Consider the following 70,713-nt stretch of genomic DNA (forward strand, 5'->3'; position numbering starts at 1 on the left):
CACCGGCCTCCTTTTTATGAGGGTAGGAAGGAATTTCTCCTCCTCCGGGGAGATTAAGAAACAGAAAAGAGCAAGGTTCTCTTTGTCAAGGGTCGAAACTGACTTGTTCCTTCTGGCTGGAGGGAAGGGATGGCCCCAGAAGAACTTTGGGAATGAAGGGAATCAACTCGTGGAGTGACACTGCAGTTTCCATGTGGTAATAACGAAAGGGAGGTGGGGAGAAGTGCTTGCAGATAAGGTTCAAGAAATCCCAGGCGTCACTGTCTGATCAGCTGGAACAGGGGTCCCAGTCTCTGGCACCAAAAAGGTTGAGGACCACTGAGGGAACACAAGGGCCCCTGCTTCTCTTCATAGGCACTGATTTGCCTTCCAGTTTAAAAAGAAGCAGCATGAGGGGGTGGAAACCACACTGAAAACTGACTCCAGGACTGTCAGCACCACACGGACTGATGCTGAAACTGCCACCTTCCAACCCGCAAACCAGACAGGTGATGCCTGGAAGGGCCTTTCATTAATAGCATCAACCTCCATAAACAGAAACAACAGATTCCATCTTGGGTCAAGCAGCACCCTTAGGAGGGGAGAAAAATCCAAAAAGGAAGATCTATGTCCACTGTCCTCCTGTTGAGTCTCCAGGACGTCAAGATGGGGTCCCACTGAAGACTCATCCCTCTGGGCTTCCAGGGGGTTCACCTTTTGGTGGGGAACCCAAAAGAAAGAGCAATTAGAAGAGCAAACGTTCCCTATACTTTGGTGCTGCCTTGTCTCCGAGTGACTGTCTATCATTAAAGATAATGGATTAAAGGATCGTATCATTAAGTTGAAAAAACAGGTCATTATTTGTTACACCATCTCACTTTAAAGAGAATCCTTGGAACAAAGCACAATGACTAAAGTAATTAGACAGGGGACTCAGCTGTTGCGGACATAGTGTAGGTGACGCTGTGCTATGCTGTGGGCTTTCCAGGCGGTGCTAGTGGTAAAGAACCCACCTGCCAATGCAGGAGACATAAGAGATGCAGGTTCAGCCCCTCAGTTGGGAAGATCCCCTGGAGGAGGGCATGGCAACCTGCTCCAGTATTCTTGCCTGGGGAATTCCTTGGACAGGGGAGCCATAGTGTTGCCAAGAGTCAGACACGATCGAAGTGACTGAGCATGCACATACATACTATGTTGTAGGGTGTCAGACAGATCCAAGGCTGGTGAACAAGATGGAATATTTTGTCATCAGATGCACCAGAGCAGGAGTCGAGAGGCCTGAACTCTAGCTAGAATGAACATTTGCCATGAAACTTGAAAAGCTACTCATTTCTCAAGGCTCTCTCTGGCTCATCTGACAATGTCAAGGCTATACTAAAATGACTCCTTAGATCCCAAAGTTAGTGGTGGCCCAAGATCATGGGCTAAAGAGTCCTAGACCTGAATCTAGTCAAGTCCTGGGTTTGTCCCTTAACAGCTGTATGACCTTGGCAATTATCTGAAAAATGAGATAACAAAAATATCTATCTCATAGGATTTGGGAAAATCTCATAAGTTAATGCACCAAGCATTGTGTGAGTACCAAGCTGGGAGAAAAGAGGGGGTCCCTGTATTCAGTGGGTTTTCAATCAGTAAGTGGAACTAACATGAGTCCATCAGGTAGAAATAAATCTGCATTAAAGGAATAAGATAGGCTTGTGCACCAATGTGACTTGAGTCAATCCATTTCTTTACATGAATCATTCCTAACTAATAATAATGCAATGACCTAAAAAAAAAAAAGAAAGAAATCACCACTACTAGTTTTAGGAAAGCTCATCCCCGAGCATCTGACACATGATGGGCCCCTTGAATAAGTAGGTCAGAATCTGTACAGAGATGAGTGCATCAGAGCTAGGTGTTTAAGAAAGGCAAAGATTATAAGGCTTGGGGACAGATGGTGCCAGCTCAAAGGGACAAGAAGGAAAAGAAATAGAAAAGAGGAGAAAGAATTCTGAGCCGGGGGAGGGAATTGAAGCAGCAAAACACAGTAGCAGGCGATGGGAGAAGGCAAGTGTGTCTGCCTGGCTGGGGTGGAAAACACACGCCAGTCAACAGGAGGATGGACAGATTTCATTTCCAGGACCAGCTCCAGAGGATGGGCAGTGGCTCCCCAGGCTCCCATCCAAAAAGCATCCCGAGTCTTTCTCTGGGCCTCAGGAAGGGAGCCCGGATGGACTAGTATCTCCAGCCAGGAGCATCACAGGCTGGCCCGGGCCCCTCCTAGGCCAGGGTACAGCTGTTGATGGATGGTCTTGGGGCCCATGAGGAGGGAGAGAAGGGCACCCAGAGATGAGCCATCCAGGAGCAAAGGGGCTCAGAGTAAAAGGGGGAGCAGGAGGAGAGTTATTATTTCATGGGTGTAGAGTTTCATTTGCAGAAGAGGAAAAGAGTTCTGGAGATGGATGATGGTGATGGTTGTACATTAGGAATGAATTCAGTATTGCTTCAAAATGGTTAGATGGTTATGTTAGGTGTGTTTTAGCACAAAACACAGCCTCTCCTTAGGACTGGAGGTTAAAGCAGTCCCAGAGGGGCAGACAGATGATCTTGAAACCACTCATCCCCCTCCAGGGCCCCTGTGGTCTCAATGCACCATGGAGAAAGTTTTCTGCTGGAAGAAGACATCCACTGAAGCCAAGAAGGTTGAGACAATAAGTTCCCACAGCTGTGGAAGGGAGACAAAATCTATCTACACTTGACAGTCAGGATCTAATGGGAAAAGCAAACTGAAAGGCAATAAATCTTAACATTGGTGATATCCAATTATGGCTGATTTTCATGTATTCTCCCTACTTTTAAATGGGTAAAGATATACCTATATTACTCTTCTAATAGGACTTCCCAGGTGGCTCAGTGGTAAAGAATCTACCTGCCAATACTGGAGACACAAGAGACACAAGTTTGATCCCTGGGTGGGGAAGATCCCCTGAAGGAGGAAATGACAACTTATTCCTGTATTCTTACCTGGAAAATTCCATGGACAGAGGAGCCTGGCAGGCTACAGTCCATGAGGTTGCAAAGAGTCGGACACAACTTAGCGACTAAACAACTCATAATAAGAAACAAACATTTTTCTTTAGAGGTTAAGCCTCTGGCTACCAAACCAAATTTGATTCTTCAAAGTCAACCACCGTATCCATAGCAAGGATAAGTCCTGGACCAGGACTGCCCATCAGATGAAAGATAGTCTCTATGGCTTTATTACAGTCAGCTTGTCCCCCACCTCTGACTACTTGAAAGCCCTCCAGAGCTTGGGTCATTTGCAGAACAGTCCCAGGGTTTTGTTTTGTTTTGTTTTTTCTTTTCCCAAGGCACCCTCAGGAATTGCCTCTAAAACGTTTTCTCTTTTTTTTTTGGCGGTGGGGGAGGACAGATATCTGTGCTTGTGACATCAAACCAGAATGTAAATTCCTTGAGAATAGAAACTGTGTCTTCTTCCTGTCTTAAGCACCCTTTATTTAGCAAGTAGAAAGGGGTTTCATCGGGGCTTCCCAGGTAGCTCAGTTGGTAAAGAATCCACCTGCACTGCAGGAGACCCCAGTTCGGGAAGATCCACTGAAGACGGGATAGGCTACCCACTCCAGTATTCTTGAGCTTCCCTTGTGGCTCAGCTGGTAAAGAATCAGCCTGCAATGCAGGAGACCTAGGTTGGATCCCTGGGTTGAGAAGATCCCCTGGAGAAGGACAAGGCTACCCGCTCTACTGTTCTGGCCTGGAGAATTCCATGGACTGTATAGACCATGAGGTCGCAAAGCGTCAGACACGACTGAGCAAATAAATAAATAAGAACAGATTTCATCAGTGTTCGTTAAATGATGAACATTCCCTGTATGTCCCCTGCCACTCCCCTGGCCCCCTTCTCACCTCGTTGGTGTCCTTTGCACCTGCCAGTATGCAGCACGATTTCTTGTTGTTCTAGAAAAAGAGAAATGCATGCTGTCAATCTCTGTCTAAGCAAGGGCCATGCCCTGTCACTTCCCCGGGCCTCTGGTGTTCGGGAGCACAACCTCTACGAATGCCAAGAACTGACTCCAAACCCATGGTTAGTCACCCCAGGGCTGGCTATTGGATGATGTGGTCCTCTTAATAATAATACTTAGCACTTAAACTGCCGCTTCTACGAGCCTCTTCAAAGCCTTTTACAATCATTAACTAATTAAGGCACAGCCCTGCCCTAGTGACTACAGTTATAATTCCCACTTTACAGATGGGGAAACTGAGGCAGATTTTAGATGAGTTGCCACAGGCTGGAGTCAGTTTGCAGATACCAACTTCTGGGTTGAAGCCGCTGTACCGCACACCTCTCTTATTCTAAATAAGTAGTTTCTGAGTAAGTGAGTGGACAGGCCTCTGCACAGCTTTTGAGGGATGAGTGTAATTCTTCCTTCAATACTTCTGTCAGTCTCCGGGCTGAAGTTGAGTTCAGCTTCCAAAGGGAATAACTAACAAACAAACAAAAAAGAAAAAAACGGGTTTGCCATGAGGTTTCGTTTTCTACTGTACATGATTTCTGAGCATATGTGAAAAGTCTATGGCAGTTTAGAGCAAAGTAAATATTGTTCCCCACTTCTGGCCACTCATCAGCTTCCTCTCAAGAGAAAAAGATGCAAGAGAGAGAAAGAGAAAGGAGACGTAATGAAACTTTAAGCTCTGAGAATCCTCAGTCGGTGACAGAAATAACAATAAGTAGCCACAGCCGAGTGACATTAACGTAACATAGCAAATGATCAAAATAATACTTCTGCTCTTAGGTGTTAAGATGCTAAGTATAAAATTCTGACAGAGTAGTTTGGCAGGAAACTAAATGACTCAAACCATCCAAAAGAAAATCCGAGACTCTTGATGTCTGAGTGCAGATTCCAACTATTAACAGAAAATATAACCATGCACCTTATCCAGCTTGTCAAGTTTGGAGGGGGGGCGGTTATTATTAGTACCCAAACTAGAAACAAATATTTGAGATTCTTATAAAAGCAAAGTACCTGTCTCTGGGCCCTTTGGCCTATGAAAAGAGATGAAATACCAAAGCCAAGGGCATCCTGAGCACAGGAAAGATTTGGTGGATTCTGGGGGACCCCTTCGGGGGGGCCCAGCCAGCTCAACATCTGTAGGGACTAGAGGTTTGGGGTCATTGGCAGATATTCAGAGGACATACCACACTTCACACACAAGACGTCACAGAGATAAAGAGGAGCCAGTCAGGGGACCTGACCCAAAAAAAGACAGAGTTGGAGACTTCTTATTGGTCCAGTGGCTAAGACTCCACACTCCCAATGCAGGGGGCCCATGTTCGATCCCTGGTCAGAGAACTAGATCCCACAAGCCGCAGCTGAGGGTTCATGTGCCACAACTAAAGACCCTGCCTGCCGCAATGAAGATCAAAGATCACACACGCTGCCTGTCACAGCCAGATAAATAAATAAATGTTTAAAGAAAAGAAAGCACAGAGCTGAAGAAAAGGATGTTTATTAACCTTTAAATGAGACAATTTTCTGTTGTTGTAAATCACAATAACCTCCATAGGCGATTTCTTGGAGGGAGGGGTAGTAGGCCGCCCCCCACTCAAAGCCTGGGAAGTACATATTTCTTGTCCTTCCAAAAGAGAAAATGCTTTCTGTGCTGCAGGGAACTTGCGAAAGTGGGCCTGTGCCCACCGCCCTGACATCCTTAGGATCTGCAGCTTATAAATGCTTCCGCTTCTAACTCCCTGAGGTGTGCAGCCAAGTTCATCCCATGCTCACTAGCAACGTGGCTGAAAACTTGCAACAGAGATCATATTTTAGGACAAAATTAAGATCTTCCTATTAGGGGTCAGTTAGTTCAATGTGGTTCCCAAAGCAAAGGCCAGGGAAATGAAATCCTTCTCGTTTAAGTCGCAGATTCCCTCCTTATGTGTAAGTAAGAGGTGAGTTCGTGCCGAATAAGGAATCGAAGAGGGGTTTTTGGTTTGTTTTGTTTTTATGGAATTAACTATTGGAATTAAAGTAATTAAATGCTATTAGCGTAACAGTTCTTGATTATTATAATAGTCCAGGCTTGAACCGGGTAGACTCAAGGTAGATTTCAGATCCCACGGATATTTGGCGTTGAACTTGGTTTCATTTCTTGCATAGGTGAAAGGAGCTAAGAAATAAAGCCTGGGTAACTTCATAAGTCAGAGGGAGAAGGAGGAATATCGTATGACATCCCTTATATACTAAATCTAAAAAGAAATGATACAAATGAACTTGTTTACGAAACAGAAACAGGCTCACAGACTTAAAGAATGATCTTACGGTTGCCAGAGGGATAGATAAACGCTAGGGATAGTCAGGGAGTTTGGGATGGACATGCACACATTGCCGTATTTAAAATGGATCACCAACAAGGACCTACTATACAGCAGAGGGAACTCTGCTCAGTGTTATATGACAGCCTGGATGGAGGGTAAATTTTGGAGAGAATGGACACACGGATGTGTGTCTGAGTCCCTTTGCTGTCCACCCGAAACTAGCACAACATTGTTAATCAGCCATACTCCAGTATAAAATAAAATGTTTTTTTAAAAAATGCTGGGTGACTTGGAATAGAGAAAGATTCAGCCTTTCCCAAGCCCAGAGAGCCCCAAACCCAACCCTAACCCTTTCTCATCCCAAAGCCCCTGAATAGAGACAATAGAGTTTGAGTTCAGAAGTTTGAGAGGATGTCACAGAAGAGAAATATACCAGAAGCACAAGTTCCTGGGATCCTCTGCTATAGAAAGTTGCTGTGAAGCATATCATGAGAGGTACGTTGGCTGTGTAAGAGTTTGAATTCTATCCCTCATGCCTAGGGTTGCCAGATAAAATACAGAACACCTAGCTAAGCTTGAATTTCAGATAAACAACCATTTTGGATCAGTATATCCCAACTAGTGGATGGGACATGCTTATACTAATGTAGTGCTCTTTGTCTCATAGTCGTTTGATGACCTCAGGACTTCCAAGGCGGCTAGGTGGTAAAGAATCTGCCTGCCAATGCAGGAAACACAGGAGATTTGGGTTCAATCCCTGGGTTGGGAAGATCTCCTGGAGGAGGAAATGGCAGCCCACTCCAGTATTCTTGCTTGGGAAATCCCATGGACAGAGGAGGCTTGTGGGCTATAGTCCACGGGGTTGCAAGGAGTTGGATGGGACTGAGTGCCTGAGCACTCATTTCAGTGACCTCACCCAGGAAGAGAAGCTCACTGGTGTAGCTTTTCCACAAGGCTTTCCTCCCAGCTGGAGTGTGCATGCTGAGTGCCTCCTGGAACGGGTAAAGGAGGAATCTAAGTGTCCCCCAGAGAGATACTTCATCGCGTGCCTCTAGAAAGCCTGGAATTCGAGGGTAGGGGGGTCAGGAATTGCCCTAAAAGATACAACATCCCATGTGCCTGCTTGTTTCCCACCGGAGAGTAGTAGGGGCTGGGAGAGAAGTTACAACCATCACCGGTGAGTGAGGAAGGGTCTGCCCTCCCAGACCAGTCCATCGCCTCCGAGGCCAGCATGCAGTTCAGAGCCAGGAGACAAGGCCAGGAGAAGGCTTGTTTTCTGAGCCTGTGTGTTTTCAAGCTTAAGCTTCTAGAGCAAACAAGCCTAGGGCAGCCTAAGGCAAGGCGGGCATCTAAAAGCTGCCACTCAAATTAACACCTTTCTTCTCAGCTTTGATTCCCTTCAAGCCACACCTGAACACAATGAACAGATGTGGTTATCTCACCAGCTCTGAGTCTGGGGGAATCGTCAAAGTTCTTCCTCCACGTTGGTCCAGATTCAGGGCTGGCGAGAGAAAGAAGTGCTGTGAGGGGGCGATGGTGGCTGCGTGGCTCATCATTGTGATTACTGTTTTCAGAAAGCCCAACTGTGCACTCAGCAGGATTGTAACTGCCCCGAACAGGTGGAGAATGCCCCCCGGTCCTTCTCAGGGAAGCCAGCGAAGGCTCCCCTCTGCCAGCATCAGATAATGACCAAGATGATAAGTTTCAGCTCCCTGTGCTGGAGCCTCCTCCAGGATTTGATCCCAGTAGGAATCTGATCCCTCGTAATGCCAGGTCTCTTTGATGTCTGAGATTCTCCTGAGGATAAGCGAGGTGACTGCAGTCTCCTGGCCTGACTCAGTTTTGCTTTCCTGCAGCCCTTGAGAATGACTTCCATCCTGGAGGCCTCCCCATCCTGGACCTGTTTCCCAGGACCTATCTGCATAGAAGTTGCTAGTACCATTTTTTAAAAACGAACATCAGGGACTTCCTTGAGAGTCCAGTGGTCAAGACTCTGCACTCCCACTGCAGGGGGTGTTGGTTCGATCCCTGGTCAAGGAACTAAGACCTCACATGCCACACAGAGTGTCCATAAATAAATACACAAAATAAAAAACAAACATCAAGCGAAACTTTCTTTTTTTTTTACACTAAGGACGTAAGTCTCCAGCCACCCAATAGAAGCCCATTGTTTCAAGAAACCAAAGGGGTAGATGTTAAGATTCTGGCTTGCATACATTCTGCGGGTCCCCACCGAACAGAATTTCTGTGTGGGTCTCACTAACTAGTTGGGTAACATGTAGCCTGGGGGTTAAACTCAATACTCTATTTCACTTCATGCCTGTTCAGTTGCTAAGTCTTGTCTTACTCTTTTGGGACCCCATAGACTCTAACCCACCAGGCTTCTCTGTCCATGGGATTCTCCAGGCAAGAATACTGGAGTGGGTTGCCTTTTCCTTCTCCAGGGGATCTTCCTGACCCAGGATAAAGCTCGCATTTCTTGTACCTCCTGCATTTGGCAGGCAGATTCTTTATCACTGAGCCACCAGGTAAGTCTCACCCTGTTTCATGTTTGACCACAAATATTTATAGGCCGCCAGCCTGGAGGTCTTCACATCTCTGTCTCTGGCAGGTAACTGAAGGTCGGCTTAACTCTCCGGGGAAGAAGACTGATGGCTCGTGGGGCTGAACCGAAGCTCAGGGAGCTGCACCTACTGGCCCGTCATCCTGCTTGTTGAGTCACTGAAAATCCCCAAACTGCCAGGCTGAGTTGGAAACTGTAAGAAGGAAACAGACTTCTGGAAGCTCTCCCTGAGTGCTGCCTGAGGGTCAGTGGTCCTTGTGTTGCTCTAGGGTGAAAAGAGGTTTATTCCAAGGGCTCAATGTCTGGACCAGAAAAACATTCTCTCATTAGTCAAATTTTCTCATGCACACACATACGCACCCACCCACACATACATCTCAGGACGAATTGCATAGGAAAACAAGATCAGGTCCCAGGGTCTGCTGAGCCTGGGGCTGTGGGTTACAGGGTGAGTTGAACACCAGCTTGGAGGCCAACCTGCAGTTCCGGGCTGGGCTCCAACCGAACCAGGGACTCTCATCCCTCTGGTGACCCGGTGTCTCCCAGAAGGCAGGAATGGGAATGGTCAGGAGGGTGAGATGGGCTGAGAAGACGGTGGGGGTGGGGAGAGAGCAGAGTTAGATCACAGGTGCAAATTCTGGCAGTTCTGAATCCCAAAAGAGTCTTCCAGAACCGCATTCTTCCAGACTCTGAACCTTCTGAAGTAGGGACCATGCCCATAGCCTGGACCATTCTGGAGGAGGGGACCCCCACAATCCTGAGATCTCTGGTTTTAAACCCTGCAAGCCCCAGCCCGGCGCCCAGCTCCCCACTGCCTCGGGCGGGTGAGTAGAAGCTGCACCCCTTCCTCTGCCGGGGAGGGGATGGGGAGGCGCTGGGGCCAGGTCCCAGCAGGTGCCTGGGCCCGCCTTTCGTCCTGGGGCAAGAGGCAAGCGCAGGTGCCTCCTGCCACTCCCGCTTTCCTCCCAGTGGGAGTGGGCGGCAAGGGAGGTGCCCCAGCCGCGCCCTCGAGCCCCCCAGGGCTGGTGGCCTAGGGAGGGCCCTTTCCTCCCAACTCTTCTCCCAGAGAGAAGGCTGGGCCCCTAAACCCCAACCTTGGCTGCCCACCCTCCTTCCCCACCAGCCCCACCAGCTCTAAGGAGCTTCAGGGCTCCTGGTAACTTCTGCTTCCTCCACAGCCCCAGTCCTCTGCCTCAAATCTGGTGCCAGTCAGTACCCTTCAGAAGGTAGCTGTGGCCTCAAGGAAGCCATGTTCTAAGGAAACAGAGGGAACCCAGAATCTCTGAAACTCCCATACGGGCCTTCCCAAATGAATGAGCCCTAAGAGCTCACGATTTGGTTCCTTAGGTTTACAACCCACCCTGAAGCTCTGGCTCCATCAAATCTCTGAGTCCCTGCTCCTGAATCTTATCCAACCCTGGACCACACGGGACTCTGGAGAGCATCCCTTTTCTCCCCTACCTGGGGAGTGGTCCCCTCACTGGGGAGGAAGAGGAAAGGGGATTCTTCAAGGTAGAGGGTAGGGGAGAACCATCAGATCTGTTCTAAAAGTTCTTCAAGGAGAACCTCAGGTCCAGAATCGACATGTACAGCTGATCTGGAAGGGATAGCATCAGGAGAATGAATGACACACGGAGGGCCCTTCCTGGAAACGGCGACCGTGTGTGTCCATGGACCCCTCCTCCTGGCCCCACGAGTCCAGGGCTATGGAGCAGAATCCCAGGGAGACTGTGATCATCCCCCACAGGACGACCTGCCACCTCCCAGTCCATCCCAGCAACTCCAGAAAAGGGCTGCTTCTTTGTGACCCGGGAAGGGTCATGTTTCCCTGGGAGAAAGCAATTGATTCATGGAAGCCCTGTTCTAAGGAAACAGAGGGAACCCAGAAGCTCTAAACCTTCCAGAATGAATCTCCCAGATAAAAGGCAAGCGTGGAGGAGAAAATGGCCCGAGGAAGGCCCCTCGGAGGCTGGCAGAGATGTATGGGTGGAGGAAGGGGGAAAGGGAGGTGACACGTGGTCGGTAGTGATGACAAAAGTGTGCTCGCCTAGAAAATCCACCCAAAGACTTAAAAATAATTGTAGTTTTTGAAAGACCAAAAATGGTTCTAATTTTAGGGAGAAAGAAAGTGGGAGAAGCAGCAAAGGAAACAAGAAGCAGCGGCAGGATACGATTGGGCAGAAAATGTGACAGAGAAGAGAAGGGGAAACAGGCAATGAGGGAGAGACATGGACAAAATAATGTCCTTTGTGCCTCGGGCCCCTCTTAGGGCTCGTGACCCTTCTATCCTGGACATGAACGAGCTCAAACCCTGCTCTGCTAGTCTAAACTTGAGCTGAAATGCCAGACGGCCCCCCAGTTATTTCCGCTGAAATATAACTAGATGTTTGGGTAAAGGGAACATCTCCCCAGAAGCAGTCAACCAGGGTTTGGGGGGTCCCTTCCAATGACGATCCCTCATTACTAAGCCCCAGGCTGCATCCCTTCTTCCACAACTTGCCTGTGAAGCAGTGAGACATCTTACATTATAAAGGTGGAACATCCTTGGTCTTCCTCTCCATCTGACCCACCTTTCTCAGCCCAGCAGCCTTAATAACCAGTCTTCTCGTCAAGGTTCCATAAGTCAAGCTGAGAACATACGTCCCTGTCCTTCCTGCCGAGAGAAGGGGAATGTCTAATGTTGGGTCAATCTAGGCTAACCTTCTAAAGTCCTTCCTTAAAGGATGTAACAATAAAACACTACCATCTTCTAGAAAGGTTGTTTCTATTCTCCTGTGAAATTTCTTAAAAAAAAAAAAAAAATAGAACTAAAATGAGATGAAAGAGAACTCCAAGATCGCTGAGTAATTCCCAAAAGAGCCTTCGTTGCCCATCCACACAGCTGAATGTGATCAAAGACTAAAGAAAGCAGATCTAGAAGGACTTTCAGGGACTATCCAGGCCATACTCCGATTAGATGAACAATGAGGTGTCGAGGACTATGTGACTTGTTCAAGAACACACACTAGCTGTGTCTGTATGCACAAGCATGTCTCTAAAATGAATTACTGGTAACAGATTCACTGGGTGAAATTATAAATTTTGAAACATGTTATCAAATTACATTTGACAAGTGTATATCAATTTGTACTCACGTGATCAGGGTATTTAACTTATATGCAGAGTACATCATGAGAAACGCTGGACTGGATGAAGCACAAGTTGGAATCAAGATTGCCCGGAGAAACAACAATAACCTCAGATATGCAGATGACACCACCCTTATGGCAGAAAGTGAAGAGGAACTCAAAAGCCTCTTGATGAAAGTGAAAGAGGAGAGTGAAAAAGTTGGCTTAAAACTCAACATTCAGAAAACTAAGATCATGGCATCTGGTCCCATCAATTCATGGCAAATAGATGGGGAAACAATGGAAGCAGTGGCTGACTTTATTTTCTTGGGCTCCAAAATCACTGCAGATGGTGACTGCCACCATGAAATTAAAAGACGCTTGCTCCTTGGAAGAAAAGTTATGACTGATCTAGATAGTATATTCAAAAGCAGAGTCATTACTTTGCACACCACCACACCAGACTGTTAACTGCTGTTCATTTGGGGGCGTATTTCTGGAGTTCTTTAAAGGAAGACACCATCTTACTTTCTGAAACAGGGCACAGGAGGGCAACTCAAAGGGCAGGACACTGTAATCCCACACCAAGGAACCCGTGGTGCTCAGCTCTGGCTCCTGCCCCGTAGGACTGCATTCCATGGAGCAAGATGCCGAACGCCAAGGGGCCTGGACGATGGCAGCCTCACGTTCCTAGGGCCCCTTCCCCACCCCGCCCCTGCCCCCACCCCAGGGCAAGGGAGCTTGAGCCTGGGGAGCCGCCAGCAGGTCCAGCCCCCACCTGGCCCATCTGCAGACACCCATCCCATGAGGGTGGAGCGCTCTGTGTCCTGACGAATGGGAAAGGATCACCCTGGGGCGCTGACGGCTCCTAGATCGAGTTTTCAGTTCAGGGGGGAAAAAAATAAGCCAAGAGAGGAATTTTCCACTGCCCCATTCATCACACAGCCTGGGAGCGAGCAGCTTTCCAAGGCCCCGGGCTCACCTGGCCCCACTACAGTGCTCCCTTCCCCCACCCCCAGGGGGGTCGCCTGCCACCCTCACGGATGGGGTTCCTAGGGCCCATCGTTCATAAACATTTTTTGAACTAATACACTGCAGGCCGAGGGGCCCCCTCTCCTTCCGTGGTTCTCCTGGAGATACAGTTTGAAGACTATGAGAGGGACACGCCCCATGCGGTATCTTCCCATCTGGGGTTCACAGTGGCTGATCCTGCCCTGAGATCCACCTCCTCGGTGGAAGCCTCACCCCGCCCCTGAGTCTGTCTCCCGAGACAGCTCAGAACAGGGGCTAAGAGGTCATTCCACCACCAGCCAGCTGCTGGTCATGGACCCTTCCTTGGCCAAAGCATCTGTAAAATAATAGTTGTATGTCCCCAGTCAAGCTGCTGTGAAGATTCGTAGGATAGCGTGTGCACCAAACTCGCTGTGTGAGCCCTTCACAAGTGCTCATTGCTTCTGTCCAGGGACACATTCATTCAACAACTATTTATTGATAAGGTGTCCTGTGAGGACACAGAGGCTTCTGCCTTCAAGCAAGTCATCACCCAGCAAGGGGGGAGACAAATGTTCAAAACAAACAACTATGACATCGCATGATGTTTGTAAGGTGTGTGTTATGACCATCCTTCTGCAGACTATCTCTTCTATCTCCCCAGTAAAGCTTTAAGCTAGATGTGACCATATTACCCATGATGAGGCTGAGGGCCTGAGGCTACAGAGTTGTTTGGCAGACCCTCGTGGGTTTGAATCCAGGTCTTCAGAGTCCAGTCTCCACGCTCTCAATCTACAGTCACGACTCCCTTTTTTCTCTCTCTTACAGGGTCCTTCAAAGCTTCAGCTGAACTTCCTGAGATTAACTCCAAAGACCCCCCAATGCTGAACATGGCTTTAAATCTGAACCTGAGGGTCTTCCTCCATCAAGTGTTCAACTCTGCCAGACTGATGCAAGATTATCGACAGGCTTCCATTATCTGGGTTCATGTTCTCACCAGCCCAGCTCTGTGTCCTTACAGAATTGCAGCTCCGAATGTCACTCTGGGACACATGGCCCAGGGGCTATACATGGCCACTAGGCCATGGCTGCTGAAGGCTGCCCTTCCATGCCTGACTGCATGGATTACACATCGCCTATAACAGAAGCGTAAAGAAGCCAGGTGTCCCACATAGATGAGTAGAGCAGAGAACAAGCACCTGTGTAGACACTCACTCTCCCTCACCCATCTCATCTCACCAGTTTCCAGATTCGACTGATTTTTCCTTCAGAAGATCTCTCCTGTCCATCCCCAACTCCTCAAGCTATTGTCCTGAGTTAGCTGCCACTTATTACCTTCTACTTGAGTACCTCTCATGGCCCCCCAGCTGGTGTCTCTTCTTCCATCTTTCTCCCACCAACCCATCCACTTTCTGTCATCAAACATACAGCTGTGATCAGACCACACCTCTGTCCAAAGACCTTTCATCTCTCCATGTTGAGGAGTAAAGAAAGCCCCTGCTCTCTGACCTGCCACTCATAATCTGGCCCTGACATCTCTTCTTAGCTTCCACATGTCCTCCACAGAGTTAGAAACCAGGGCGACTCCAGGTAAGACCCTCCTCCGTACCTACCTCCGCCCATAGCTCTCCTCTGCACACAGTGCTCTGACCTTCACCTCACTCTGCCCAGGAAAATCCTGCTCTCCCTCAAACTCAGTCCAAATGACACTTACTCTCCACAAGCTTCCTTCGTCCACTCCTTGTCATCTTCCTTGGTTCCCTTGCACCTTCCTTATCAGAGTTTAAAAAAAAAAAAAAAGCATGGTTATTCATGACATGACTCATCTTCCCTCCTTGATTCTAAGCCCCCTGAAGGTTCAAGACCACTTCTTAGTTCTTGAGCATTGAGTCTTGCCTGGTGCCATCTCTCAGGAAGCATCTTTCAGTTCTACAGCTGGAAAAAATGTTCTGATCATTCCTTAAATCTACAGAGTTCTAGACCCAAACATCTTGGTCATAGACATCTTTGTTTTGACAGACATCTACATAGCAGCATCAGCATCATTTTCTTTTTCTTTTTTTAATTGACTTCTCTGTCCTCACTGATTTTTTTATCTTGTTGTCATAAGAAAACTTAACATGACATCTACCCTCTTACACATTTTTAACCTTACAGCATATGAGTATGGACTCTAGTACATGTTGTACAATCTAGGTGCAATCTCTAGAGCTTATTCATCTCAAATAACTGAAACTCTATTCCCATAGATGAGTAACTCCCCAACTCCCCTCCCCTGCCCATGGCAACCATGATTCTACTTTTCAATTCTGTGAATTTGACTAGATTCTTTATATATAAGTAGAACCATGCAGTATTTGTCCTTCTATGATGGTTTAGCTCACTTAGCATAACATCCTCCAGATTCATCCCTGTTCGCACAGATTGCAGAATTTTCCTCTTTTTCAGGGCTGAACAGTATTCTACTATAAGAATGGAGCACATCTTCTTTATCCATTCATCTGTTAATAGACATGTAGGTTGTTCCCATATCTCAGCTACTGTAAATAGTGATGTTCTGAATACAGGAGAGGCAATATCTCTCCAAGACCTTGATTTTCTTTCTTTTGGATAAATATCCAGAAGTGACTCAGATGGTCATTCTATTTTTAATTTTTCGATGTATGAAGTTTCTATCTTCTCCACATCCTCACCAACACATGTTATTTCTCACATCATTTTGAAACGTATTAAACACACAGATGGTTGAGCCTTTCTAATGACGCTAAGAACAGTCACCATCTGTTGAATAGCCAGACTGAGCGACTGAACTGAACTGAACTGAAGCAAAATGTTCTGCCTGTGTTATCTCATCTAATCTTCATAGAAATCCCCAGGCTACAGTCCATGGGGTCGCAAAGAGTTGGACATGACTGAGTGACTCTTTCACTTTCACTTTTTCAAGCTAAATGTTCTACCTGTGTTATCTCATCTAATCTTCATAGAAATCCCCATTTTACAAATGAGAAAATAAATTTTCTATGATCCAAAAAATGTATGAGTCAGCAATTCTGCTCCTGTGAGCTCTACTTAAGCTCTGGGAGTGACCCGAGACTTAGCCTCGGTGCCTATTTTTCAGAATATCTGAGTTTGTGCAGCCACTAATTCTCTTTATGAAGAGCCACTCATATGGAACTTGCCACTGCTATTAATCAGCTCCAGCCACGAGTCAATCCGATACCAGAGGCAGGAGAAGCAGTCAAACCTGTTTGTCTTAATGTGTCTGAATCATTTCATTTTCAGTTTTGAAGTGTTATGCACCTTTCAAACCATCAGATCACCACTAAAGGCATAGCCCAATGTCTACGACACAGTGAGTACTCCATGCCTTCATTGAGTTTTTTTTTTTTCCTTTAGGATGTAATTGAATGATACGCATGCCCAGCTGTGATGTGTCATCAGACAAGTTTGCCTGGCTCAAATGGAAACACATCTTCCCATCATGCAACGGAGAAAGAATGTGACTCTTCATCCACTCTAGGGCTCTGAGTCTTTCAGATTTGGGAGAGTCAGAGACCTGGGTCTATGTGATGGCTGACCACAGTTCTTACCTCTTTAGATAAGAGGTCAGATCATGGGTTAACCCTTAAAGGATCCATAAGAGGCCACATCAGAGGCCACAGGAAGCATCACGGGAGCCCAAGGCCAGCAGCTACACCCAGAACAAAGCCTGTCTGCCCAAGAAAGAGTCGGCTCTTAGAGCTCTTGACATGTCAGCCCCCGTCCAAACATCAAGGAATCAGAGCCAGCTTTTTGCTCCAGAAAACTTAGCCCTATCTAAGGAGAAGACAACCCTGAATTTCATTCTCTTTCCTACCTAAATATTGGGCTTCTGATACCTTCTCTGATGCAAGACATGGCCAGTTCAAGATCATGAATAAACCTAAACTAATTTATATTTTAGGCTTCCCTGGTGGCTCATATGGTAAAGAATCCACCTGCAATTCAGGAGACCTGGGTTCAATCCCTGGATCAGGAAGATCCCCTGGAGAAGGGGCTACCCACTCCAGTCTTCTTGCCTGGAGAATTCCATAAATTTATATTTATATATTTGGGACTGTAAAGATAAGCACACAAACATTCAAACACCTGCCCATCCATGGACAAACATGTCGGCACACACACTCTGAGGCACAAGCACAAACACCTACTTTTGTGACTATCTACTTTTGCACGACTTGAACCTGATCCTATAATTGGAGGCCAACATCTTGATCATGTTGACTTTAATTCACTTATTTTTCTGAGGCTCCTCCTGAATACATTCAGGGCTGACGTCCAGGCCAGTATCCACACTGCCAGTATCATACTCCTGATGCCAAGAGTATTTTATACGTTGGGTTAAAGCATAGCGTCACACAGCACTCTAGTACTTTTCAGTATTGTCCAACAGCTTGACCTCATCCTTGGCCAAACTAACAACCTTGGGAAAAACAAAATAGGCCAAGACAGAGCTGCCAATGCTTTCCCACTGATACACCCTTCACCTAAGGACTCATAAGCTGTAATTACCATGATATTCCATGGTCTTGAAATGAAGAAACTAGCACAAGGAAAGTAAGCCCCTTGTCTGGGCTTACGTAACAAGTGAAAGTTACAACCAAGGCTGAGACGCTAACAAAAATTCTGGACATTTTTCATCCCTTTCCGTCATAAACCAAATGGTTCCAAGAGGTAGAAAAGAGAAGTTGAAGGATCCAAACCAGTCCTTGGGCAGATATTCATTTCTTTTCATCCTGATGATGTTAGTTCTTACCTTTTTACAACACTGACAGAGAAATGTACAAACAAAAACCTGAATTGTACTTACTATGGCTCCACCAATCCTCAACATTCTAGGGATTTTTTCAAGGTGTTTCAGACAAGCCAAATTCCAATAAAATGTTTTGTTTTTTTTAATTTTTAAATAATAAATAAATAAAAAATGTTAAAGGATGTGTCAGACAGACAGGCATTTAGAAATTCGACTTTTTTGGCCAGTTTCTGGCCACTGGCAGCCTCCATATGCCTATCATTGCCCTGGGACAGCAGGTTCTTTCATTGTTCAATCACTGCTTTTGGAAAAGGACACCTCTGAAAGGCCAGTCATTTGGGCTTTATCTAGTTTGGGTCTGTCATGAATGCTTCTGTTTGTTCTGCCATTCCCTGATAGGTATCATTCAAATAATTCTGTTAAAACCCCAAAGGGAGCCGGAACCATGTTAAATCCATCCTCTTCCAATCCCCCTCAGGACCCAAATGTCACAGGAATACAGTGACAAAAGACGACGATTTCAGGGAGTATGGGATTCCAGTCCTAGAAGCTTCAATACAAGACTTTAAAAGGTCCTCAGACAGAGGTTCCTATGTTGCATTTCCATCTTCATTTTAGCCAAGCCAACGTGTGCCACTTATAAACGCAAACAAACAAACAAGAAGTCCTGCTTTATTTCTTAGACCCACACATGGTTCTGACTGGGCAAGTCGTATTAATTAACATTAGCCAGTCACCCTCAGATCTGGGATGAAAGGCAGGAGGTTATGTTCCGTGTACCACTCTTCATATTATTACTATCATAATTATATTTTATGGCAGTTTCCTTAAGCCCTGCTGCTCAACACTGGTTAATTTCTCCATTATAAAAAGTGGATTATTTTATTGGACTGAGTGTTTTGTGATTAGTTGGGTTACATTTTACCTCCAAGACATAATTAAGAGCGGCAGGTCTCCAAGTAGGACTGAAACCCCGCTATTCAGTCTGTGGGCAAGCCAGCAATTTTGAAGGCAGTGACCATGCTTTGCAGGTCGTCCAATGGGAAATCACATCCTTTTTCGGTCATTGAAGGGGAGTTTTTTTAAATAGAAGTATAGTTGATTGACAATATTGTGTTAGTTTCAGGTGTATAGCAATGTGATTCAGATATAGATATAGGTATGTTCTTTTTCCATGAAGAGTTGACTCATTGGAAAAGACTCTGATGCTGGGAGGGATTGTGGGCAAGAGGAGAAGGGGACAACAGAGGATGAGATGGCTGGATGGCATCACTGACTCAATGGACGTGAATCTGAGTGAACTCCAGGAGTTGGTGATGGACAGGGAGGGCTGGCGTGCTGCGATTCATGGGGTCGCCAAGAGTCGGACACGACTGAGCGACTGAACTCAACTGAACTGAACTGATGTTCTTTTTCAGATTCTTTTCCATTTTATGTTAGGACAAGGTATTGAATATAGGTCCCTGCGCATGTGTGCACACATGCTCAGTTGCTTCAGTCTTGTCGGACTCTTTGTGACCCCAGAGACTGCAGCCTGCCAGGCTCCTCTGTCTATGGGATTCTCCAGGCAAGAATACTGGAATGGATGCCATGCTCTCCTCCAGGGGATCTTCCCCACTCAGGGTCGAACCCAGGTCTCCTGCATTGCAGACAGGTTCTTTACCTCTGAGCCACTGGGGAAGCCCCATAGCTCCCTACACTATAGAGTGAAAGTCTTTTTGCTTATCTGTTTTATATATAGCAGTATTCATCTGTTCATCCCATACTCCTAACTTATCCCCCATCTCCTGTTTCCCCTTTGGTAATCATAAGTTTGTTTTCTATGTAAGTCCATTTCTATTTTGTAAATAAGCTCACTGTCTTAGATTCTACATATAAATGACACCATATAATATTTGTCTTTGTCTGACTTAACTTGGTGTGATCATCTCTAGATCCATCCCATTGCTGCAAATGGCTTTATTTCATTTTTTATGGCTGAGCAGTTTTCTGTTGTATATTTATATATCCCTCATCTTCTTCATCCATTCATCTGTCAATGGACACTTGGGTTGTTTCCATATCTTGACTATTGGTAGTAGGCTGCTACAAACACTGGGGTGCATGTATCTTTTCCCATTTGAGTTTTCCTCTTCTGAAACCAATTTCAAAACCAGACCTTCCATGCTGAGATTATGCTGGGCTCCTGCCAAAACCCCCAGTGACCACAAGCAACCGGATTTAAACAGAACCTACCTCTGTTCAGAACATTCCCCGGGGGACACCGGCCCTGTGCACACCTGTGAGTTTTCACCTGGATTTTGACCTTTGTCCACTGTGAGATGTTGGGCAAGTAACTCAACCTCTAGGCAGAGAGGGTAAATGGTTAGGCTGCCTTTTAAGGGAAAAACTGTAAGAGGAATCACTCAGCCTAAAGAACCAATGGAAAATGAAGTGCAAGTCACTCAGTCATGTCCAACTCTTTGTGACCCCATGGACTGTACCCACCAGGCTCATCTGTCCATAGGATTTTCCAGGCAAGAATACTCGAGAGGGTTGCCATTCCCTTCTCCAGGGGAAGCTTCCTGGCCCAGGGGTCTAGTCTTCTGCATTGCAGGCAGATTCTTTACCGGCTGAGCCACCAGAGAAACAAAAAAGTGGAAAATGCTTCCCCCACAGTCCCGAAGCCTGAGGACATGGGAGCACAGCACCCTTTCTTCAGCTCCTGGTTTCGGTTGAGGAGGAGAGGCTCTCAGAGAAGCAGGGACTCTAGAGCAGCAATAGCTCTAGAGTCTGGCAAGCTGAGTGTTCCTGACCTATTTAGCATCTCTGAGCTCTGTCCTCCTTTGTAAACTGGGGATGATAAAGAGTAAGCCTGCAGCCTAGGGTCATTGGGATAATTAAGCGAGAGGCATATGTCAAGCAGTCTTCCCAGGTGGCAGTGGGGGTAAAGATCACGCCTGCCAGTGCAGGTAAATGTAAGAGTCGCAGGTTCAATCCCTGGGTCAGGAAGATCCCCTGGTGGAGGGCACAACAACCCACTCCAGTATTCTTGCCTGGAGAATCTCAAGGACAGAGGAGCCTGGCGGGCTGTAGTCCACGGGGTCACAAAGAGTTGCACGGGACTGAAGCAACTTAACACACAAATGCACATTTATCAAGCATACAGTAAGTGCTCAACACTTAGGGCGGCCCCCAAATATAGAAGTACGGAAGAATATACCATTGGTTTATTGATGGCTATTTCCTTATGCGCTAAAATGATTGCTACCTTTCCAGATGAGGTGGCAACTTCATGCCTTAGCTGATAGGATTATTCGACAGATAGCCCTGAGGTGGTGAAAGACATCAAAAAGCCCCTTTGCCCCCAAATATTCTGTGATCCCTGGAACCTAGAATTCCCATGGGGACCTTGTGCTTGGTTTAAGTTTTAAGCAGATCTCTCTCTTAGCTCGCAGGTCCATCTGACGGTGCCATTCTCAGACCCTCCTGGGTGGGACTCCTGGTCTCTGGGAACTGATCTCAGATGTGGAAAAAGAGGCCCTCCCCTGCCTGTAGCCCAAAGGAAGCTGTAGACGGTGGAGTTTGCCATGCTGCTGTAGGAACTGAGCCTTCTTTAAACCTCCTCTGGAGGCACCAGCCCGTGAGTTCCACAAGGCCATACCTACGCAGAGCTGTAGGCAGGCCGGTACCCACCAGGAAGCTGAAGCCATGTTAATCACAGGGCCAAAAGGTTGGGCTGAAGGCGTGCACGAGGCTTCTGTATTAGACATTCCATATTTCATGTGGACGAGTTTGATCCTTTAAGCTCTGAAAACACCCAGAGGGCAAACTGTCAGCACCATGCACAAGAATTTTGCCCTGAACAAAATGACCTTTGAGTTCTTAACTGGTTTCATATTCTCCGGGTCTCCACGCACATATTCCTCAACGGTCACTCTCAACATCTTAAATGCATTTATTTGCTGGTGGGGTTGGCCCTCTCTGGCCAACAGCCACTGATTAACATCTAGTCTGCAAACCATGTAGAAACGTAATCCTTAACAAAATGGGGAAGTTCCGAGCAAGCCAACACATTGTATTGATTTGCAAACTTGGGCCCACAGTGAGCATCTTTTCTCACTGAACTCCAGCTGTCTGTCTCCTGTGAGACTCCATGGAGATTCCAAGGATCAAACTGGGACTCCCTCTTGTCGCATGTTACCGACATTAAATTCAGTGGCTGATGGGAGCAGAGCATGAGGCTAAGACGTTCCTGGACAGGAATGGGACTTTTTGTTTAAGATGTGAAGTGAAGGGACTTCCTTGGTGATCCAGTGGATAAGACTCCACGCTCCCAGTGCAGGGGCCCCGGGTTTGATCCCTGGTCAGAGAACTAGATCCCCCTGGGAGCAACTAAGAGACCCTACATGGCATAGCAAATATTCCCAGAGCTGCAACTAAGATCCAGGGCAGCCAAATACATAAGTAGATTTTTTTTTTTTAAAGGATGTGAAATCAAAGTGACATCTTTCAACAGGGGTATTTTTGTCTAGATATCAAACATTGTTTTCTCAGCAGTAAGCAAATCAAAGCAGCATTTCCCTGACGTGTTGAGACTTAAGAGTGTGGACTTTTCTGTCATTTACTGTCAAGGCTGACAGCAGACACACCAGCACCCCGCAGCCCAGGACTGGCCCTTGGGGACAGGTTTCTCTGCGTCTTTGGGTAACTCGGATATGTCCATCTTCAGTTTCCCAGATCATGACGGCGAGGAAACAGGGCCAACCGTGTACCTCCGAAGACCTCAGAGATGGAAAAAGTGGATTGATACATGCCTCTTTCTTTCCTCCTCTCCTTTCACCTCGGTCCAGCCAGCTGGCTCTGAGGGTGAACATCCTGCCAGCTCTTCTATCTGTGGTAACAGAAAGCAGACACCTAATCCCCAGCCCTCACCTGGGGCTGAAAACTGGTACCTTCATCAGAGCTACTGGTGACGAGTCAGGCAGACTGGCAGAGGTATTTTCATTTCTCCTCCCCATTTTCCAGTGGGCGGGCTGAGAAATAAGCTGGCTCTTCAATCTCTAAATAAATGTTGCAGAAAGGGCCTGATTGATCCTCAGACTGGATAATCCATCTGGATTCATAATCAGAATAATCAGCATGATCAGTCCTCGGATGGAATCAGGGATGCAGGGAATTAAGCTTCCAGTTCCAGGCCTTCAGGCCACCACCCATCACAGGGCAGGAGCCCGAGAGGCAGCTGCAGGCTCCCTGATCCAATTAAGATGCGAAGTCCTCTCTTCTCCTGGTTACAGGCAGAGAATTGAGCCTTTGAACCTGTTCTGCCAGTGAACCAGTGTAATGGTTCTCAGGCACATCTCAGCTCCCCAAAGAGGCTGCAAAGCTCTTAAGAGGAGGGTTGACTTCACTCACAGTTGGGCTATCTTCCCTCTGCAGTTTGGTGGTAAAAAGTTATGACCAAACTAGATAGCATATTGAAAAGCAGAGACATTACTTTGCCAACAAAGGTCCGTCTAGTCAAGGCTGTGGTTTTTCCAGTGGTCATGTATGGATGTGAGAGTTGGACTGTGAAGAAGGCTGAGCACCGAAGAATTGATGCTTTTGAACTGTGGTGTTGGAGAAGACTCTTGAGAGTCCCTTGGACCGCAAGGAGATCCAACCAGTCCATTCTGAAGGAGATCAGCCCTGGGATTTCTTTGGAAGGAATGATGCTAAAGCTGAAACTCCAGTACTTTGGCCACCTCATGCGAAGAGTTGACTCATTGGAAAAGACTGTGATGCTGGGAGGGATCGGGGGCAGGAGGAGAAGGGGACGACAGAGGATGAGATGGCTGGATGACATCACTGACTGGATGGATGTGAGTCTGAGTCAACTCTGGGAGTTGGTGATGGACAGGGAGGCCTGGCGTGCTGCAATTCATGGGATCGCCAAGAGTCGGACACGACTGAGCGACTGAACTGAACTGAACTGAAGCATTGCTGGAGAGCCCACGTGTACAGTACAGCAGCCTCCAGGCCACGCTCTCACTCTCAGTCCTCTTATCATCCAGTCTACATGAGCCACAAGGGCCAGATGGGACCAGTGACCTGTCCCCTGTCCTTCTAGAAGGCCCCCGTGTTTCCAGGCCACTGTCAGCGATCCTGGGATCTTTAGAAGTGTGAACGTCATGGGTTGACAGCTGGGATATGAGGAATTCTCTGGAAGAGACTGAGCTTGAGGCCACCAGGCCACCAGGAAGCCCTGAAATGTTCCAGGAGAAGGGCAGAGGGCTTCCTGCACTCAGCTCTCAAGTTCATAGAAGACAGGTCTGCTCTGGGCCCTCCAGGGAGGAGGGAGTGGCTGCATTAACCAGGTGGATTTTACTCAACAACCCCTCCCAATTTATGAGATGGAGTTGTAATGACCCTCAGAAAGCATAGGTTCTACCCAAGCCGCCTCCCCATCCAGCCCCATCTCCCAGTCCATTGGATTCCAACATCGGTTCCTGACCAACTATTCAAAAGACCAGATCACAGACTTCCCGAACAATCCAGGGGTTAAGACTTAGCCTTCCAATGCAGGAGGCTCATGTTCTATTCCTGGTCTGGGAGCTAAGATCCTACATGCCTCAAGGTCAAAAAACCAAAACATAAAACACAAGCAATATTCTAACAAATTCAAAACAGACTTTAAAATTCAGTTCATTTCAGTTCAGTTCAGTCGCTCAGTCGTGTCCGACTCTTGGCGATCCCATGAATTGCAGCACTCCAGGCCTCCCTGTCCATCACCAACTCCCAGAGTTGACTCAGACTCACATCCATCCAGTCAGTGATGCCATCCAGCCATCTCATCCTCTGTCGTCCCCTTCTCCTCCTGCCCCCAATCCCTCCCAGCATCAGGGTCTTTTCCAATGAGTCAACTCTTCGCATGAGGTGGCCAAAGTACTGGAGTTTCAGCTTTAGCATCATTCCTTCCAAAGAAATCCCAGGGCTGATCTCCTTCAGAATGGACTGCTTGGATCTCCCTGCAGTCCAAGGGACTCTCAAGAGTCTTCTCCAACACCACAGTTGAAAAGCATCAATTCTTCGGTGCTCAGCTTTCTTCACAGTCCAACTCTCATATCCATATATGACCACTGGGAAAACCATAGCCTTGACTAGATGGACCTTTGTTGGCAAAGTAATGTCTCTGCTTTTCAATATGCTATCTCAAATTGGTCTATGCCAAAAAAAAAAACTTAAAAAGACCAGACCACACATGGCCCATTCACACAGCAGCATCCCAAATCCTGTGTCTTCTGCTTTAAAAAAAAAAAAAAAATGGGGGAAAAATTTTTTTAATTAATTCAAAAAATTTGAGGGGTATTTTACAAGTTTGGTCAATTCTGTAGTCAGGGGAAAAAAAAAAAACACTTCAATTTTCTGGAATTTCCTTATGCACACTGGCCTCTCCCCTCCAAAAAAAAAAAGTTAAGCCGAATTGGCTGATTTCTTAAAGGGGATGGTAGTTTGGGATTCCCTGTTGACTCAGAGGGAAAGAACCCACCTGTCAATGCAGGACATGCAGTTTCAATCCCTGGGTCAGGAAGATTGCCAGGAGAAGGAAATGGCCACCCATTCTAGTATTCTGGCCTGGAGAATCTCATGGACAGAGGAGCCTGGCGGTCTGCACTCTATGGGGTCACAAAGAGTCAGACACGACTGAGTGACTGAACACACCCTGGTAGTTTGGCATGGAGTTGACACCATCTTTCTGCAGTGGGGGCCCCTTCGGGACAACGCCGTATTGGAACCTGGGGCCAGGAGCCAGCGGCCCTGTGTGTCTTCACGCCACGTGCCTAAACTGCACAAGGCTGGGCACAGGGCCGCTTCGTTCAGAACCTGCGGCTCCCTCCAGGTGGGTGCAGGCCTCCAGGCTGTTGCTGGGCCCCAGCGGCTCAGCCCAGTGTCGTTCAGAACCTGCGGCTCCCTCCAGGTGGGTGCAGGCCTCCGGGCTGTTGCTGGGCCCCAGCAGCTCAGCCCGATGCTTCATACTGCATGTCTTTTGTTTAGCCTGAGACCGAGGGGGTGGGGTGGGGTGGGGGAGGCCGGGGGAGGGGGCCGCTCTCCAAATCCCCACGCCAAACTGTGCGTACAGACATGACAGGGGACTGTAAAAACACACCCCAAACAATGTGGCTAATGTACCAGGATCCCCTGCAAAGAAGGCCAAGTGTGAGGGGGGAACCGCTCAGAGAAAGCAGAAGCTGGACGGAGCACCCCCAAAGGAGCAGCTTTGGGGGAATACTGACCTATCTCCTCTGCTGATCCTCGTCTCCAAAGAGAAAGAGAGAGATGGAGAGAGAGAGAGAGAGCACAAGGAAAAAGAAAGGCTAGGCGCTGGCTATCTCCCTAGAATAGGCTGTAAGCTATCCAGGCAGAATTTCTTTACACAATGGATTGGCTGAAATCTGAACCATGCTGCCAACATCAGCTGGACAAGCAAGTCCTGTGTATTCCGCTCAAGAGGGGCCAGGACACATTTCAGAAAGAGCCGGGAATCTGCAGGCTGGGACACTAACTCCTGTCCCAGGGTGACAGTCACAAAATACAAGTTAATTTGTGTTTTGCAAGATAGTAGTAAGGACAGATGGGAGTTGAATGACCCCCAACCCAATTGGACTTCTATGAACCAGTACCGCTGCAGGCTCTTAGGATAGTCTGCTCAAGATTTTAACTGGGGGGTGTGAGGATGTCTTTCCTAGTAAAGGATGTTCTCCAAAATATTTTAAAAATCCAATGGAATCGTGGCATTTTTCTTCTCATATGAGTCTTAGCATCTCTTCTAATGATGTAGACAAACAGCCCAGCTTCTAAGAAATCAAACAAATAGCCTTAGGTCACCTTGATAGTTAGCGGCACAGCCAGAAATGAAACCCAAGTTCCCAGACTCCTAAGACTGTGGTGGTCACACGTCTCAAACGATCAGTGAATTTCTATGAATTCTGAGGTTTTCCTTTTACTGGGTTTTTGCAAAGAAGAGCAGACGAGTCCCAATCTGAGGGTGTGTTCACACCGGTTGAGTAAGCTGGAATAAGCGAAAATGAAAATGTTTTTCAGAAGCTCATTTCATCTGAAAGTGCAGGAAGGGGTTGGTGTATTATTACTCAGCTATTCTGGATCCTGGTTAACATTTCTGCTCTCCAGATAAAACTCTAATATAAAATGCTCTCGCGCAGGCGTTTTCTTTGCACCTTTCTGTGATTTTAAAAATTTTAATTAAAAAAAAAAAAGACTTTAATCTCTGCGCAGCTTGGAAATGGAAGGGGTATTAGTAATGCCTGCTTGTCTGTGAAGGATCACAAAAAGGTTCGAGGACTTCGGGATGGATTCGAGGTCGAGGACAGAGGATGGAATGCAGGAGAACGTGGAGTTGTGATGCTTCTAAATCTTTGGAAGGTAAACGGGACAGTTTCACCACTGTGAGGAAGATGTCACAGCCGGGAATGGATGGCACTGGTGTTTCTGAGTTTCAGTTTAAGGAACAGGTGTTTTCCTGAAATTGGGTCTGATGTCCTTTTCTACCTGGGGAAAACTGGCTGCTTTCAAACAGTTTTTAGACTTAAGAAATCCTAAAATGATGTCCCCTGATGAGGAGTTAGCTTTAAAAATATTTTTAAACTAAAAATAATTCTAATTTCAAAGGTTTAGAAAACAGACACTGCTCTCAGCAAGCAGACTCTGGGTGTTCCCACTGCGTCATGCCTTCTACCTGCCTGGCGACCAACACCGAGGCCCAGCCAGGAACCTCACCACAGCTCGTCATTCGTTTCAAAGGGGAATAACCTGTAAATGTCATAAGGCTGAGACACTGGAACCTTGGTTTCTCTATTTCCTACACTGCTTTTTTTTAAAATATCTCTTAAATGGACTTCAACCTAGATCTTCAATAGGTATCTGCTGAATCAATGAAAGAAGTACTTCCATTCAAAATGTTTATTACATCATGAACGTCCAGTGTTTGAAGAGTTCATACATAGCAAAATCTTTCAATAACTACGCAGTTTGTCTTTTTTGTCTTGTGTTGGCTCTGAAAATGTTTTCAAGAAATAATCCAAACGTGCCCATATATTCCCATGGATGAGCTAAGCGCAACCATTTCAAAAGAGAGGGAGAAACAGATGGAAAATTAATCAGGGGCACAGTTTATTCAAGAATATTGGAGCAGGATTTTAGATCTACAATCTTGTTCTGTTTTTCTAGAAGAAACCCCCTCTCAGGGTCACTGTTCTAGTGTGTCTTTTTTAAGTGAAGAAAAGAAAGAACAAAATAATTAAAAACTATGAAAACAGATGATAACATTCTGATCAAGAAACTGGAGAATATAGTTTTTTTAAATCTTCTGCATCATCTTCCAGAACTATCTTAGAATGTTAAATCCAGGTATTGAATGATAAAATGATGTTTCTCTGAAAAAGGAAGAGGAACCAATGTGCCTTTATGGCTGCAGCACCTAAAACAAAATGTAACTGGATTGTTGAGTTTGGGAATTTTCTATGTGTGCCCCCCACTCTCGCCTGCCCTTCTCCCACCCCCAAGAATGTCAAGAATTTGAACTCCCTGTTCTTAAGGTGAAAGGGCATCAGCTCAAATCTGTACGGAGGGAAAAAGTGGCAAACCCTGAGACACTGGAACTCTCCAGCCACAACTGCTCCCAAGTTTACGATGGCAACAGACGGCCACGGCCCACGGCCTTGGGTGCTTCAGGAGTCACGGGAAACCACGTCCGAATTAGGAGCCAGGCAGATCCTCACGTGCGTGTCAGTAATTCTCTACTTCTTTATTTCAACATTGAGCTTTAGCTTTGAAATATTTGCTAAGAAAGCAGAGAGGCAATTAACAGAGATTCTTCAAATGTGTGCCAGGGTTACACATTCTGTCAACAGAGTCAAAGGAAACTGTACAGCGTAAGTTACAAAACGGTTATTTCATGTTTCGCAAACATTCCAATCCACCCTTCACTGTGGTGTGATTCAACAGTAGAAAAGCAAAACAGACATAATTTCAAGACCCAGCCCAGCTCCTCTCCATCTTGCAGAGAACCATGAGGAATCTCAGCTGCAACCTGCCCGCCTGAGAATCTCAACAAGGAAATCCTCCCATTTCTCTGGCGAGAAAATCTCCTCAAGGCCAGACCAGGAGGAGAGAAGAGCAACTCAAGAGCGGACCACAGAACTTCCTCCAGCCCCGGGGATGCCTTCCTCTGGGCTGCATCGCGAGCTCCCAAGATGCCCAGTTTCCCAAACACATCGATGTTCCTGTCTGGGGTTTGCATTCTCTCCCAGCGTGTAGCTGAACACAAGTGGGCTCTGTTATCTTGTTTAAACTCCTTTTGCTTCAATTAGCTAGAGCTACCAGATTCTAGAAGAGCTTGGCCACCACTCTTAATATGATGTTATTTGGTTGTTTCTTAAATATTTTCACTTTATTATTTCTTTATATTATTATTCCAACAGACTGCATGAAAGGCAGTGATCACTAACACAGAACACAGTAGGCGCTAACATTCAGCCAGGCTGCTCTCAGGACCCAGGGCTGGCGGGCCTGAGCCGCCGACATGCACGCGGGTAGCTCATACACTGCTACCCTCATAGCACAGGCTGCGGGAGAAGTGACAAAGGACATATGCTCTTGTACCCTTAGAAGCTATTTAATAAATATCATCGAGAAACAAAATGGAAAAAAAAAAAAAAATCAACCCCGTGGAGCACAACCACCTTAGGTCAACTGAATGTCACCCAGTTTTTTCAACCAAAAATGGAGAGAAGAAGAAAATATTAAAATAGAAACAAAAAAACCAAAAAAAAAAAAAAGCAGTACTTAACACTAGCAGGAAATAAATTTATACAACAATTCAGTCTGTATAATATGATGAAATAAATCTACAACTTTTCTTATTTTGGTGCTTTGAATTATACATACAAACAACAATTACAGGGACATGTTCACAAAGCATGAAGGCCCAGGAAAGTCTAGTTGAACCCTCCAGGGCAACCTGAGAGTGGAACACGTTGCCCAGAGTAGTAGAATTTCCTATGCAGAGGCCCACAGCTTTGAACAAATGATTTGCCTACAAATTTTTTCTTTTTTTTTTTCCTTTTTTTTTTTTCTTTTAATGCATCAAACGACTGTAACCAGGAAAAGGAAACAAAACTGGCAGTTTGTCCATTTGGATATCAGACCTAGTTTATTCTTAATCGCCACTCTTTATTTTCCCCACATCGTCCTTCAAAGGTATGGCGTCCTCCATGCCTTCCTGACAGCGACCGAGAGGCAATCAAGTCTTCTTCTTTCAATGCACAGTATTTCTTACAATATAAGTTATATGCAATGTTTGGTGACTTTTTTTTTTTTTTTTTTCACAGCACTAGAGAGACCCTGTTCAATAGGGAATGTGAGTCTGAATGGCTTATTCACAAATGGGATCCAGATTCGGGGAGTGAGAACACAGACACCACGGAAGGCTGCGTCGTCCGAGTGGCCACAACATCAGGTTGCTTGATGCCTGCAAAAACACACAGATCCATCGGGTTTCGGTTTCATGATACTGCTCCTGCGAAAATGCATGTAGAAGGGGGGCCGGAGAGACTCTCGCCTGGAGCCCTGTGAGCGGTGCTCGAGCAGGGACCCTAGCCCATGGCGGTGACCATACTGGAAGGGTGGTGAGGTCCGAAGGAGAGGCTGGACGGCGGGTGCATCGGTGTGGGCGTGGTCAGCATGTGGCTGGAGTGGCTGAAGGGCGAGATGTGACTAAGCGAAGACATGTGTCTGGAGAGGGCGGCGGGGTTGAACGAGCTGCTCTTGGGGAAGTCCTCCAGCGCATCGTGCACCTTTTTGCACTTTTTGGATTTGCTAGACATTTTTCGGTTTCTGGTCTGGATCCCTTCCTTCTTCATAGTCAGGGGTCTGTTAATCTAAACAGAGATCAATTTTTTTTTTTACTTATTTTTGGCTGGCTCTGAGAGGGGGCAGACTTCCACACCCAGGCACAGGTTCCTCTGACCGCCCCAGATCAGGGATCTGCTTTCAGGGAGCCCCTTCCTCCCCACAACCCCTGACTCCTTCCCAGAGAGCCCAGAGTTCTGCAAGTGAGGGTTCTGTGATGGGGGGCGGGGAGGGGGGTCTCAGCTGCTATCAATTTCAAAAGCCAAGAGGCCCCAGGTAAGATGTTCCAAGCAGGGCTTATTCGTTTTATTCATTTGCACCAATCACTGGGGGGAAAGTTGGTCTCAGGGAACTTTCTGTCCCCAAGGACCATACTCTTGAGCCACCCAAGATGGCTGTATTTCTCTGCTTCACTAAAATCTAATAACTTGTCTTCTTCCTAGAATTACCTTACACGATTTCAGGAGAAGAGAGGCAAGGGAGGGATTTTCAAGAGGGAAATATATCTGGTCTACTGGTCCAAAATCTGACTTAGAACTTTGGCACCACTAGGCAATCGATCTTAAGGGTTTTGTCTCTCTGTCTTGAGAAGCCCAGACTGCTTCAAAGTAATTTTTGCTTGCCTCTCTTCTAACGGCCTTTTGAAACAAGAGGTGATGTAAAATCTCCCCCTAAATAGACAGCAAGTGGGAAGCTGCTGCATAGCACAAGGAGCTCAAGCCAGTGCTCTGTGGCCACCCCGGGCTGGGACGGAAGGTGGGAGGGCGGTTCAAGAGGGAGCGGACATGCGTATATATTTATGGCTGATTCATGGCGTTATATGGCAGAAACCAACACAACACTGTAAAGCAATTATCCTCCCATTAGACATAAAATTTTTTTTTAAGTTATTTTAAACACAGGGGAAAAAAAGATCTTCCCCTGAAATTTGTACATTCTGGGGCCGGAATTTAACATAACGCATCTTTGCAAAAATGTAACTTCTTGCCCCAGCCATAGCAACTGTGATGATGAAGTTGCAATTTCTACCTGGTCCTGAGGACTCACTTCTAACTAGATGAGCAGTGAAACAACCAGTCCACAAGAATTTAATATTCACTTAGCGGGTACAAAGCCCTGTGCTAGCCTGAAAGCACTCTCCTCCTAAAAAGCAAAGCCTAGGCATGAAGGATTTCCCTGGCAGTCCAGTGGTTAGGATTCTGAGCTTCCAATTCAGGGGGTAAGAGTTAGATCCCTGGGCGGGGAGCTAACATCCCATACTCCAAGTGGCTAAAAACAAAAAACAAATACAATTTCAGGGTAAACAAAAGATTTAGAAAAAAAAAGACCAAGCATGAAGTTGAGGAAAAAGACCAAGGCAAGCACCTACTCTCATGATCGTTGCTCTTGTCTTCAGGGCAGCATAGCATCACTCTCTTCCTGATAAGCCCCATGTGTTTTGTTTTGAATACACATTTGCTTAAGGTGGGGGTGGGGGAACTTGACAAAGCAAACTAAGATCATTCCCCTCGAGGAGTCAGAATCAGATTGACCTCAACAGCAGCTACCTGCCCCACACATCAAACCAACCACACATTCAGTCCCATTTCCAGGGAAATGGGCAAAGGGACTCAAGAGGGTAAGGTCTTAGTCATTCCTGACTCCTTGGAGCAGAAACCACTTCCTCCTCCAGGGTCCTCAAGGGTGGAGGAAGAGAAGATTTCATGACTCAAAGATCTGCCCGTTTGCTCCAAAAGCTAGAAAGAGATAGTGAAGGAAGTGAGAACCCAGAAGACAAGAGGGCCAGGCTGCTGATAACACTTCTGGGAGCAGCAAACTCACAGCTTCTAGGGGCTGAGCTGGTCACCTGGACAGGAGTGCAGACCTGCTCCGGGTGGGGCTGACCCCAGCTCTGCCCCTTGCACAGGAAGGCCAAGTGAGTGACGGCAGAGGACCTGAAAGGTTGTTGCTCAGAGAACATCTCAGGGTTTCTTCCTCAAAGTTATAATCAAGATAAAGATGCAGCCTACAGAGGTGATAGGAATCTACTGTCACATCAAATCTCCCCCGAGATATCACCTAGACACATGCTCTTCATGATGATATCTAGATATACAGGGCCAGGTATCTAAATATAATATCTAGTTACACAGATAGCCACACAAAGCCAGATAACTAGTCCCAGCACTGATACTGAGATAGGTAGTTATCTACACACCTAGATAAGGAGACAGGAGCTAACTTAGGGCATGCCTGGTATCTCGATGGGCAGAACAAAACACAACAAGATGAGAATGTTCATAGATTAGTATCTCTTATTGTTAAATACACAACAAATCCGCCTCCTTCCGTGAATTCTTACTAAACCAGAGAAGGCAGAAAAACCACTCTGGAGGATGAGCACGCGTCTATCTCCCAGACACTGGGGCCCAGGACAGGGTGAGGGCACTTCCATGGTAGTCCAGTGGTTAAGAACCACCTTGAAATTCAGGGGACACAGGTTTGAGCCCTGGTTGGAGAACTAACCGACTAAACCTGTGAGCCGCAATGAGAGATCTCCCACGATGCAACTAAGACCCAACACAGCCACACAAATGAATAAATATTTTAAAAAGAAAAAGAATAGAGTGGGAGTAAGCAGTGAAGAAGGGCCCTTGACTTCTCTTGGATTTAATGAGAAAAGCATATCTTCCAGAAATAAATGGCTTTTCAATCGGATACAACTGAGATCACATCTCACTGTGGCTGAGCAGTCAAAGAAATTTATAGCTGGTTCATTTCTCATAATTCCTATACTTCTATGGAAATCAGAAAGAAGTACATACACACACACAATCCATTACTCCCAACAGATCTCTGGTATATTCTACAATAAGAAGTGGCTCACTCTTCCCTTGTCCCCAATGGTCCTGAGCTCCTGATCTCCCTGGAAGGTCTGTCGCTAATCAGAAATCCATATGGGCCCTTCTGATTCATCAGCCTCATCCTTGTTTCTCTGAGTCATCATTTTTTCAAGTAAAACAAAATCAGAATAATTTCTTCCCTGTCTACATCACGGGACTCTTTGAGGCTCAGATGTTGTCAAACAACAGGAAAGTTCTTTGCAAACCATACATCACACCCCCAAAATCATTTTGTTGACTACCATCGGGTGAGCACAAGAACTCTATGGCCCCAAACCTTCCAGATTCTAATCACAAATCTGCTTCTCTCCATGGCAATGAGCAAGGAAATTCCGCAAAGCAAAAACAGGCCTGGGGTTTCATCACTGATAAATGTACACAGACCACAATCTAGGGATGCAAGAGAGAGAAATGATGGATTGTAAAAAGACCCTCATTCCATCAGCTCCAAGCCCTGAGTATCAAGCAGAGATGACACGCTGGCAGGTGGGTGTATTACAGGGTCCCCCGGAATCAACTCATTCCCAAGAGGTACCAAAGGACTAGATTGCTAAGGTTACCCTGGAAAGTTCTCCTGAGATTCAAAAACTCTAACCAGCAAATCTTCCTCCTAAATTCACAAGTGTCTCTGGGTAAGACTCGCTGACTGCCAGGATGGCTCTGAGAAAACCCCTCTGCCTGTCCCCAGTTCACTCCCAGACTCTGCCAGTCAGACTGGCCCAGAGACTTCAGGAAAACCAGACGGAACCATAGAGATGATATGAGAGAGACAGGGAAAGACAGACAAAGACAGAGGGAGAAAACAAATTCTTTCTCTGGGATTAACATAAACACCAGGCGTCATTAGGGTCAGCCAGAGTTGTACGAGGGAGAAAAAAAAATAGCTGATTTTTTTTTAAAGGTAGAGATATTACAAAATGGGAGGATCCCCAAATTGAAAGATCAAAACTGACACGGCCAAATCCACGTAACTGACTGGCAATTATCATCCTGCTAATATGATCTATAAGGAAAAGGGCATTCTTTTCCCTGGAAAGGATAACTTCCGCAGGCTGCCTTGCAGGAGTTCTCCTGGGGAGGACAAACTCAGCAGATGAAATATCTCAGCCATTTCATCTCGTATCTTTTATACAGAGAATCCGTTTAAAATTCACAGCACAGGTTATGCCAAGCTCTCTACCCCTCAGTAACTGAATCGCCCTGAACTCCTGCATCATGCATCACAATCCTATTTACCTTTCTCTTCCACACTCTGGCACACTCTTTCTTTTTTTTTTTTTTTTGCAAAAAGTTTAAAATGCAAGAAAACATCAAAATATGTCTGGCAACTTTTTTTGGTTTGCTAAGGGGAAGATTTTTTTTTCCCCCTTAAAAACCCAGACGAGGTCCACCACGCATTCTGTTTCCAATACAAACTAAGAGGTTGGATCGACCTATTTTAAACCCTTCAGTCTTGACAAGGCTTCGCTGTGCCCAGTCCTTTCCCACACTGGATCCTCCTGCAACGATTTTTCTGAGGCTCCTCATTGTGTGATTCAAATGGATCATCAACAAGGACCTACTGTAGAGCACAGGGAACTCTACTCAGTTCAGTTCAGTTCAGTCGCTCAGTCGTGTCCGACTCTTTGCGACCCCATGAATCAACTCTGTAATAACCCATAAAGGTAAAGAAACTGAAAGAGAACAGATACATGTATCCGTATAACTGAATCACTTTTTTGAATATGTGAAACTAACACAACATTGCACATCAACTACATGCCAATAAAATTTTTTTTTTTTTTAAATCAAGAAGGGGACCAGGGAAGGGGAATGCCATGCACTGTGCGTTAACCAAAGGAGACTGTCTGGGGGGTGGGACCCCCGGACACTTACATTGTGCAGCTTATAGTAGAGCCCACAGGCATTGCAGACAGGGTCTCCATTGGCATTTCTTCTCCACAGAGTCGTAGTTGTGGTTTGACAGTTTGCACAGGACGTACCTGCCCTTCTTGCTGCCGACTGGGGAGGGGTTAGACAGGGGAGGATAAAAATCAAAACAAATGTTAAATGGGTTTGCAGAACCACGGAGACCAACTTAAAAAAAGAAAAAAATTATCACTGAAATCAAAACTAGCAAGTGGCCCACATGAAAGTAATAAAGATCCCCAAAAGCTGTGTCAAGAGGAAAATTACAGCTGACCCACTGGCCTAGGAGTAGATCAGACCATGGGCCGGTGGTCAGTAGGTAGCCTGCTGTCCCCTGGGGTGAAGAATTTGGGAGGATCAGAAAGCTGACCCTACCTCTCTAAATCACAAGCTATCCCCACCTCCTACAAAGTCTACCAGATGTTTCATTTTTATGGGTTGCAATAATTTTTGGAATTAACTAGACATGTTTGGGTACCAAGCTCTCTGTGGCTTTCTTCACCAGGCCTCCAGGAGGTCCTTTCGAAGAGTGACTCCCCAGAAAAACAGCTCTCAACAAGAATACTGGTCATCACAAGAGACTAACAGCCAAGGAAGAGGAAACCCAAGCATCAGAAGTGCCTTCTAGATCCCAAATAAAGAACTGCTAGATGATAAGGAGAGCAGGGTGCTGACAGTGTGAGAGAATGTCTGTGCATATGTGACTGACACACGTGGGGCGGGCCACAGAGAGAGCACCAAACCAGAACACCATAAGTGAGCCAGACCCAGCCCATCTGCAGCTATCCTAAATGTGCACGGCTCAGGCTTTCAGATTCGGCCAACTCGTGGTAACAGCCATCTTCATCCTCTTTAAGTGGTTTTCAGTTAATGAGACAAACTAAGAAGAACAAGGACTTCTGCAGTCCACCAGGAACATGGGCCCCACTTCTGCCTTCAATTCATCTGACTCCCTGAAAAGTTTCCTATACGCTCTTCACAGAGCCAAATGGTCACAGGTCAGATGTCAGTCCCAAGCTGAATTTTCATTATTTGATTGTGTCACAGCCTTCATTTCCTTTAAAAGGGAGATCTTTCTTTCACTTTTTGACGTACTTAAATGCATCAGGGGACTATTCCCTGCACCCATACTCAGAAAAAAAATAAACTTAAGCCCAAAAACTTTTGAAAGAAAATGAAGGTGGGTCCCTGGTAACCCCTCTCATCTCCTCACTACTCCCTGTAACACAAAAATAAATTTTCAACTGCAAAATTATTTCTGTCCCTGGACTCAAAAACATTATCAAAGGCAAGAGAAAGAGAAAGAATTTAGCTGCTCTTTATCTGTGATCAAGAAAATTCTGGCATGGTTATGAGAGCATGGAACAAAATGACAGGGATCAGGGTGAGATTTTCCATCAATATTTTATCCAGCAAGAACTTGAGCCAAACACTCAAAGTGGCCAGATATGGAAAACCCGGAGGCAATTCTGAATGAACCAGGGTGATTCCTTTCCTTTCAAAGCTACTAAATTGTCTCAAAGATGCTCCCCTTTGCTACAGGTTTAAATACCAGAGCTATGGCACTTTTTTTTTTGCCTTTTTTTCCCCCCGGTAATTCTTAGTTTCTGTGTTCTGTGGAACTAAAAAGGAAACACAGCCCTTCTCCCTCGTAACTGAGAAGGTTCTACTTTTGAGTAGTCCATTTGGAAAATAATTCACCCCAGTCCAAAAGTGCTGTCTCTCATTCCACAAGCCTCTGTCCACCCGCCTTTATGAAACATGATCGTTTAAGACTTAACTGGTGTTCTTGTACACTTTTGGGAAGAAAATGAAGTTATGAAATTGATGCTTAAGGATTTTGACAATTACATTACCATCCGATGATTATCATCCTGGACTGGTTTTCTACACTTTAAAAGAAATACTTGGATATAACAGACTAATATCTACTCAAGCACTGGATTTCTCAGCCCAACAACTGGAAAGGGATGGTTCAAGCACAAAACATCAGCCAACAAAATTAAGAGTTCCGAGTAACGAGCCTCGTGGTATAGCCCTTTATAGTATCTTGACGGTATCATGAACCTAAGCAAGCTCAGACTTTCAGTGAATTTATACGGAAGCTCTGAAAGTCACACTGTTTGGTTCACTAGCAGAAGACAAAGTGTATTGATAAAGCAAGCTAGAGATTTATGAAAATCCTCCACCACTAGGAATAAAAATTTCTATGGGTCTTCCCTTCTCCTATTTCTGGCATAGCCTGAGTTTATTTGGTGTTAGATATGCATCTACCAAGGGGTGGAGTGGTCTTCAGTGCAAAGCAGAAACTGCAAACTGGAGAGACAGAGCCGGGAAGGAGAGACAGAGGAGACAGGGAAATATAGGAAAGAAAAAAAGAAGTTCTAGATACTCAGAAGTCAAATACATCTAAGCGCTAAAAATATATGCATATACATCCTGAATGGGCCCCCAGTGTCTCTCTGGAGCATATGAATTCTATGGAACTAAAAATATAAAACCACCCAGAAGAGATGAGTAAGAAAGAAAAGACAGCTTCACATGTGACAGCAAAGGAACTCTACAATTAAAAGCGATTATTACTCAGAGTTCTAGAGATTTCTTACGAAAGATGAATGAGGACAAAACTATATAAAATGCAAGTCTAGCCCTCCTAGGCAATCCACCTCAGACAGAAGAAACCTCGAGAAAATGTCAAATGCATTCTTGCTCATCAACCAAACAACCACGGGGTCTGAGACTTTACTGCTCTCTATTTCTTCTTTACCTTTTAAAAAGAGCCCGATTATCATGATATCATGATTTATTTTAAAAAGAAAGTTTTTGTTGTTAGTTTTCTTTCCTTTTTTTCTTTTCTTTTTTCCCCCCCTTCTCTCTTTTTTTCCTAAGGCCAGGTTTGGAGTGATTCAGAACATTCTTTTGTGGTGTGATCATATTCATTCTGCACTAACACCTCCAGTCATTTTTTTTTTTTTTTTTTTTTCAAACAACGTCTTGTTCTGATACGTTCAAACATCTTGATGTTTAGGTTGGGGAAGCTGAGTTGTTGTTTATGAGTTATCTCCAGAGCTCAGATATCCGGCAGCTTTTTCCTAGGAAGTTAGCTTTGCACATGAGAGAAAGGAAAAAAAAAAAAAGTACCAAAGAGCATGGGGACAAGTCGGGAGAAGGTTGAGAAAGCTGGAGACGGGGGCAAAGATCAGAAAAAATAAAGCCTGGAGACCTAGGATGGCCAAAAATTAAAGTCACGTGGGCATGGCCATCCCTAGAAAGATTTTCATTCTTCTGAAGAGGATGTGAAAGGTGTTGATTTGCACTAAAATCTAATGAGGAAAACAAATAATTCTTTTAAAAGAATGCAGAGGATTTGGAGGGGTCCACCTTACAATCTGAGGGATGCTACTTCATCCATTCATCGGCAAGGGGAAATTCCCCTCCTCCCCTCTCCACCTGGTGAATGTCATCACCACAAAAAGCATTTTGATCTCTTGACTGTGGTTAGAGTTATCATTTGCCAAGCTTGCTTTTATTTGTCTGTTACATACACTTGCTATTCAATCTGGCCTGAGGTTCCAAAGACAAGTTTGCAAACGAACCTCTCCTGCTAGTTTTCCTTATATGTGCTTGCTTGTGCCAGGTTTTCTCAAGTATTCCTAGGGGTCAAGAGGTTTAAGAAAGGGAAAAAAGAGGGGGAGAGAGGAAACAGCCACCGGGCTGGCGAGAGTTCAAAGGGAAAATCAGACTAGATGCTAGGAGAGACCAGGGAGCAGGACAGAAATCCATTTTCCCCTGTGTTTACCTGTGGCAATTCCTCAATTCTACAGACCACGGAAGAAGAAAAACTCCACAAAGGCCACCGGCTGCTGCTTGCGCAATGCAGTTAATGAGCCCCATTCATCTTACAGCCCTGGCCACGTGAGAGCTCATCCGGGGCACTAAGGCAGCACTGAGACCATCATCACTTCCTGGGAGACCCCTTCTGCGACTCCAGAAACAAGTTCTGGGTGGCACCTGGGAGCCTCCACCCACCTACTAACCTTCTCTGTGAAACTGTGGCTATCAACACACTTTCAATCCGTCACCCTGGTCCCGTTAAAGCAATCATTCTATCAGCGAAGATATTTAAGATTGGATAAATCAGAAGTCGGCATCCTTAAAAATGTAGTAAGTGACTTAAGAACCATAAAGGGGGCGATAGAGAGAGAGACAGAACACTTTCCTGTATATTTAATTTGAAAAAAAGAAAGAACAAAGACAAGGGGAAAGCTACCCCAAGCCAGCTGACACGATTTTGAGCCGTCCTGCCAATTTCCTGCAGAAAGCTCTCATTCCTGAAGAGGGGAAATTAAAGACACAAAATGGAGAGTGTCAGGTCAGGGCTGCCCCAGGGACAACTCACCAGCCTTCGCTTGGGCTTGATGAGGGGCCGGTTCTGTCCGTTCATCTTGTGGTAGAGCCCGCAGGCGTTACACAGGTAATGCCCGGTTCCGTCTCGTCGCCAGAGAGGGGTGGATGTCGCCCCACAGTTCACACACTCCCGGCCTTCTGAAAACAACATCACACATAAGTCACTTACGGAAGACACACGAAAAAGCTACCAGCAGAATTAGGGAAAGAAAGCTAAATAGACAACTTTCTTTTTCCTCTTTTTCTTCTTTTACGGAACTTTCTCACCTCCAGCTCCCTTGAAAAAGAATGACTGTTCAGCCCTCTCATGGCCTGACCATTCCCATGTACGCATACATGCATGTATGTACTCACAGGCACACACATGTACACACACACACACACAGCTCCCTGGCCCAAGAAGTGACACAGGAATCAGAAGCAACAGACACCTGTCCGGGGCCGGCCCCACTCGATGGGAAAGATGAAGCAGAGCCTAGAAGGAAGGCGGATTTCAACTTGAAACAGTTCCCTGGGAAAATCCTGAGCCCCAGACAACGGCAAAAGCTAAACACCCCTTTCATTTCCCTCAGAGGAAAACAAAGATGATCCATTCTCATCACCAGGTCTGTCTATACAGATTGATTAAATAATGACGATCAGGATGAGGCCAAAGGAAAGATTCATCAATGGCTAGATCGAGAAAACAGATAATAAACAGATGAACACATGGATCAATTGGCTGACTGATTTTTAGCAGCGAGGGCTTTAGGTTTTACTTCCAATGAAACTGTAAACGTCCCTGGCTAGCAATGAAAAGATGAAGACCCCGTAGGGCCCACTCCTTCCCCACCATCTCTCTTTTTAGAAAAGGCCCAGATTTTCTGTGGGTTCCCAGCCCCGGAAACTCCAGTCTGAAGGGTTGGAGAGGCACACAGAGGCGTCTTGAAGTCGAGGGAGCTGGAGATGGGGGGAGGGAGAGAGAACCAAGGGAAGTGTTAAGAGGTGACGAGTGGATCAGGAGGATGGGCCAGTTTGGGGAGGGGGAAGGGAGGCCCTCAGTCCGCTCATTAACCAAGGCCTGCCTGCAGTTGCTCTTTTTCCAAAAAAAACAAACAAAATCAACAAAAAAACCGGCCAGGCCAGGTTGGAACAACGCTCACTCTAGGGGCTGGAGAGTGACCAGGCCCACCTTTGGAGGGGAAGCCCCCAGAGGGGAAGCCCCCACGGGGAAGCCCTCCAGATGCTATTGTAGGAGCTGCCTGCCAGCTCTTCTGAACTTCTGCAGGGGGAGGAAGTGGAGGAAGGTTTCTGGGAGAACCTGCCCCACACCTGGGGGGCTCATTCCCCTGAGGAAGACACACCAGCTTCACAGCCCTCCCAGACGGAGCCAACCGGAGCTGGTCCCTTCAAGAACAGGAGATCTCCCAGGTGCTGGGGGAAGGCTTGGGGATGGTGGGAAAGATGAGCCCCTAACAGTTGTTTTTAAAGATTAATCAGCTGACCCCAAACTACCAGGAAGACGGGATGGGGGTGGGGGAGGGAGCCAACTGCCCCTGGAGGGCAAGGCCAGCCCAGGGCCCAGGGCCCTGCTCAGGTTTAGGAAAGCCCCAGACCCAGCATGAGGGGTGGCAGGGAATGGACACCCCCAGAGCCTGGGCTCTTCTCCAGAAACGGGCTCTGGGGAAGGAAACGGACTTTTGGAAATGAAAGTGGCTGTGGCCTCCTTTTACAAGCTGGAGGTACTCAGGAGTTTCATCCACTTTGCTTTTCTCAAAAAAAAAAAAAAAAAGTGAAGGAGTAACGAGATTTCACTTTTTGTTCCCCCTACCAAAAAGGTTCTTAAGAAACCCGGGGTCTACAGAGAGCCTTCCAAGCAGCCCCATGATGATCCACACGAGCATGGCCCTAAGCGGCCAGGAGGGCTTGCAAGGCGCCCAGCAGGCTCTGGGCTGAGTCACAAGCGGACGCCTCTGCTCTGGGGTCAAAACTGGAGGGATGCGGCCGCTGAAGGTGCGGAGGCGCAGAGGAAGGAGGGAAGGGCGAGTGGGCGAGGAGTGGCCACAGGCAGCCAGGGGCCCCCAGCCCTTCTGCCTGCCGCGGGGCGGGCCCAGCCTCTCCTGGGGGCAGCCATGCCCACCAGCCCAACCCAGCCTCTCCTGGCATCTGTGCCCACTGTCCAGCCCATACCAACTCCCCCACCTGCAGAGACAGGGGCCTCAGGCTCCCCACTGTCTCACACCCCAGACCTTTGGGGGTGTCTCCGGGACCCCAAGCCTCCTCCATCACCAGCAGCTTGGGCTGAACGGCCCCACTCCCGGGCACCTGGGCCGGGGATGTCCCCGCCTGACACCATCAGTCTGATTTCCTTTCCTTTGTCAGGTGGCAGGGAGGATGACAGCTTCCTTTTCTGAGGGACTTTGAAAGCCAGCAACGGTTGCCTCTCCAGCGAGGCTCTGCACACTAGAGCAATTTTCTGTCTTGATTCACTCGGCAAGTTCGCAATTGCCTCGTGTTGGTTTTCTCTTATTATTTTTTTTTTTCTTCTCTCCTTGTTGCCTCTAATCTGTGACTTCAGCAAACAACCAGTTTTCCTTAGGGAGGCCCTGACTGTCTCCTGCTCTCTTTCTCCGCGCTCAGTGCCTGGTGTGAGCAGCTCAGACAGACACCTCGCGCTAAGGTGACAACCGCAGGCCTCTTAGCATTCAACAGCCATTTTCAGACACCCCTCTGCCTCTGACTGTAAGCCTGAGCCTGGAGTTAGATGGAAAGGGGTACGGAAATTGCAGAGGAAAAAGGGGGGAGTGGCACGCCCCACGATGGAGGGGAGCCGGGGAGAGCTAAGAATTGGTCCCCCCCTCCCCTGCTGAAGAAAAACGGCTTATAGTCTCGTGTTTGCAAAGACACATCCCAGCCCGACAGCCCGGGTGTTAGAAGCAATAGGTGCTCTAAACCACAGCTCAACCGTTTCTCCAAAATGCGACAACCCTCTCTTCTCTGGGCTCCTCCTTCAGGCGATTGTGAAGAAGAGGTTAAATTAAAAAAAAAAAAAAAAGCAACCACTAAAAACCAAGAGAGTCCCCTTCTCATTAATTCCCACCCCTTCTACCCTTCTTAGGAGTCTGGAAACTTCCCCTGCATGCGCCACACTCCCGAAAGTCCCAACTCCCTCACTGCCCATGTGTGCGGGCCCAGGATTTTTTTTTTTTTTTCTCAAACTGTGAGAAAGCAATAGGGAGGAGGAAGTCAAAAGCCAAATTTAAATCGGCTCCTCTACTCTCTCCCCAACCCAAAAAAAGAAAATAGGTATATAGGTGCCCCTGGTTCTGGTTTAGGGAAACCGCAACCCTCTCCCCCACCACTCCCCAATGTCCCGAGTCTCCAGGAAAGTGACAAAGCCAGGCTCAAGGTGCGCACGACAGAGTGGGGCGGGGGGGAATCAAACTCCAAAATGAGGGCAGAGGACCAAAGGCATTTGGAAAAGTCACTCTGTCCCCTCCCCCCCACACAAACCACCACTCCAGCCTCAGAGACCACGATCTTCCCCCCAACTTTTCAGCCCTACCAGAAAAGAGAACTTTAAAAAAAAAATCCCACCCTGACCTCAAAACTGCACAGGTTTGGCTCTTATTGCCAGCAGCCGTCCAGCCTTGATCAACAACCTCCCCCTCCGCGCTTCGGGGGACCCTCCGCTCCCCGCTTTCCTGCCTGTCCTCCCTTCCTCCCGCCGCCTCCCTCTCCCTCGGCCGACTTTCATGTACTGAACATGCAGGTCTGAGTTTTTCTGTCAGCCTAACCGCATCCGGGCTCTAGTGAAGTTCCTGGCTCGGGATAAACAATGCAACTGTCGCGTGCAGCAGTCTGAAAATAATTGGATTAGCTGAAACATATCAACTAAATAGAGACAGTCCTGCCCAGGCAGTCGGAGTGAATGTCACCCTAGAAAAAAAATCCTGGAAACTGATCTCATGGTCACTGGGGCGCCCATAGCCCTCGCTCGGAAGTTTTCTAAACCCGGGTTTTGCAAGCTCTGTTTCAAGACTGGTTGTCTCATCCAGAAAAGACAAGCGATTTCCACCACTTCAGTGCCTACAGAGTCTGTAGAGAGACTGGCTGGGGAGGTAGCCAGTTAGGACAGACCAGGACAGACACCTACCCTGAAATGGATATTTCCCAAAGAGACACGCCAATCTTCCCAAAACCATCTTGGAAAAAAAGGAATACATTGAAAAGGCATCTCAAAGAACCCCCGACTGATTCAGCCACTTCGACATGGGTAGTGGATTATTTTATTTTTAAAGCAAAAAAAAATATTTTGTGTGGGCTTTGCATTTCCTTTCATGCCAGCCTCTACACCACACATGCAGCTCAATTTTAGGGGGGCGGCGGGAACGGTGCTCTTCTGTAAGCAGATGAGCAGAGGAAGCAGAGACAGGCACCTGGGGAATCTTTTTACGTCCTTCCTAACCCCTCTGGCTTCAGATCAATCGGGGAGTAGGTCGTCAGACGCCTTCCTGCCCCTGCCTAGCAATGGGCTCCCAGTAGCCAAAGACACTGCAGGTAACAAGCGCTTCTGATTGTCACTGAACTGCTTCCCCAGGGCGGAGCTCCCCTCTCTACCCAGAAGTCAGGATTCGAGCCCCCTTTGCCACGGAGAGAATGTGTGTCCTGCTTTTGCCAGGGTCCCGCCCCCAGCGAAAAATATACACATACTTTATTTATACATGTCTGTGTCAAGGGCTGTCCTCCGGTGACTGCCTGACCCCCTCCGAGCTGAGCAGAGGGAGAGAGCCAGGACACAGAGGCCAGGGGGGTCAGAGGAGGGACCTGTTTTGTTTGGGTTTCAGGAGGTTTCGTTTTAGCATTAAACACTAAAGATTTATTCCCTCGCCTTCCATTTGGGCTTGCAAACTGACTAAAGGTTACCGCCAGCACCCACCAATACCCCCGCAGGACAAGCAGGAGATGGGGGTTTGTTTTTGTTTATCTTTTTCCTTCTCCAGCTCTAAGGGGGCCTTTTCAACCAGATCCCACTTGCCCTCTGCTCTGAAGACAGGACCGAGACAAGACACACCTCCTTCTCTCCCCATGGAAGAACTGGGAAGGCGGGCTCTCTCGTCCCTGCCTGGGATTTCAGATTGTGGAGGGGGCTGGGGGGCAAGGGGGAAGGGTCTCTGGGGGAGAGAAGGTTCCTACCTGTGCTGGATCTCGCCTTGGGCCTCGACTTGCACCCGAAGCCGGTGGGGGAGCCCCCAAGGAGGCTGCTGGGCGGGAAGAGTCCAGAGCTGTACTCGGGGACGTATGGTGGGTAGGTGGTGATGGGGTGGTGGGCCGAGGCCGCCGCCCCTCCCAGGGTGGCCATGCTGCCGCGGGGGTGTGCCGACTCCAGCTTCATGCTGTCGGGCAGCGGCACCTGGTACTTGATGCACTCCTTCTCGTCCTGGCGGCCGGAGCCGGCGGAGCCCGGGGTGGACAGGGATGGGTCCGGGGAGACGTCCTTCGGCGGGGTGGGCGGGAAGGTGAAGAGGTGTGGGCTGGAGTGCCCCGCCGACAGGGAGGAGGACGAGGCCGGCGGGTAGACCGACAGGGGCCCCGGGGAGCCGTGGTGGATGGACGTCTTGGAGAAGGGGCTGAGGTTCCAGGGCGAAGCGGTGTGATGGCTGCCCAGGGCTTTGCCACCATCCAGCCAGGGCAGGGATCCGTGCAGCAGAGGTGGCCGGCACACCTGGCTCCCTGTAGGGGAGGGAAGGGGCCAGAGAGAGACACAGGCAGGTGAGAGCAGCCCCCAAAGGCACTGGGGGGCGTTCGCGCCCTCCACCCCTGCCCCTGCCCCGGCAGCAGGACAACCTCAACACAGACTGGCCCCAGCAGTACCTGGGCCAGCACACCCCTTTCACCCGTCTCCCACACCAAGGTCCCACCAGATCCAGGGAATCAAGGGCCTGCATCTGACCCTTGAGACCTGCTGCGATGGAGCAAGAAGGGGCCCTGGCTTTCTTGGCCTCTCCAAATACACTTTCTAAATCACAGCCCCGAGGTCCCTCTCTGGAACCTGACTTGATTTATTGGTTTCCTTCAATGACCCAGCGGCCCCTAGCCTAGACCTAATCCCAGGCAGCTTGATAAGAGGGTGGGCTGTGAGGGATGAGGCCTAAAGGGGTGAGCCCGGCTGCAGGACCACTCAAAACCAGAAGGACACACGGACCCAGCGGCCCAGGCCCAGAGCAGGAAGGATAAGGTTTGGAAGAGAGGGGAAGGACCGTTTTAGGGTGACTTCCATGTACCCCTACTTCACTGCTGGCCTATAAATGACCAGGCCTGAAATGAGATTTGCAGCAAAATTAACTGCTCAGGCTTTTGGAGAAAGTTTCCAAGGCTAGACCCTGAGATGGCACTTTTGTCTGCCTTTGTCACCCTCCCAAATCCTACTGAAAAAAAAAAAAAAACAACAGGCCCATCTCAACCCTAAGGTTGTGATTCCACCAGGGTAATATAAGAATTTTCACCTGAGCCCCAGAGACACAAAATTCCAGTTTCTGTGTCTATTTCGCTCACACGCAGTAAACTGAGCCCTCCTTTAAAATACAGAGCCATAAGGCAGCCCTAACTCAGACCAAAAGTCACTCTGAGAGGGGTAAGTCTACACGGCAAGTGCAAATCCACACACTTATTGATCTTTTAATCCAGTACCTATCTCAGCGTTTGACATTCTATTTAACCATTAAGAACAATACTGAAACTAAAATCTTCAGAGAGAGGAAGGGGAGGGGAGACGAGGGGGAAGGAGAGTTCTCTGAACACTGAGGGTCATGCTTCACATTATGCAGGAAGTCGTATAGTAAATAATATTAAGGCTGCATTTACCTCATTTCCACTTAACTGCTGATGTGCACAGAACGAGGGCAAAGAGCACCCCCTCTGCAGAAACAATTGTTTAAAGCCTGGTGACAGCAGAGTGAGAACGCCGGCTCCCACAGGGGCTCTGTCATCAGCCCCAGCCCTGCGACCTAAGCAGGGGAGCCAGGGCGGATCTCCAGGAGAGCATCGCACAGTTCCTCCACCTAAAATGTTGCTCCTACTTTTTCTTTGGGAACCCACTTACAGGTGGAAAGTGTGAGAGCTTTCCCCCTCAGCTACATAGGGCTGGGTTTCTCTTTACCATTTCAGAATTCCCCCGAACTTCTCAAGATGAAAAGAGAAAGAAAAAAGAAAATACTGGAATTGCATTCATAGAAGGAAACCCTGATGGATCCTAAATCTTCTTTGGGACCCTATGGGTCAGTTGCAGGCAGGAGGAGAGAGAAAGGCAAGAGTTGCCGGGAGCAGGCAAGGAGGCAACCAAAAAGCATAGACGCAGGAAAATTCTGTGCAGGCGGGAATCTAGGAAATCCCAAACATCTCAAACTTAAAATGGTAGTCTTTCCACCAAAACCTGGTCAAGCACCAGAATCCCCTTCCTCGGAGCCTAGGAGTTAGGAGATATGCCTAAAAACCAAATGCACTAGTTTTAGGCAAAGGCCGAAACACAGCGAGGGGAATAAATACATTCCTTGGGCCCTTCTGGAAATGTGCTGGAGAAACACACCGAGGCACGCCGGCAGAAGCCCCCGAGAGAGAACCACGGGATAAATGGGGGAGCGAAGCCCCTAGAAAGAACTAAGCCCCAGCCAAGTTTGGCCCGCGCCGGATGCCCGGCCTGGGGAGCGGTGACCGGCGGAGGCGGAGGTTCGGCTCTCCCGGCGCCCCAGACCTCCCAGGCCCCAAAAGCCGCGGCCGCGCCGGGACAGAGGGCTGCCGCGCGGCGCCCGCCAGGTGAGCGCCAGGCCCCCGGGCCGCAGCCGCGCAAAGGCGCCTGCTGTGACTGTTTTGAAAAACAGACTCTAGCGACGATCGAGACGCCTTCCTCGCCCATTTCCGGGCCCCAGTTTTTTAAATGGAGCAGCAGCGGCACTTGAGGGGGCTTTGGCCGGCTCTCCCCACCCCCTGGTCCCTCCCTGCCTCCCCGACCCGGGGAGCCCGGACAGCCGGTCGGGGGAGGGGTGGTCCTCGCACTCGGGGCGCACTCACCATGGTGGGTCGGAGGATACCTCTGCACAGTGGCCCTCACCGAGTTTCCGTAGTAGGACGGGACGTGGTTGCCTTGACCGTCGATGTTAAAAAGTACATCCACCTCCTCGGGCAGAGGGTACTGCGCCGGGTCCATGTAGGAGTGGCCGAGGCCCGGGTGGTGAGTGTCCGGGTGCTGCCCGTTGAGGACCGCGGGGTGGTGATGGCTCACCCAGCGAGGCTGGTCCGCCGTCACCTCCATGGCCCCGGCTGCGCTCGCGCCCTCTCGCCGGGCCCGGAACCCGCGCGCGGAGAGAGAGGGCGGTTGGGGGCTCCGAGGCTCCGCAGGTGCTCCTGCCGTCGGAGGGGCGGGGGTCGTTTAAGGATTTGTTTTCAGTGGGGGAATGGGAAAGCAGGGAAGGAAAGGTGAGTAAGTGAGATTTTTTTAAAAAAATAAATCTTTGCGGGGTAGTTTAGCAAAGAGAAGAAGAGGAAGAAAAAAAGGAAAAAAAAAGAAAGAAATTCCCAAAATTAGGTACGGGAGGACAAAAACGGGCCAAATTGTAAAAGGGAAGCGAGGACTGGCTAGAATTCTGCAAGTGAGGCTCCTGTTCACCGGGGGCTCCTCGGCGGCTCCAAGACTGAGTCTTTCTGGGCCACCTGCAAAGGAGAGAAGGGGAGACCTGGATGAGATCCTAAGCACTTAGCACCTGAGTTTATGAAGTGGCATCTCCTCCCCTCGAGCCGTCCTGCCCCGCGCCCGCGCCCCCGGGACACGCTAACACGCGCGCACTCGCGCACGCCCCCTCCGGAGCTCGGAAAACCGGGAGGCAGCGAAGGACCCGACGTCTCCCAAGCGCATCCCCAGCTGCCTGGCTCTCCCGGGATCCCGGGACTGACTGAGCGGTTCCCACTTGAACGACAGCTCCCTCCCTCCGGGGACCCAGGTCCCAGGACCGACTTTCCAGCCTCCAGAAACTCCCCGAAAGAGGAGGGTTGAGTTTTCCGTGTTTTAAAGTCCTCCCAAATGGAGAGAGAAAACAAATCAAAGTTAAAAAAAAAAAAAAGTCGCCAGTACCAACCTGGGTAGCGAGGAGCAGAGAGGAAGAGAAGGAGGCGTGCGACCGGGAGAGCAGAAACTGCCCGGTCAGATTGCGTGGCTCGCTCTGCCTCGCGCGCTCGCCGTCCCTCTCTCTCTCTTTTCCTCTCTCTCTCCCTATTTTTTTTTTTTTTTTTTTTTACAGGGAATGCATTCTTTCTGAAAGTATCAAGACGGCGCCAGGCAGCTCAGTGTTCGCAGACAGCTGTGGCGCGACGGAACTTAAGGAGGTTCTAGTGTCATCCGCGCCGCCGGGGGAGGAGCCTGGCGCTGGCGAGGAGGGGACAGGATCCCAGCACAAGGAAACTGCAACCCAAACCCGCTCAGGACTTCACCCCCCACCCCCACCTCTCCTCCCGCCCCTCCACTGACCGGAAAGGGGCGCCGCGGAGGGCAGCCCGGGCGGAGGGGCAGCGGGGAGGGTGGGCTAGGCGCGCCACGGGCTTCGGGGCGGAGGGGGCGGGCAGGAGGGAATACGCGCTCTGGCCCTTTAAATGTGGCTCCGGCTCCTGCCAATTCATTCCGGCTCGCTGGATTATTCCGTACCGGGGACACCGGTCTGCCCCATTCATGAAGTTTATTCTACAGACGGCCCTTCTTTTTCAGACTTTTAAAATGAGCAAACATTTTTTTTTGCATTCATTCCAAGGTATTGGGTCGTTTATTGATGTGAGGTCTCTGCAAGTAAAAGTGGTCAGGAAAAAAAAAATGTAATGTCAGAATACATGGAGATATGCGTCTCTTGAGAACTGCCTAAGAAATTGAGGAACTGGGGGAGAGTTGGGGGGGCAAGGGAGGGTCGGGGGCGGGGCGGAATGTGACTTTGATTGAAATGTCGGTGGCAACTTTTTGGTGGTCGTGGTCTACATTCTCCCAGGCCTCTGGCGTTCACAAGCCCCTGGCAAGAATGTCTCAGCTGTTGCAGCTGTCCCTTCCAGACCTAATATTCGTAATCAATGCGTGCTTTTGACCAGAGTGACAGTAGTGATGGATGAGAAGGGGGGGAGGTGAGAATCTCTGGTTCCCCAAGCACTCGGGTCTTTGCTCCGGTTACCCAACTTGTTCCCTCTTCCCCGCCCAGAGCCCTATTTACTCCCGCTCCCGGCGTTTTTCCCCAGCCCCCTCCTGCGGCCCCCACCCGGGCCGCCGGGCAGGACTGCGGCGACCTCCCCGGGGCCCCGCAGCTCGCGGGACTAGCTCGGTCCGGCCTCGCAGCCTCGGGCGGAGGCAGCAGAGATCAGAGACAGCCCGGCGAAGGGGCGGGGCGCCCGGGGCGGGGCCGAGAAGGGGCCAATCAGCGCGCGAGGCTGCGGCGCGGCCGCGATTGGACAGCCCCGCGGGCTGCAACCTCCTTGGCCGGTCTCGGTGCTTTGAGCCACTGCATCCCCTAGCGGCGCTCAGGCTGCTGCAGCCGTCTGGCCCCAGAAAGCGGCCCGGGTGTGCTAGAGTCGGGCGGGAAGCGAAGTCTCAAGGTTCCACCCGCGGCTCCCCTCAGGGCAATGTGTGCAAGGAGAGAGCGTGGGTTCTCCCTCAGGCTTTGCCACGGACGGTACTGACAGTTTGATTTGGGGTTCAATTGGAAGGCATTATTCCCTCTTCGCTTCTCTACCCCACCCCGTGACAATTCCCTACAAATACACCTAAAAAAAAGTCAACATAGAAGAGACCATCCCTTAAAGTGCTAGAGGATTCCTTCCTTGAGGTGAAAGAAAACCACCCATATTCAACCTTAACTCGGTGTGTGTATGGAGCGGGGGTGGGGGTGGGGTGGGGGGCGGGCTGTCCTGCTTTAATATACAATCCTCGTAGAAAGACTAACAAATTTCATTTGGAAGAAATAGTGGAAACGTGGCTCTTCCTGACGTGGAAGTTTTCTTGAGTCTCCATTTTCTTAAAGCTGACGTTTGTTAGATGTTTGTTAGAAACATCAGCTTGAGTTTCTAGACACGAAACGGTAAGAAAGTCCCTAAATTAACCCCCCTCCCCATGTTTCTCCTGAGCCCACTTAGTCCCTGCTTATTAGGGTGGCCCAGTAAAGGAGCATCGATTTTCCTTCATTCTGACCACGTCTCTCTAGGGCCAGTCAAGCTGCCAGCCTCTCCTGCTCACCGCGCTCTCCAAACCTTTTAATTATTTAGCTTCTGTCTAACATCCACCGGAAACCGCTCCATAAACAAGGACAACGGACTCATACACATTGTTGCTAAAAGTCCCGAGATTCAGCTTAAGGATGGCTGCAGAGGCGGAAAAAAAGAAAAGAAAAGGGCATCTTGGCGCGTTGATCTAGGACCCGCCGACACTAGCCGGACCCCAGTTCAAAGCTACGCGGAAAATGCCAAACGGAGCTCTTTGGTCCTCTGCGCCAAGACCTGAAAGTCCAGGAAATAAAAGGGACCCATCCTCGGAAAGAGACGCTGCTGACGCCAGGACTTGAAAACGTTAACTTCAGAGGCTAAAGCCGATTTTAAAAGACAAAGAGAAAATATCCCTGAGAAGGAGGCCTTCCGGTGTAGTGGCGCCTCTGATAATGCTCAAACTTTGGGGGGAGGTATTATTCATTTTAATTAAATCACGAGCACCAAGTCTGGCTGCACTGACCTGAAGAGCCACCCCCAACCCTTGGAAAAATAAAAGATCTCGAAGCCCCTTCTTGGTCTGGGTGGTTTGGGGCTGGCAGAGAGGAGTGGGGGCCTGCGGCTGGGTGCCCAGTGTAATGGAGCCAGCCTGTAGGGGGTATTTAACATTTAATTCCCAGCCGGTCCGCCCCTGTTCCCGGACTGACAGTGGGTAATTGGGAAAGAGGACGTTGCTCTTTTGATGGCCCGCGCCGGCCAGTCTCGCCGACGCCACACTGGGTTTGACGTCACGGGCCCAACCCCAGAGCCCTGAGTACAGAGCTGGGGGGAGGGAAAAGGAGAGGAGGGGTCTACCGAGCGGGGAGGGCCGAGGTCGGCCCCGGGACCCACGCGGAAGGAAGGGGGGAAGGGAGCAAGGCGGGAGAGAGGCTGCGGCGCGTGGCCTGAGGCGGAGAGCCGGGCTGCGGGAGTCTAGGCCAGGCCCGGCGCCTGCCTGACCTGCCTCGCGGGCAAATGCAGGCCGGGCTTCCTCCTCTGAGGGCGGACGGGGGGAGCGTGGGGGCTCGAGGCCCGCTGAAGGGAAGAAAAGGTGGTACTGAGCCCCCCTCTGCCCTAGCCCGCAAAGCTAATCCCAGCCTCCTGCGGAAACGCCTCAGCGCCCTCCTGCAGATCTGAAGCCCCCCCTGCCCCCCCTCCCGGGCTCCTATCCAGGACCCCGGCCCGGGCCGGTCTAGAGAGCCCCCGTCCCTCCTCTCCTCCCCGGGAGCGGCCGGCGGAGCTCGGGTCAGGGAAGCGAGGTGGAGACCTAGAAGGATGCTGCCGCCGCCGCCGCCGCCGCAGCAGCAGGGCCCTGGGCTCCTGCAGAGCGCTAGGCCTCCCTCTCCAGAGCAAGGGGCTGGCCGAGGTCTGGATGCCTGGGACCCCTAGGGCGAGCATCCCGAAGCAGAGACGGCGACCGCGCGTCTACCGTCCATCCCCGGTCGCCCGGAACCGGTACCCGGGCTGAGCGTGGGGCGGCGGGAGCCGGTTGGCCTATCTGAAACGCCAGGCCTCGAGGCGGCTGCTTCAGGCGTCAAGTTGAGCGGGGTGTGTGTGCCCTCTTGGGGAAAGGGTAAGAAATGGAGCCTTCCTTTCTCTCCTCGGTCGGGGTAAGCTGGGACCCCCCCCCCCCCACCACCACCACACACACACACACTCCCAAACACATGCCCTCCAGCTGAGGTCCCTCCCACCCGCCCTCCTGGGAGCTCAGACGCTCTCATCGGATCCAAGTGGGGAACCCAATCCCGCAAAGGAGCCAGAGCCCGTAGCGTAGAGAGGAGGAGCGTGCCCCCCGCCCCAGGCTCACCCCTGGGGTCGCAGGACCCAGAGAGCGGAGATCCACGTGGCCAGCGTCACCCACCCGAGCCTGGCGACAGGCGCGCCCAGGCGAGCTCCGCGGGGCCGAGGTGTCTGGAGAGCGGCCCCGGGCGCCCGCGCGCGGCCCACTGAGGGTAACCAGAAAAGCCAGCCTCGGGGTCGAAGTCATAAAGTTACTAATCCTGTGCAGGGGGAGTAAGCGTGCCTCGGGCCGCCTGGGGCGGTCATTTGAGCGTGTTTACTTAAGGACTTTGCAAGCGGAGCGCGCGCGATATAGTCGGATTTCCAGCGAGGCAGCAAATATTTGCAAGCGAGAGAAAGAAGCGGAGCCCGGCCGCGCCGCTGCGTCCCTCCCCCCGAAGCCGCGGCGCCGGCTTGGGCGGACCCGGCCGCGCCGCTGAAGACAGAAATGAAGCCGGGAACCTGCGGGGCTGGGGGGCAGGGAGGGCGCAGAGCCACAGCAAAGGCCAAAAACTGCTGTGCGGCCCCTAGGCCCTGGCGAGCTGGGGCTGGGGGAGGAGAAGTCCCTTCCAGCTCGATCAATCTTCCTGGGCTGCGATCGGTCAATAAAAATGGTGTGAACCGACCGCGATCGTTGTGCGTCTGGGGAGGAAGTGGAGGCCAGAGGTGCCGAGGCTGGCGCCAGAGCCCCTCACCAGTCCCGTTCGCGCCCAGGCGGTCTGCAAGCCCCAGGCCGGTGGCCAGTTCGTCGCCGGGAGCCCAGCGCGGTCCGGCAAGGCCTTTAATTGGGTGTCTCCATTTTTATAGTGGCCATTGTTGGAGCAATTAGCGAGAGACAATAAGCGCCAAGAGGCGTTTAATTCGATTCCGTGCGCCGGCTGCGGCGCTCTGGAAGAAGTGGCTGGCCCTGGAGGGAAGATCTGGTTAAGTGCCGGCTCCCTGCCTTGCCAGTCTAGTCTTAGATGTGGGAGTTCTCCAGGGGCAAGTTGAAAGCGGAGTGAGAGCTTTCACCCTAGTCCTGGACTGGGAGGATCCCGTCCCGGGTCTCGCTAGCCCCGCGGGGCGCCCACGGAACCGCCGCGCCTACAGGCAGCACGCGTCCGGCTTGGGTCCCCGATTACCTGTTAGAGGGAGAAAAGCAAACAGGACAGGGACGTGGAAAACGGCCTCCTTCCTTCTTAGCCCTCGGACCCCCATCTCGATCACCCGAACCATCCCAGTTTCCTTCCCCATCGGGGGAGGAGGGGCAAAGGAGAGAACCCCCTCCTCGCGCGTACACACCTCGCTCTTCACCGAGCACGCCTCGCCACCCCCTTCCCTGCCTCTGCCCTCGGATTAGATTACCGTGGCCGAGCGAGGATTTCTACTGGATACGAGAATAGCACAGGTAAAGCTGTATAAACAGCTCGCCGGCTGCCGGGCGAGAGGGTTACGCGGGGGACACGGCTCAAGGCGCCACCGCCAGGCCCGGCTGCGCGAGCGAAACGGCGGGGGAGCCCGCTCGGGCGCCGCGTCCGAGACAGCGCAGGCTAAACACATATTACACGACATCTCTGCAGCTCTGCCGCCTCTCAAGCCCCCTTTCTCTTTCCCGCATGAACTGAAATGCAGAAAGTGGACAGTGGGGTCACAGGATGATGGAGAGAAGCAGGCGGTGGGCAGTGCTGACGGTGCTGTTCAAATGAAATACAGCTAGCCAGCAGGGACGCAGAATAAAGGGGATCCCAAAATAGACTGGCAAAGGAAAGATGCTAGAAGTAGAAGCAGCAAGGGGGAAACCCGCGAGAACGCAGGCGAAAAGCGCTCGCGGCTCGCGCATTGCTTCTCCCGGCTCCAACGCCCACCCGCCCAAGCCCAGGAAGCCCAGGAAAATTGAGCCAGCGCTTTGGGGATGGTATGTGGCTTAGATTTACTTTTTTTTTTTTTTTTTTCCCTCGCTTATTCATCTATCACCGTTTAAAACTCGAAGGAAACCCGCCTGGGCCAGAACGGGCTACCAGAGAAGTCCGAGAGGAGATAAGCCAGAAGATTACCCGCCCCCCCCAGAACCCGCCCCCAGCGCCAGGCCGGGCCCTCCAGCTTCGAGGGATCCTGGCCCTCCTTGTGAAGCTATGCTTTTCTCCCGGGTTGAGAAAAACCCTGATGGTAGCTAGATAAAAATTGGGTGGGTAGGGGTGTAGAGGAAAGGGGGGGAGGGGGAGGAGAGGGGATTTCTCTTTTCGAGTTTACCAGTGCACATGTCAGAGGGGTTGGCCGGGGGGGAGCCCCCGGGCTGGATGGGTGAGAAAGATTTCCCCTTGATGGGGTGGATCGAAAGGCCTGCGAGTCACCCTGCAGGAAGGGGGCACCTCCGACCTCTCCCTCCCTCCTGGCTTTAGGGGCCTAGAAGACAGGTGGAACCAAGAGAGAAGGGAAAGGATGGGGGGTGCTCCAGCAGGTCCCCGCGGTGTGTCCCCAGGCACAGGCCGCGTGTCCCACCCAGCAACACCAGTGACTTCCTAAAGCGGCCCGCAGCGCCTAAACCCAAGCTCTCACGATGTGGTGTCCTCGGGTCATGGCTGAAGCCTTCGAGACACCCAGGGAAGGGAGCAGCCGCCCCGCAGGCGAGGAAGGAGTCAGCATGAGGGATCCACCCACGTCAACTCCAGGCCCTCGCATTTGGGGGGCGCCGGCTCCATCTCCCTTCGCCTCCCAGTGTCCCCGCTCTGTCGCAGCTGCCTCACCGCCCCGCACCTTTAGAAGCCCGGGGCCAGCCCCGAACCCGGCGCTAGCCGTGGCCAACTCTCCTCCGACCACTTCATTTTGACATTTCAGGAAGAGGAGGGCTTTCTCCTGGGGCTGCTGTGTTTTTTACTTTTCTAGAGTTGCCAGAAAACTGGGATGTTGATGGCTGAACAATGACAGTGCGCTTTGAGGGCTGGGGACGTCATGACCCGGACAGGGAAATGGAGAAAGGTAATCTGTGCCGACCAGGAGTCAGCAGAGGCGAGCTTCTAAACGCACCAAGTGTCCGCGTCTTCCTTGGACACGCTAGAGACCTCCGGGTAAAATCTGGGGGGCTCCCCGGCTCTCAGGGGTTCACACTTCGCCCAGCCCCCGCCTCTCCCCTCCGGGCCCGGCTTGCGCTCGGCTCTCCGCTGCCTGCCACCTCGCGAACCTCAAGCAATTTGTTATATAAAACAAAACTGCAACCGCACACGTGTACCAGCACACCCGCAGCGACGGACACCCAGGGAGAACTCCGCTCCAGCGCCTTGGGCCACGTTTCTTTCTGGTCCTTCCAACAGCCGCATCCCTGCCACCACCTCTAGTCCCAGCTGCCCGAAGCAAAAAGGGAGATTCGGACTTCAAATCTGGGGCTCCCTTGGCCCGCTCCCTGCAGTGGGTAAAGCAATCTCTAGTTACTCCCACCATTAAGAAAAAGAGTTGATCAGAAATATTTGGTCCGCACACAAAGACGTACCACAAAAGGAATGCACTTTTCTGCGCGAAAGCCTTCGGACTAGGAGTCCACACCTGAACGCAGCCCAGAAATGGTTAGAGTAGCCTGCTGCGGGACAGTGCTGGGCCTTCGGACTCAGCCCCACGGCCTTCTCAGGACCTCCCGCGGTTCCCGGCTTGTACTGCCTTAACCTCGGAGAAAGCGGCTCTCAGCCACCCGGCTCCCTGCCGCATTCCCGACCTCTCTGGGTGGCCCTGCGCTGCTGGGGTCGCCTTAGAGAGGCTCCGCTGATGCGCCCTAGAGGCGCCCACTCCCCTTTCTTTACTGCGCCCCCGGACTCACCCACACCTCATATATCGTTGGCAAAAGGCAGGATGGCCACATCAAATAAAGCAAAAGGCAGCTTCCCAGTCTCCGGCTTTTGGCAGGAAAAGACCAACCCCAATTCTGATTCCCCAGGACTGGTGGGGATTCTAGTGTAGATGGGAGGATGCGCATGGAGGGGCGGGGTGCGGTGCGGGGCTTGTGTCCAGAGAGCCATTCAGCCAGATTCTCAGACCCCAGCTGACTTCTCCAGCTAGGAACCTGAGGCCTGGCGGGACAACGCTGAGGGCTGGGCCTCCTGCCTGGCCCCAGGAAATTGGTACAGGGGCCCCTAAGACCCTACACCCACCTGGGTCTTGATTTGTCTGCCCTGGGCGCTGAATCCCACCCCAGATTCAGATGGGCAGCAAACAATTCATTTCCTCAGGATCACACATTTTAAAGGTTTAATGGTGAGCCTACTCCCCATGACCAGCCATTTGGTCCAGCAAGCATCTCCTAACCAGGACCCTTCCTGGGTTGACTCTACCAGCCTGGCTGGTACCCCACTACCTCAAACCTGTCATGCAACCGACAGCCGCCCTCCCCGCACCTTTTCTGCCACAAGCACTAAGGGATGAAAGGGCTACAAATGTTACTTTATTATTATTTGTCCCTTTAAAGTTCCTCAACCCCCACCTAGAACCCCAGCACTGGAGTGAATGTGGGTGATGCAAGAAGACAAAAAGCACAGGGGAACTGGGAACCCAGCGGAGCGGAGATCCTGAAGGTTAGACTCCTTTCCATCCCTGCTCAGGACAGACTTACCCATGTCCACTTCCCAAGCACCCCACAGTGTCTGAGAGGAAAGAAAGGTGAATAAAAGCAACTCTTGTGCTTAGATACTCTCCTGTTCAGATACTTTCTGAGAATGCAACTTCCCTTGCATTGTAACGTTATCTGTCTTCACTGGGAACTGCTTCCCAATGAGTGACTTTTTGGAGGTCTGCTGGTCCAATGTCCCTGGAGAAAGTAGAATCCTAGTTCCCTCTGCCCCTGCCATTCCCCAGTTCCCTAGCACCCTCTCCCAGGCTTCGGTTTTCTCACCCACCTTAGGGTGCTTCTGGAATCAAAGGTGCCTGCCAGCCACTAGCTCCCCAGGGGATGTCAGATGCTCACACATCTGGGTTCCAACTTTCAACCCACAGCCACAGCTGTTTCTTTAATTGTATTCAGAGACAATGAGCCTAATCAGGCACTTGTGGGCAGAGGGAAATAAACATGAAATTGACACTCCACAGCCACCTTGGGGAGAAGGCTGAGCTGCTCATTCAGACTGGTTCTTTCCTCAACCCTCTGCCCTCCCTGAAGAGGAAAATATATCCAGCCCTTCCCGAGCCTTACCATCCTCTCCTATTTTTCTGTTTAATTTTTTCTCCACATGCCTAGTTCTACTGGCTCTTTCCTCCAAACATGGACAGGCACACATGCACACACCACACTCTCCCAAGGTCATTGCAGAAAGTCAAAGATTTCCAGGGACCAGAAAGAACAAGGACTGGGGTCTAGTTCATTTTCTTCAAGGGGCAGCTGTTCTTCTGGAGCGGAGACCGCCTGTTAATTCTCTCCACGTGAAGCAGGGAAAGCCCATGCAGAGCAAAAGACAGAAGATAGTGATATTCACTAACCTGGGTAGCTTGCTCTCGGCCGCCAGCTGTTTATTTTTTATTTTTTTATTTTTCCTGACTTGCTGGAGATCTGAAGGCAGAAATGACAGGCAGACCTGACCACTGTTGTCGCTGCCGCGGTCCTCGCCGCCCCAGCTGCTTACGGCATCTCACGCAGGCTTCCAGCGAGAACTAAAACCAGGGTGATGTGCATCCTTCCTAGGAACCCCCCTCCCCCGCCTCCTGCTCACTATAGAGAGCAGAGCTCTTCCGGGTTGCGAAGAGGGAAAGGGAGGGAGGGAGGGAGAGAGGCTGAGGGAGGAATGAATTTCACCCCCCTTCTGCAAACAGGCACGCTGCACATCAGGAGTAAGTGACACCGGCAGAGCTGGGGGAATGAGGAAAGACGGTTTGAAATGTGACCAGCCCCCTGGTGCCTACAAAGTCCACTGTCTCTGGCGGGGCTGGAATTAACACTGTAAATGTCACTAGTAGTGTTGACTGGGTCACCAGCAACCATAGATAGAAAAACTTTTCAAGAGTTTCCCTCCCACTTTGGAAGTGGAGACCCAGAGAAAGCATCTGGAGATAAACCTCATGGCCACATTTAGGCCATGGTCTCAACCTCCCAGACCCTCCCCCGCCACCCCTCCATCTGACTGTTCCACCACGCTCTGTATAGGCTGACGCTTCAAAAATGAATACAATCCACTTTCCACTACCTCTAGCCACAGCTGGCCAGTGAAAGTTAGGAAAAGCAGGAAGGTCAGTGACTTCACTCTGGGCTTGCTGGCTACAACTTAGCTCTTCATGGAGGCCATAAAAACACGTGAAGCAGCGACACTTGTGCACCCACTAAGTAAAAGTTTGGGGAGAGTCTCCCGAGGGGTCCCAACTCTTTCCAAAAAGACTTCTGGGAGAAATTAACCTTCTAGGAAAGTGAGACAAAGGAGCAAGAATCAGAGGTCACTCTGAAGATAAAATGTTAGAAGGAAAATGATCTTATTCGTCTACCACCAGAGGGAACAAGCTCCCGCCCTCAGCCTCAGGAGCCCCCCTCCTGTACCATCCCTACTTCTGCAGGGGAGGGGGTGGAGATCAAAATAATCCACAGAGGGAGTCTGCCATGAATAAAATTTCTGCAAGAGTAAAACGAAACTCCATAAACATTGGGGTAGAAAGGTCAGCGTCCATTTGTTTTGACAGGTAGAGTTTTCCCTTCACAATATTTATACAACAGGAATATGGAGACTGACTTTAAAAATAAATCAATCTTTGGGGAGAAATAAAAAAGAAAATGTGTCCACCGCTGGGCCAGGAAGTCAAGAAGTTTCTTGGGCTGGAACCAGTTCGGTAGGAGGGAGTGGCATGATGTGACGGTTCCAAGTGTTCATGGGTGGCTGTTCCCCACGGCGAGGACGAGGCCATTGGTCAGCGGGGCCAGAATGAGTGGGCAGAGGTGGGGCGGCGCCGAGGCGGGCAGGTGCCCAGCGCTGCCCCGGCGGCCGGCGGCCGGATCCGGGAAGGGCAACTGCCTGCGCCTCGGATCCTAGCCTGCCTGCAGCCGCTCAAGGCCCCCGGACCTGGACACAGCACGCCCCGCTTTGCGCCTCGCTCAGCATCCTCCGGGGTCTAGGTTTAAGCCACATGCGGGATGGGCGCGGGGTGTCTTATCGTTTGCACAGATGGCCAGGAGACAAGCCGGGAGCCCCCCTGCCCCCGAGGAAGCTCTGAGGTCCACCTCGCGTCACGGCTCAGCCCCTCCCCCGCCGGCGGCCCTGGCCCTCCTGCCTGCCGCCACCCAGCGGCAGAGCCACGTTCTCTGGCGCCGAGGCGCGGAGTCGGCACGGGTGCGCCTTTCGAGGGCGTCAGGGAGAGGTCACTCCTTCCCCCAACCTGTTGCCCCGGCGCGAGTCAGGGAACCGCGGGCTGTTCCCGGAGGGCGGCCGAGGGTGGAGCCCTTCAGGGTTCCCCGGCCACTCGCTCCTCTTCACTCCTGCCTTGTGGGCAACAAGACCCCCCCGCCCCCGGACCCAGGAGGGTCATTGGCCACCCAGATGGCGACACCTGTCTCCTTGACTTGGATGTCAGCTGTGCCCCCCATCTCGCCTGTTTCTGCATCTCCCCTACAACTTCTGCGCCCTTTCGAGGGTCTCCTCCCTTCATCTCCTCCCTTCCCCATCACAGAGTCACCTCCAACCTGCCAGCCTTTTACCTTTAGCATCTGGATCCCCGCCCTGCAACACTACCCCCGCCCCTCCCGCCCGCCGACCCCAGGCTCGCGCCCTCTCCGTCACCCCCAGCACCCACACGCTCGTCACCCTGTCCCTGGGGCGCGCCTGCCACCCTCCGCCCGGTTCCGGCTGGGTCTGACGGCCCCTGCCCGCGTTCCTTTTCTGCTGACGCGGGCATTTGCTGGTCTCCGGTTTAAAGTGACTCTCTGGTTAAGGGAAGGAGAAACCTGACCGCTTGCACACAGCACCCTCGTCGCCCCAATTCTACCTTTAGCAAAAGAAGGTTTATTTTAAGGACACTCGACTGCCAAAGATACTGGGGCTTAAAAAAAAAAAATCCAAAGGACTTAATTAAAATATAACCGATTTTGAATTCAATGTCCAGTAAGGGGCAAGATTCTGAGAAGAAATACCAGCTGGGCATTTCTTGTCATCTTGATGGACTTAGCAGTGGAAAGTGCTGCTAATTAGGAATCCAGGAGAGAATTATTCCAGGATGGCTGGGGGAAATTTGATGTTGGGGGGAGTGGGCAGCAAGGTGAAGAAAGGATACAATTTATCCTGAGAAGTAAACAAAGTGAAGGAAAGATGCTGGTCACTTATCCAGAGGGGCTAAAGATTAATTTGGGATTCGAGGACACTGGCCCCTGCACATGGTAAAGATGTGACTTTAATGAAGCTACAAGTCACTTTCTGAATTTTAAAAGCTGCCACCCTGGCTTGCTGATTTGTGGTTCAGGTCTCTGTGCTTGTGTGTGTGTGTGTGTACTTGTGCTCACGAGAGACAGAAAAAAAGACCCTCCTTTATTCAGGGAGCAACTGCCAGTGTTAAAAGCTGAGGGGCCTCGGATCCCCAGGTGCTTGGGAGAGGCTCCATCTTAACAAGTCCCAGGGGAGAGGGTGACTTCCCTCCCAAGGCTTCAGAACTCAAAAATGAGCCTTTTTATTGACATGTCCTTGGAAGACAAGAACCCAGCTCCCTGGCACATACAGAGGGCCCTCAGGGGCAGCTCACCTGTGCCTGCACCCCTGTCTCTTCACCACCCCAACCCACCCCCAGCACATACCACCGGCCTTTTAGCCCCTTAACCCAGGGCAGGTGATCCTCCTTCCTGGAATTGGATTCAGAGGCTGAACTAGGAGAAGTGTTCTATGTGGCTCCAGGGCCTGGGGACTGCGCTGGGTCTGGGGTTCTTCCTGGAGGCAACCATGCCATTCTAATTGGCACCAGCATCGACTGCTTTCAATTCTGTGGTGGGTTGGACCACAACCCCACAAACTAAGGCATTTGATTGGATTTTAAACATAAAGGGAAGTCGCTGGGCATGTGGCGGTGGAAGGTAGATCAGTAAATGACTAACAGATAATGGAAACACAGTGTCCCCGGATCTCAGCGATGGCCGCACAGATAGGAACTTCACCTGTTGGATGAAGAAAAAGGAGACCCCGTAGGAAGAAATAATCGCTGGCAGAATCTCCAGTCTTTCTAAGAACGTGCCGCCACTTAGAGTTGTTCCGAGCAGGGCTGGAGGAACCATATATTTATTCTTCCAGGTTTCCCACATCCCATTTCTTTTCCCTAAAACACAGGAAATCTTTTCTCCTGCCTATCAGCCTACAGCATCATTCCCCTTCTCCATTAGTCTACCTTCCTGTGTATACCCTTAGACTGGCTTAGTTCACCTAAGTTCACTCTCTGCCAGATGAAAACACACACTCAATATTAGCCTTGGTTTAAAAGTTCCACTCTTTCAAGCCCATTCATTGACATTTATTTTATTATAAATATGTACGGTGGGGTGTTGGGAGGGAGTAAACAGATGTCTAGCGTGGGGACAGTCAGTTCTTTCATTTTTCTTTTGCAAGAGAACATTTTTATTAAACTCAACTTTTTGGTCTGGTACTTTGCCTATGTTCTTTGACCAAAACTCAGCCTGGTTGGGGAGTGAGTAGGTGGTGGGGGCCTGGATGGTATAGAACATGGATGTCTCAAATGAAAGTTTCACAAAGCAATGACTGGAAATCTTTAAAAAAAAAAAACAAAAAAACAGAACTATTCCACCCAGGCGCCCTAAATAAATAGCCCCGTTTGCAAATTCCTATCAATTATTACGTGATGGGAAAAAATCCTATCTGAAAATAAAGCACGTGAACGTGGAGAATTTTAATTAAATCTTACTGTGGATATAATAACATGGAAGTGATTTTTCATTCGGCGCTTGCCTGCTCACCAGTGTTTTATGGCGTTTTCTTGCCTCTGACTTTATTTTAAAATATTAGACGAGGTGGAGAATTATAAACGACTCTTTCCTTATCTGTACTGCTCACATATCCAGGATCAGAGGAGCTGATTAAGAAAGAAGTCAGAGGCAACGTTGGATTCATAATGATTTGGAATAATGAATCCTTATCTCTGCTTTCCAGATTATCTGCCTTTCAGCTCCCAATGTTTTGTTACATGGGATAATTTATTGCATCTAATACATCACAATGAATCTGATGGTAGAAAGTGATGGCCGACGTTGTGAAAGGGGGCCCTTATTTTTTATCCCGGGGCAATGAAACTGCTTTTTGCAGTTTTTAATTGGGAAAATATAAGGTAGATCTGATAAAAAAAAAAAAAAAAGAGCTGGGTATAATCTTGCCTGCTCCGGCTTTACCACGGTGCTCTTTAATTAGTGTGTCAATTTCAGGCTGAAATTAACAAGATCGACCTGAAACCCGGGCTTAGTTTCTCCCCAGCACCTAGATCCTAATTTTTAACATGATTTATTTTTATGAAAAAGGAGATAATTAATCATAAACACTGAGGAGAGCACAGAGCCGAGTTGAGATAAAATGCCATTTGCATCTTTATATAGAGAGATACCAATAATGTTAATTTTTCAGAGATTTCTTCACTCCTTGCCATCTCCTGCCCTCACTCAGCTCCCACCCCGACCTCTGGCCACTCCAGTCCCATTCTTAGTAAACAAGAAAGAAAAAAAATCAACTCCAGATTCCTCTTTGGTATTCACTGATCTTTCTTTTAAGGGTATATATTTTTATATATTGTCAGCTCCTCCGGCTTTGTCTGTTAACACATGCGGAATTTTACAGGCTTCCTTCCCTCCTCAGAGCAGTGAGCTGGGTGGATCGCCTGCTCTCTCTTCCACCTACCCTCACCATCTTCCTTCCATTTTTGAGTTAGAGAGAGGAGGACACACATCTCATTTAATGGTTAATTAGTTACAATAATTGGCATTTTTGTTTCTTTTGTCTTTTGCCCTAGCCCAAGGAACAAAAGCCATCCCAATGCAACAGGCTTTCCTCTGTGCTGCTTTCAGGACCGATTTCAGAATCCAAGGCTACACCAGCATCCCCTCCCTACCCCAGACAGCACTAGCCACCTCCTGGCTTCAGGAAGTAAGAAGGGGCAGGAGTCACTAGTAATTTGCTCTTTAAGCTTTTTGTGCCTGTTGATTACTTTCTGGTTGCTTGGATTAAACAATCGTTGCAAATATGCAAACCAGTGAAAGGCAATTCATACATATTCGCTCTCCAATTGTTCCTCCTGACGTCAGATCATAATTTCTTGGTAATTGGATGGCTTGCACCCGAATAATGCGCATCTGACATTCTCTACGTTTGCTCTGGGTTGTACTAGATTTTGTGCTGGGAGTGGGGGGACAGGGAGGAGGAATTGATTTTTTTTTTTTTTTTAAGAATTCTTTTCTGTGCACTGAAGTTCCTGCTGTCTCCTTTCCTCCCCTACACTTAAGAATAGTTGCTTATGAAGTGTGAGGATATGGGAGTTTGTTTCTTGGGAATATCATTTCCTAGGCAGTTCTTGAGTAGATTGAAGAAAGTTGAAGACAGGCTGGTAAAGATGGAGGAAATGGGGATACAGTTGGGGCAGAAGCAGGGGTGAGTGTCTGTGGAGCCAGAACCACTTCTCTTTCTCTGCTCGGATCTGCAAAGTGTCCTGCTGTGTGACTTCGTCATGTCAGGCTAGGTTCTCAGCTCTGAAGTCAAGTCTCCATTCCTGAACGTGACCCCACACACTCAAATCATTAAAAGCTTGAAGCTTGATTATAAAGATATTTCAGGTTTTAGGCAGGTGGTCCCAGAGAGAGACCTGACTTTCTGATATTTTCTCTTTCCCTTCACCTCTGCCGGCCTTAGTTCAGTGGACCTAGACTGCTAGGTCCGCTAGGTCCGGATTCTGTATCCAATACTTTGGGATTGCCTCTCCTTCCCGACCCCCTCTTCATCCCTTCCCCACCCCCTCTTCATCCCTTCCCCCTCTTCCTTTTGCTCTCTTTTCCCTCTCTTTAGGACACATCACTCCAAGAATTTCAAGTATCAATTATAAGTAATATTAATTTCTCGACCCTAACCAGTGAAGAGCAGATGATCTGATAGGAGTATAAAAATGGTGCTTCCCTAGATGAAACAGACCAGTGGAGCCTGCTGGGCCGATTCCCATGGCCAGATGAACATTCAATTTTCCGGCATTATCTCCGCACTTAAACTCGCTTTCTCCGTTTCTGTGCCAAGATAAATTTGCATAATATTTGCAGCTGTAATTAGCTGATGAGCATCTCCTAGTCTCCTCCTTTTGTTTCTCTCTGCATTTGGTCTTCCATTGATGCTACGTTTGATCTTTAATATTATAGGATTCCCGATAGAGGACTGCATATCTTATCTCCTGGGCTCCAAAATCTTTTAAGAAGGATGGTGGGGGTGGTGCAGAGGGAGGGTGTAGGGAGAAGGCTGAGTGGGGCAAATGAAGCCTCACTAATCACAGTTGGAAAAGGTTATGATGGTAGAAGGTATAGGTACTGACAGAACAAATGAGAGAAATGGAGAACCATGGGGGTGGATGGGAGGGTTAGGATGAGCCTCTGGAAATGAGGGAGTCTGGAATGAATAGGTTTATTTAGAGAACGCTAGAGTGCGGTTTGGGGGCTGGGCTGAGATTTGGAACATAGATAGGTAGGGGAGTGCGGTTGGCATCCAGCCTCAAAGGGTATGGCCCTTCCTCCCTTTCTGGGAAACCAGTCACTACCCATCCAGGGTCCGAGTAGGACACTCTGGTGGGTTGCTCCCTTCAGGCAGAAACTGGAGCTTTTGAAACCAGGTGACACCTTTATCTGCTCATCTGTTTGTCTCTGTTAATAGAGACCAGGGCACTCCTGAATTTGTAATACACCACTAACACTTCATTCCCTCCAGCGTTGTTTAAAAGAAATGAAAGCCCAGCAAAAAAAAAAAAAATTAAGAAAAGGGGGAAAATGAAAATAAAAAAGACACAAGGGATTAAGTATAAGGAGGGGGGAGTCGGTCGCACTGAATAGCGTCGACTCCAGAAGTGGAGCGAAACCAGAAAAGTGGCCCCTTGCCTGGGCTGTCATTGTTGTGTTCTTTTCCCCCAAACCAAGAGTCTTCTGACTTGGGTGGCAGCAGGGTGGGAGGGCGGGAGGATTAGAGGAGCCACTGGTTGAATTAGTATTTGTGGGAATCCGGAGGGGAGAGGGAGAAAGGAAAGGAAAGAGGCAGAAGGAGGGGGAAAAAAAGAAGACAAGAAAGAGTCGATTTCCATGCCAATCATCGGAACAAATAGCTAACATTTAACGTTTACACCCGCACTGGCGGCGCCCTGGCGCTCCGAGGACCTGGAGCCGAGCTAAAATGTCCCGAAAGCCTTTGGAGAAACGAGTTTCCAGCTCTCAGGTTCTCTCCGTCCCCCCTTCCGTGAGGCTTCGGTTTCAGGCTGGACTTGTCCAATGTCTGCGTCGCTGCTCCGAGCCCCCAAATGAGTGTCAAGGAGACGAATATCAAATAGCGCCGGGGTCAAGGCGATTTAGTTAACCGCGCGGGGCGCTCGGGACTTGAAACTTGTGTGGGACTCCAGAGGGAGTAAGACAGGCGGAGGGAGGGCTGGTGAATGAATGAATGACGATGAACTGATGAGTGAATGAAGACTTAGTGGAAAGGACACGCAGGCACTCGTGGGGCTGAGAGCGCCTCCACGCACTTCCTCTCCGCCGCAGGGCAAAAAGCAACGCTCTCGGTTGGAGAAAAGTTCCTTAAAAAAACTTTAATTTTTTTGTGTAATGAGGCCAATTTTCTAAAGCGAAGCCAAGCCATTGGGCTCTTGTCCGGCCCTTCAACGTGTACCTTCTATCATTGTATTGCCTCAAGGCTTCAGGGTCGCCGTCTGCCAAATTGATGGGGCAAGATCAGAGGATGGTCAAGTTCCCTTCTTCCTGCTTTGAAAAAGCAGGCTGCGGGCCCTGGGAGGTTAATGGCGGTGGGGGAGGGGGGTGCGGGGAAAGGGGATCAGCTCCGCAACCCCAATGCGCCCTGGAGACCCCAGCACTGCCCCCCACCCCAGTCTGGGCCACAGGCGCTGACCAGACAGACTTCCAGCAGCGACTCGCCCAGTGCAACTGCAGGGTGCCCCCCTCCACCCTACTCCCACACCGAGCTTGGCCGCCTGGAGCAACAGCACTTGTTCTCGATTATTCGATTATTCTCGGGCTCGCCGTCTAGGGAAGTCCGTCTCGTCCTTCCTCTGTCCACCAAGACTCCTTCGGCGCGCCCTGCGCAGTCTTGCGCCTCTTGAGTGTTTGCAAGAGAGCATCCTCTTTTGGGGGAGGAAAGGCGGAGTGGAGGGGTGGTGGTGGTTGCGAATTGAGGTTTCTTTCAAAGTTCCCAACTCCAGAGCCAGAGCGGAAGTCCAAGCGGACGCAGTCTTCAGCTGCACCGCGCGCCGGGTTAGTAATCGATTAACCCAAGCCCGCTCCTTAGGATTTCACGGTGTCTTTTTTTTTTCCCCCTTTAGTTTTGAAACCCAGGTTTCCGTGCGCAAGCGGGGGAGAGGGGGGGACGTTTGCACGTGCGCCGATCTTTGTGCGCGGGCGTCGCAGCCTGTGCTCCGAAGCTGCGAAGGGGGGACGGAGAGGAGACCGCGGCTGCGGTGGGGTGGGGTGGGGTGGGGTGGGGAGTATGGGCACCAGACTTGATGATTTGATGATTTACTTCCCCGAACCCTGAGTGGAATATCGGGTGGAGACAGTAGGCAGGCGGCAAGACGTTGCTTTGGAGGCTGCTCAGGCTTCAGGACTGGCACCCAGGTCTCCATTATCCTTTCGGCCTCGCCCCCGGCCCCCATCAACTCCCCCAGACCCCCACGTCCCACCCCTCGGGCGCAGTTCGGGGTCTGTCCGAGGCCGAGCGCCTGGACCCTGGCTGTCCAGTACGCTGCCTGAGGGTTGGGGGTCTGTGCGCGGGGTGGGGGGGAGTGGCTAACCACAAGCGAGGTGCCGGGACGTGCGGGGTGGGCTGGCGGGGGAGGGGTGGCGCTGTCTACTTAAATAACCCTTCTCTTGGTGAGTCCCTCTCCTCGGTGTAATTCTCAGCGATAGTCATGAAGACTAATCGCGATGCTACTTTCCCCCTTCTTTCTCAAATTAAAAAGAGAGAGAGAGAGAGAGAGAGAAATGCGCACCCAACTCCACTAGCGTTCGGGTTGTGGAGAGAAATTCTCCAATAGAGCAGTGTAATTTCTCAGTTGATTTTGATTGACACACTGTCCCTGGGATCATGTGTTAATCCCTTCTTCACTCAAGCCTTTTCATAACTCATTTCTCTCTTGCTAGATGGGGAGTCTGATGGTTACCGAGGCAACCACGATAGCGCTAAGCTATTTCCCTCTCTGCAAGGAGACCATTATTCCGCATGCATAGGCCATTTGCAACAGAGGTCGTCGCAAAGTCATTCACAACACAGCACACACGTTTATTAAACTTTTATTCTCTTTTTTCCCCCCAACACAGAAACTAGTTTGCCCTTGTACGGGGGAGTGAGGCATCATTGTCCGGCCCCGCGTTGGCAGCCACTGCTCTTCAGGGCGCGGGCCCCTCGTGGACACTCAGCCCCCGCCACCACCGCGCGGGGGTCAAAGGTCCCCCTACTTCCCCATCTGCCCTTTGAGTCTTCTCTGACGCCACTTCTGGGACCTCGGGGATAAGAAGAGGCGGGGGCAGCGTCTCAGTGCAGCCGGGAACCGGCCTCTCCGGCCGCACGACCTCCACCGGGGAGGCCGGGACTTCACCTGCCTTCCTATGCAGGCTCCCCCCTTTCTCGGAGTCCCCCCTTGCCGACATCCCTTTTCTCCTCCCCGCCTGGGGACCTGGGCTTGCCGGGCGCCAAAGCTAGCTGCCCGGAGCGCTCGGTTCGTGGGTTTCTGTCCCCATTCTGGCCACGAAAAGGGCAGGCGAGGCGCCCAGGCTCCGGCCTGGCCCCGCACGTTGGGGGCGCCGGGAACCGGAGTGGTTGGGTCCCCAGACTTCTGGCCGGGAGTTGGGGCTGGTGGGAGGGGAGTGGAAGACCCGGACTGTCTGGGGCGGTCAGTCAAGAGCATTATTACCCCAGCCCCGTCTGGGTTAAGGCAAACACAGCAAACACCTGTCTAACTTGTTCGGGAGCTCCCCAGAGCCACAGGGCAGCTCAGAGGGCCCTGGATCCGTGGCCAGTGCTTGCATCTTCTCCCACTTCCTCCCTCCCTTTCTTTTGCTTCCCTTTGGCCCCTCCCAGTCTTTATTTTTTCGGAGAAGGCAATGGCACCCCACTCCAGCACTCTTGCCTGGAGAATCCCATGGACGGAGGAGCCTGTTAGGCTGCAGTCCATGGGGTCACTAGGAGTCGGACACGACTGAGCGACTTCCCTTTAACTTTTCACTTTCATGCATTGGAGAAGGAAATGGCAACCCACTCCAGTGTTCTTGCCTGGAGAATCCCAGGGACGGGGAACCCTGGTGGGCTGCCGTCTATGGGGTCACACAGAGAAGGACATGACTGAAGCGACTTAGCAGCAGCAGCAGCAGCAGTCTTTATTTTTTATGGGAGTAGACCCACAGGGGCCCTAGGGAGTGCATCTCTACCTGATGGGAGGAAACAGGCCTCCATCAGGCCCTTCACTGCCTTCCCCACCTGAACCCCAGCTCCCTGAGGTCCCCCGAGAGGATGCACCTGCCTCACCCACAGCCAGGGTTGTCCCCTGGAGCCTGTCCCTACCCTTCTCCCCCGCCAGGACCGGCTGGCTGGGGGATGGCTCCCTGCACTGAAGGCGCCAGCAGGGAGCACAGACCTGGAGGCAGGCAAAGGTCTGGGGGCCGGCTCCCAGCTTAGCATGCAGCAGGGCCTCCAGAGGGCTGCGAGGGTCAACGTCCCTCCCCAAGCCCGGCATTGCTCACCTTCTGTCAAGATCCCACAGGCAATGCTGAAGGCTGGAGGGGATGCCACCTGCACTGGTGCCCCCCAACTCCGTTCTGTCCCCAGAGAGAGGGATTGCTTTGTTCAGCCTCGGAGGTGACATCACCTGTTCCGTGGGGAATGCACCTGGCTGGGGTGGGGGCGCCAGAGCCAGGCTTGTGATCTGCCAGGACTGGGTGCTGGGGAAAGGATGAGGAGGGACCCTTCCCCGGGGGTCAGCCAGCTCATCCTGGATCAGACCTCCCCAGTAAAGGCATCTGGAGAGGGGAAACTCCAGCCACAGCTTTCCCGGGGGTGTGGGGTTCCGGGAATCTAGAGCCCCGGGCAGAGGGCTCCAGGTTGGGGAACTGAGACGCGGCTGGGTGGGCGGCAGTGGCCCAGCGGAGCCTGCAGGAAGTGGGCTGTGTGTAGGCAGCTGGTCTCACTTTTTACAAGGAGATCCCAGCCACGGAAAGTGCATTTTGGGGGGCTGGGATCAGAGCCAGGAGGAAGCAGAAAGAGTTCCTGTCCTGGCTGCTCCGCACGGGGCTCCGAGGGTCACAGCCAGGTCACATGTCCCTCCTCTGAACTGTGCCTGGTGTTGGCGGGAGGGTGGCAGAGGCCTGAGTCTGGGTGAGGGTTGGCTCGGGCTCGAGGCACCTGAGGAAGGGGAGGAGAGGACTGCAAGTCCACGGGCCTCGGGGGCTAGACCCCAGTGCACTCAGGCTGGTCATGGAGGTGACGATTGTGCTAGCATGCTTGGTGGCCCTGGGGGTCTTGGCTGAGGGGTTGGCTTTAGGTCTGGCCACCTGATCTCTGCAGGTTGGAAGGCACCGCACGCCACACAAACTCATTACCCACCTGAGTTATCTCAGGGGAAACCAAACTGACAAAACTCTGTTCTAAGGAAAGGGCCCTCCAGGTTATAGGAAGCCAGGCCACTTACACCAAAGGCCGCAGCAATCCGGAGATGTTACAACA

The 70,713-nt window shown here is 50.0% G+C and overlaps 1 protein-coding gene and 1 long non-coding RNA gene across 6 annotated transcripts; one reads left to right on the top strand and one right to left on the bottom strand.

Moving 5' to 3' along the window:
• Positions 1 to 27,873: 27,873 nt before the first annotated feature.
• Positions 27,874 to 58,447, bottom strand: GATA3 (GATA binding protein 3). 5 transcript variants are annotated; one of them, XM_005214126.5, is made up of 7 exons: positions 58,280 to 58,447; positions 49,323 to 49,628; positions 47,873 to 48,511; positions 45,002 to 45,538; positions 39,819 to 39,964; positions 35,387 to 35,512; positions 27,874 to 30,658 (listed from the first exon to the last, which is right to left on the bottom strand). In XM_005214126.5, exons 3-7 carry the CDS (start codon positions 48,111 to 48,113, stop codon positions 30,374 to 30,376), a joined length of 1,335 nt encoding a protein of 444 aa, XP_005214183.1. In that variant the 5' UTR covers positions 48,114 to 48,511; positions 49,323 to 49,628; positions 58,280 to 58,447; the 3' UTR covers positions 27,874 to 30,373.
• On the top strand, positions 33,745 to 36,076 carry LOC112449253 (uncharacterized). Its single transcript, XR_003037719.2, has 2 exons — positions 33,745 to 33,997; positions 35,925 to 36,076. It is a non-coding gene; the product is annotated as an uncharacterized lncRNA (long non-coding RNA).
• Positions 58,448 to 70,713: the final 12,266 nt, after the last annotated feature.

Source organism: Bos taurus, chromosome 13, assembly GCF_002263795.3.
Source record: "Bos taurus isolate L1 Dominette 01449 registration number 42190680 breed Hereford chromosome 13, ARS-UCD2.0, whole genome shotgun sequence".
Lineage (NCBI taxonomy): Eukaryota > Metazoa > Chordata > Mammalia > Artiodactyla > Bovidae > Bos > Bos taurus.

Bases quoted from the DNA above. Each gene is read 5' to 3' on its own strand.
- GATA3 (XM_005214126.5), bottom strand. From the start codon at position 48,113: ATGGAGGTGACGGCGGACCAGCCTCGCTGGGTGAGCCATCACCACCCC. The intron at 45,539-47,872 runs GTGAGTGCGCCC...CCTCCCCTACAG, and splicing joins GTATCCTCCGACCCACCATG to GGAGCCAGGTGTGCCGGCCA. The intron at 39,965-45,001 runs GTAGGAACCTTC...TGTTGTTTTCAG, and splicing joins CAAGGCGAGATCCAGCACAG to AAGGCCGGGAGTGTGTGAAC.